At 33.7% G+C, this 72,089-nt stretch overlaps 2 protein-coding genes across 2 annotated transcripts; both read left to right on the top strand.

Moving 5' to 3' along the window:
• Positions 1-8,775: 8,775 nt before the first annotated feature.
• LOC145557787 (protein FAR-RED IMPAIRED RESPONSE 1-like) lies at positions 8,776-12,620 on the top strand. The gene is made up of 5 exons (XM_081618966.1): positions 8,776-8,935; positions 9,029-9,174; positions 11,566-11,934; positions 12,055-12,174; positions 12,609-12,620. The coding sequence occupies exons 1-5, from the start codon at positions 8,776-8,778 to the stop codon at positions 12,618-12,620; spliced, it is 807 nt and encodes a 268-aa protein (XP_081475092.1).
• A 29,132-nt stretch (positions 12,621-41,752) lies between these two features.
• Positions 41,753-43,248, top strand: LOC145559953 (uncharacterized). The gene has a single exon (XM_081621221.1). The coding sequence runs from the start codon at positions 42,331-42,333 to the stop codon at positions 43,006-43,008; it is 678 nt and encodes a 225-aa protein (XP_081477347.1). The 5' UTR covers positions 41,753-42,330; the 3' UTR covers positions 43,009-43,248.
• The last annotated feature ends 28,841 nt before the right edge of the window (positions 43,249-72,089 follow it).

The following is a 72,089-nucleotide window of genomic DNA, read 5'->3' as shown; positions in this document are numbered from 1 at the left end:
AGGCTGAGATTGGTTCCTAGTTCCTATTATTCACCTTGGTTCTCACATGATCTTAATTTTATATACTTCCTCTGTTACACATTATGTACAACAAAGAGGTGTGCACATTTCCCAAGAAAACCAATAGAAAAGCATAATTAACAAAGTGAGAGCATGTGATTAGGGTAAATTGGATGAATAATTAATTCATCCCACACCACCATGGCACCACCCACCAGGCCACTAGATTGGCCACACCACCACCACCAGATCGCCCACACCACCACCACCAGATCGTCCTAGCGAGCCACCCACGCACCCCCGCCCGGCGCCCACTCCACCGAATAAAACCACCTTAGCCACAGACCCACCACACCACCACCAAGATCCCGACATCCGCTGGCCCACCTCATAAACCACCAAGAAACCACCCATAACCAAATAAACCCTTCCAAAAAATCTGACCCACCAGCTCGAAATCATTGTACCCACCTCGAAATTACCCTCCGCAAATAGTAGTACCCACCCCAAAACCACCACCTCCAACGGAGAAAATCGAACACCATGAATCCTACGGTCCCGCCCCTAAAAAAACAACCAATGCTAATAACACAAATGAAAAACCATTACCTTCTCTATCATCAATTAAACCTTTATTTGGTCAAATTTAACCATTAAAATTCTAGATCTAGAATTTTCATGGTTAAATTTGACCATAAAATGATAAAATCATCAAATTTGAGCTCTAGTGACAAAAATGAAACAAAAGGAGAAAGAAAGCGGAGACAGCGAAGCATGATAGTGGCAGCAACTTTCCGGCGAAGATGGTGGTTGAATTTGAGGGGAGATGAACAAAGAGAGGGGAATTTATGGGTAGATGAAGATAGAGTGGAGATGGGTACAGTGGTAGTAATAGTGGTGGTGGTGGTGGTGGTGGGCTGGTGGTGGTGTTTGCCATTGAAGGTGATGGTTGAAGGAGATGGTGAGAATGAAAGTACAGGGGTTGATTGGGGTTGGAAGGATGAATAATCTGATTAGTTTGAGGTTGAATTAGGTATAAATTATTAGATTAATTTGAGACTTTGAGTTATTAATAACTTAATAATATTTGCTTTAATGTGTTAATTGAATTTTAGTAAGGGCATGTTGGTAATTTTATTTAAAAAAGTTTACTAAAATAGGAAAGTTTCAATTTGTTGCACATAATGTGTAACTTTCGTTTTTGGAAAATGTTGCACATAATATGTAACGGAGGAAGTGTGTGTGTGTATATATATATATATATGGAAAAATTGCTCCCATTAATCTGAACTTTGCCTCGTCCGCCCAAATTAATCCGTACTTTCGATTATTATCTATCACTCCCAACTTTAGGGGGTATTAATTTTTATTGCACCCAAATGACTTGGAACCGGTTGAAGAGGTAAATTTTGCTGACTTGTTATTAGTTGCACACGTGTCGTAACCGGATTAATTCAAAGGTTAAAAAAAATATAAAAAAAAATTAAAATATAAAAATTAAAAAAAAATAAACAAAACAAAAACAAAACCACCCAACCCGCAGCCACCACTGCCAGCCATCCTCGTTTCCCCTGGAGCACCGGCCACCAAAGCAGCAGCCGGAAATTGGTGGGGAAGGGGCGAAAATCGGCAGGGATGCGAGGGAGAGCGGAAATCGAAGAGGAAGGGGCGGAAACGAAGGGGAAGAGGGCGGAAAAGGAAGAGAAAGGGGGAGGAAATGATAGTGAATGGAGGGCTGGGCGCCGATTCCGACAGCGAGGGAGGGGTTTTCGGGGGTGGGGAAAGGGAAAGGGGTTGATTCCGGCGGCGAAGGAGGGGTTTTCGGGGGTGGGGAAAGGGAAAGGGGCTGATTTCGGCGGCGGGGGAGGGGTTTTCGGGGGTAGGGAAAGGGAAAGAGGCTGATTCTGGCGGCGGGGGAAGGGAAAAGGGTCGATTCCGGCGGCGGGGGAGGGGTTTTCGGGGGTGGGTTAGCCGCCGTTTCTTGGCAGTGCGTGGGGGAAGGGGGGAGTTTTCCGGGATAGGGTGGGGGCTGGGTTTGGTAAGGTTTTTTTTAAATTTTTGTTTTTTTTTTTTTTTACCTATCACGTGTTGACACGTGTTTAGGTAACTTGCTACATCAGGTTGGATGACCTGTTGGGTGCAATAGAAATTTATATATATATATATATATATATATATATATATATATATATATATATATATATATATATATATATATATATATATATATTTATATATATACAGTAAACAGTGATATAATTATCGTGTGGCTCGGGCGATGCCTCGTGATGCTAATTTGTATTTCATTGATTTGCTAATTATGTTCGGCTGTTTTTAATTTTGTATAGATAGCGTGCAGTCCGAGCGTTGCCTTGGGTGTCATTTTTTTTTTGGAAAATTGTAAAATAATAATCCCACCTTTGCCACTTCTGCTCAAAACAATCCCACCTTTTCGAATTCCCAAAATAATCCCCACCTTTGACCCCCATCTTCCCAAAATGAACCTTTACCGGTTTGTCAAATTAGTGACCTGTTTAAGAAGGTGACTTAACACGTGTCACCTTCTTATTGGCTTTCTTTTTAAAAAATATTTTTTTTAAAAAAAGGATAATTAAAAATAAATAAAAAAAAAAAACCCCTTCGACCACCTTCCCTGTTAGAGCTCCTCTTGCCGCAGCACGAGCTAAACCAACCCACCGGCCTAACCCCTTCAAGCACCCATACCCTCACCACAAAGCGGCTGAAATTGACCAAAGAAGCCCTATAATGATCGATTTCAGTGATCATGGTCGATTTCGGTGATGGTGCGGTTTTAATTTCCATCGAAATCGACCACTGGATTTCTGGGCGTTCGATTTATAGGATGTGGATTTCTAAGCGGCGAATTTCTGGGCGGTGGGTGTCGCGGCGGGTTTCAATTTCTGAGTGGTTGAAAGGAGGTTTCAGGGAGGGAGAATGAGTGAAGGGGTCCAATGGCCGGTTTTACGGGTGGTGTGTTGTTTTTGCCGGTTTTGGTAGGACGGGGGGTGCCGACGGCTGGAGATCGACGGTATTTCGGGGTGGCAGGAGTTCGTGGGCGGCGGTATTTCGTGGTGGTTGGGGTAGTTCGTGGGGGCTGGGGTGGTTGGTGTTAAGGGGTTTTATGGGTGGATGGGGTGGTCGGGGTTGGGAGAGAGAAAGAAGGTGGTGGGGTTAGGTGGTGATGTGGTGGTTCTTATGGAAGGGTGATGGTGGTTATGGTGGGAAGCTAAGGTTGAAGATGAGAGATTGAAAAAAAAAAAAAAAAAAAAAAGGTTAACCTGTTGAACAAGTTGTGGGTCATAATAAGGCCTGTTTTAAGAAGATGAGGGTTACTTTTTTTTTATCTTTTATATATATATTTATTTTCTAATCTGGTGAAAAATAAAAATTGTATAACTTCGAATTTACTTAATTAATGAAAGGAATATATAAATATAACGTTATGTGAAATTTAAAACACTAATAAAAGTTGTTTAAGATGGTAAATGTATCACCTTTATATCTTAAAGGTCATAGGTTCAAATCTAACTCAAACCATAATTTATTTTTTTGATATGAAGTGGCAAGCTTACGTGGCACATACTTTGACACTTTGTATAGTGTGTGGCATTGTGGCATGACGCATATACTTTGAAGAGTGTCACGTGGCTTCGTTTATTTGAAAAGGAACACCTTTTAATACTTCATCCGTTTTTTAATAGTTGTAACACACAATTTTTCACGATATTTATGAAAGGTGGGGCTCACATAATTTAATACTCAGTATACTTTCAAATTGAGTGAGATGTTCTTAGGACTTAGGAGTATAATTTATTGGGTCATGTGCTTTAAATAAAGGAATTAGTACAACTTTTCCCCAAAATAACTTTCCAATTATAGTGTGTTGTAAGTAATGTAACATTTTCATTTTAGAAAAGTGTTGTAAATATTTCTTTTTTTTAAAAAAAACGGAGGAAGTATATAGTATACTCGTAGGTATTAATGTTTTTATTTATTTATTTATTTTTTATTTTTTTTTATTATTATTTTTTTTTTATTTTTTTTTTGCTTAGAAGAAATGTTTGTATAATGAATTAATGATATAGGTACGCGCGTACTCCAAAAGTATTTAAAAAAAAGTGTTTGCATGTTAGGACTTGGGATATCTCTCTTTATTAGTTTATCATTTTTATTGTTTCTGTAATATTAATAATAGAAAGCGTTTTGCGTGAGACTGGACTCACGTGAGTCCGGGCCTTATTTAAAAAGGCACGGGCCTTCGGGCTCCTTATTTAAAAAGGCGCGGGCCTAATCAACCCGACCAAAGCCCGCGCGCCATTTTATATAGTGTCTGAATTTTCGATTTCGTTTACATCATTTTTATAAAATTTTGTGCGCCGTCATTTTCTGAAATTTCATTTCGTCCAATTTCAACCACTTCATTTCCTCAAATTTCAGAGAATTCAAATCTTCAAATTTCATAAAAAAATGGAGAAATCAAATAATAAAATGATGATAGAAGGAGATTCTGATTCACCTATTGAATCAATTTCTAGCTCAATTACTGCTGAAAAAGGTACAATTTAGTTCATAATTTTGATTTCTTATGCAATTTCGAATCATATTTAAGAATTTCAAAATTATATAGTTAATGATTTCAGATTGTATTTCAAAATTATAAAGTTCTTGAATTTGAAATATGAATTTCTACTTATAAATCGCATGCAAGACAAATTGAATTTCAGATAGTAGTAAATTTCGATTTAATATCAGATCGTATTTAAATTCGAGTTAATTTCGACTTATTATAAGCAATCAATGCCAATCGAATTTCAGATCGTAGTTAATTTCGACTTATTTGATTTGAAAATCAGGCTTAATTTATATCTCAATCGAATTTGAAATCAGGATTAATTTATATTCCAATCGAATTTGAAATCAGGATTGATTTATATTTCACAAATTGTTTATATTACATGTTGCAGAAAAATAAATTTTAATTTGAATCCAGTTTTTTGATAATTTTAGAATTAAATCCAAATATACTAACACTAATTATGAATGCAGCAGATAATGTAATTTTAGGAGACAATATAAATGAAGAAAGAGATGAAGATGCTGCAAGTATAATAGGTATACTATGTTCTGTAAATTTATTAAATGCATTGTAATTTATTATTGTAGACAATATAATTCCTGACTAAATTAATTTTATTCCTATGGAAACCTATTTTCTAATAAAAATTAGTAAAAATAATGTAAACCTAACTATAATTATTTTAAAACTGACTATTACTAACTTAAACCTGATTATCATTTTCTATTTCCTGTTTAATATTATTTCTTTTCTTTCCAATTCCTATAATTAATAATTATCATTATCTATTTCCTGACTAAAATAATATATTTCCTGATTAATATATTGTAATTTCTTACCAGAAAAAAATTTCTGATTTGATAAAAAAATAAAATTTCTATATGTATGATATATCTGAATATTATTATCCTAAAATTGACTATCTTTATCAGTTTTATGAACAACATTATCTAATTCCTGACTAACATTTCTTAATTCCTTATTATAAATTTAAAAACATTTAATTACTATATATATATTTGATAATAAAATGACTGACTATTATTATCTATTTCCTGAACAATATTATCTTAAACCTGAATGAGTTATTCCTGACTAATATATTGTAATACCTGATCTAAAATATCTAATTCCTGACTAAGATATGTTAATTCCTGAGTATTATAAACTTCAAAAAACATTTAATATTTAATAACGTCATACAAAACAAAAAATAAAATAAAATCATTAAAATTTAAAAAATAATTACATATTACTGAAATGTTATGTTTATTACTAAATGCTTTGTGATTTATTGTTGCAGACAATATAATTCCTGATTAATATTATATGAATCCTGACTGAATTAATTTTATTCCTATAGAAATCTATTTCCTAAAAAAAATTAGTGAAAATAATGTAAACCTAACTATAATTATTTTAAAACTGACTATTACTAACTTAAACCTGATTATCATTTTCTATTTCCTGTTTAATATTATTTCTTTTCTTTCCAATTCCTATAATTAATAATTATCATTATCTATTTCTTGACAAAAATTATATATTTCCTGATTAATATATTGTAATTTCTGACAAGAAAAAAATTTCTGATTTGATAAAAGAAATAAAATTTCTATATGCTATGATATATCTGAATATTATTATGCTAAAACTGACTATCTTTATCAGCTTTCTGAACAACATTATCTAATTTCTGACTAACATTTCTGAATTCCTGAGTATTATAAATTTAAAAACATTTAATTACTATATATATATTTGATAATAAAATTACTGACTATTATTATGTGTTTCCTGACTAATATTATCTTAAACCTAAAAGAGTAAATTTTATTCCTGACTAATATATTGTAATACCTGTTCTAAAATATCTAATTCCTGACTAAGATATGTTAATTCCTGAGTATTATAAACTTCAAAAACATATAATAATTTAATAACGTCATACAAAACAAAAAATAAAATAAAATCATTAAAATTTAAAAATAAATTACATATTACTGAAATGTTATGTTTATTAATTCAAATATAATAAACTGTAAAACATTGAACATAAACTACTAATTACATCATCTATTTTTATTCTTTTTTCCTCTCTTCCTGGTTTGATTGCCTCTTCTCTTTTTCTTTTTTTCTTGTTGGCTTCTTCTTCCTCAAAAATTAAACGTAATCCATCAAGAAATTCAGCCCAGTCTTGCACCATTCCATTGTGAAAACCATAACCATTATGCCTCATAATGTCATATGCAACCCACCATTCATTTGAATTTTGATTTCTTCTTACTATTTCTGGAATCCAAAATTTGTAATACCATAATTCATTATAATATTTACATGTACAATTAATCATTGCCTGCGCTTTGAAGGTGCACCTAGGAAAAATATGCATGCATAATATCTCTTCAACAGCTAATGCTGGATGTGCATCTTCTAAGGCATCAACCGGGTGTGGAATATGATTAGCCATCTAACCAAAAAAAAAAAAAAAACACATAAATCATAACAAAACAAAATAAAATAAACTAACAAATGTAAGATCATAGAATGAAAAAAAATATACCTTTTGTAATAGCAGTAGTTCGCAGAAGTTATATTCTTATAAAAATGATTAAAATTCAAACTGATGCAATTTATATTTTTATATGAATTTTTTTTTCCCTTAATATAGTTTCTTGTACACTGTGGTATCTTATATATAGTGTTTAAAATGTGAATTAGTGCAGAGTTTAGGAAGAGGGAAGGTCATGCCTTTTCAAATATGTGTTTTAATTAACCTCGCTTGTAGTAAATATATTTAATTTTATTCAATTAATTTTATGTCTTTTAAATGATTTTACGTGTTTTTTTAGTGTTTTGAGTGTTTATGTTTTGGAAGAGGGAAGGTCATGACTTTTCAAATTCTAATTCTTGTATGCAATAATCTAACTGACTATTTTTATCTTAAACCTGACTATATCATTTATGTCCTGAGTAATTTATTATCTATTTTCCTGACTGAGATAATTTTATTCCTGACTATTATAATCTAATTCTAATTCAAACAATTTTTTGACTATTTTTTGAGTAATATTTTGACTATTTTTTGTGACTGAAATTAGATTAGTAAAATTGTTTCAATTTAATTTCTGATTGAAACAATTTTATTCCTGAAATATACAATCTAATTCCTGATATATTCAAATTAATTCCTAATCAAAATATTTTAATACCTGACATACAAAATTTAATTCCTGACAAAACAAATCTAATAAATGAAAAAAATAATCTAATTCCTGAAGATAATACACAATGAACAACATATTATAATCAGATACAAATATTATTATTTCTGAATGATATAATTTTATTACTGACCAATATTACCTGTTTCCTGATTAATATAATCCTAAACCAATCTGAGATGATTTATTTCCTGACTAGTATTTAGTAATTCCTGATTTAAATAATCTAATTCCTGACTAAGACATGGTAATTCTTAAATATTATAAATTTAAAAAATATTTATTTACTGTCTATAATATTGTAATTCCTGACAAAAATAAATTATGATATGTTTCATATGTATACTTTTGTTGCAGATGATTACAAATATGACAAGGATGAAAACATAAGTAAATGTCTAGCAAGTTATACAGTATCAAACTACAATGAGGGATGTGTGTTATACAAAGCTCATTCAAGATCTGTTGGTTTCAGTGTCAGAAAATCAACAAAGAGAAGAGATTCCAATGATAAAATGTATGAGTTTTATTTTAGATGTTCTAAGGAAGGACATACAAAGGGTAAAATGAAGATAGCAGCTGAACAAAATACTGTGGAAATACCCTTATTGGGTAAAGCAGATGCAAAAAAGAGAAAAGATAGGGAGGTAAATGAGACAAGAACTGGATGTAAAGCCCATATTCGTTTCAAGAAAAACAAAGAAGGAAATTTCAAAGTTGTTACACATGAGTTGGAGCATAATCATGAATTGGTTATAGCAGTTCAACGACATCATCTAAGATCTAGAAAGGCAAATATCAGCGCCAATGGGTGAACTAATTGAGAACATGATTGAGAGTGGTATTAAACCAATGGATGCTTATAATTATATAAGCAATGAAGCTGGAGGAGAAGAATGTGTAGGTCATACTAAGAGAGATCACCTTAATTATGTATCAAGGGTGAAAATGAGTATGGTTGAAGGTGGAGACATGCAGAATGTGTTAGACACTCTTCAAGAAAGAGCAGAACAAGATCCCTCATTCTTTTATAGATTGAAATTTGGAGAAGAAAATAATGTTGTGAGCTATTTTTGGCGTGACTCCCAAATGTTTGAAGATTTCAAAGCTTTTGGTGATGTTTTAATCTTCGATACAACATACAGAACAAACAAATATGGGTTGATATGTGCTCCATTTGTTGGTATAAACAATCATTGGAAAACAGCAATGTTTGGATGTGCATTCATAACCGATGAAAAGACCGATACATTTGTTTGGCTGCTTTCAATCTTCAAAAAGTCAATGTGTGGAATTGAACCAAAAACAATCTTCACTGATCAAGATCTTGCAATGAGCAATGCCATACCAGAGGTAAGCAGTTTCTATATTTTATATTAGGATATGTTTAGTATCAAATAAAATAATCTGACTTTAACTCTTTAATACCTGACATAAATAAGTCAATTACTGCCATGATATATATAATATCTGACTGTAAAATGAATTTTATGTAATTTCTGATCAAAATAATCTAAAAACTGACTAAAATATTATTATTCCTGACAAAAAGAGAGTTTACTTTAAATGCTGACTAATATTATAATGCATAAGAAAAAAATAATCCAAAAATGTAACAACTGACTAATAAAAACTAATTCCTGTCTAACTTAATCTTATTTATGAGTTAAAAATATTACTATGCATCAACATTATTTCTGAGTTAAAAATTTCATGTAATTTCTGATCAAAATAATTTAAAAACTGACTAAAATATTATTAATTCTGACAAAAAGAGATTAATAACTGATAAATCAAATAACACTAATTAAATTCTGAAAATATTTAATTCCTGTCTAAAATATAGAAATATCTGTGTATAATCATTTTATATCTGACTTTAATATAATAATAGCTGAATTAACAAAAACAAAAGCATAAGTCCAACGTAATAATATTAAAATTATTGAAAAAAAAATAACCTATTATATGAAAATTTAAATATACTAATATTTGTCCAACAAGTATTTTACTAAAAAAAATAAAGGCAATACATGAGAAACCAAAAATAAAATCAAAGTACATTACTGAAATATACTTGATTTCATATACTATTTTGAAAAATATAATATATCAAAATAAAAAAAAATAAAAAAAAAAAAACAAAAAAACAAAACCCTATAATCTTAATCATCTTTTAGAGATTTTAAACTTGTTTTTTCATTTGATCTTCTTTTTCTTCTTCTTGTTTCTTCTTCTGTTGATCGTCTTCTTTCTTTTTTTTGTTTTGTTCTTCCTGGAATTTTTCTTCAACCCTCTTTCTCTTACTCAGTTCTTCGATTTTGTTCTTCTCAAAATTTTGATACAGCTTCATCAACCCATTCTTCACTCTGTCTCTTCTCTCAAGTAGATAATTTAATCTCTTTTCAAAGTTATCAAAAACATTTTCTTCTAGGTCGTTTGATGAAGTAGAAGACTGAGAATTGTTTTCCATAATTGAGCAAAAAAGAAAAAGAGTATGTTTTAGGAGAGAGAATATACAGGAACACAAACATGCAAAATGTATGAACAATTCTTGGTTTTATAGACAAATATAAGAGATTAAAAAAAATAATTTACTTTTAGAATAATTTTCTACGAATAATTCTTATTTTTACATTTTTGTCATCTTTATCCAAAAGAGTTGGTAAATAACTTCATGTTAAATATCTTTATTTTAAATATCTTTTTCCAAACCACAAAGTACTGTGAGCAACTCTAAGTAAGTCAAACACTAGTAAATTTTTGCTTGATATAAGTTGTCCAATATATGAACAAAATGTGCTAATTTCTGTATTAAAAATGTTTTCCCTGAAGAAAATTCTACAATACTTGATTTAGTTTATCTAATATCTGATTAAACAACTCTATTTCGTGACTAATAAATTGTTATGCCTGACAAAAATTTATTTATTACTGCCATTATATATCTAATATCTGACTATATAATGAAATTATTGGATTTATGTTGTCTAAGAAATGACTATAACTTTGCTAATTCCTAATAAATATAATGTAATTCCTGATAAATATTTTCTAAAAACTGATTAAAATAAATCAAATTGTTGTATAATTGTTGAAGAAAATAAATATATAATTGACATTATTTGTTTATAAGTTATCTAATATATGAACAAAATGTACTAATTTCTGTATTAAAAAATGTTTTCCCTGAAGAAACTTCTACAATACTTGATTTATTTTATCTAGTATATGACTAAACCACTTTAATTCCTGACTAATAAATTGTTATGCCTGACAAAAACAAATTAATAACTGACGAGAGTTATGTAATATATAACTTTGACTCTTTAATACCTGACAAAAATTTATTGATTACTGCTACTATATATCTAATAACTGACTATATAATGAAATTATTTGACTTATGTTGTCTAAAAAATGACTATAACTTTCCTAATTCCTAATGAATATCAGGTAATTCCTGATAAATATATTCTAAACACTGATAAAAATATATCAAATTCTTCTATAATTGTTGCAGAAAATAAATATATATTTGACATTATTTGTTTAATATGTGATTAAAACACTTTAATTCCTGAATAGTAAATTGTTATGCCTGACAAAAATAGATTAATAACTAACTTGATCAAGTTATATAATATCTAACGTTGACTCTTTAATTCCTGACAAAATTTTATTAATTTCTTCCATTATTTTTCTAATATCTGACTATAAAATGAAATTATTTGATTGTTACAGGTTTATCCAAATTCAAGACATAGGCTATGTCTATGGCATTTGCAAAAGAATTTTGTATCACACTTTGGAACTTTAAAAAACAACCCTGAATTCAAGAATATGTTTCACAAGTGCTTAAGTGGGTGTGATTCAGAATCAGAATTCGAAGATGTATGGAACAAGATGGTTCAAAAATATGGATTAGAAAAAAAAGAGTGGTTTGATAGGTTGTTCGGGCTACGAGAAAAATGGTGCACTGCTTTAAGCAAGGATATTTTCTCTGCGGGAATCCTTTCATCTCAAAGAGTAGAAGTAACAAACAGAGCAATTTCATTTAAGGCTAACAGAACCACTAAACTTTTGGAGTTCTTCCATATATTTGAAGCTACTGTTAGAAGATTGAGAAGCACTGAAAAGAGTGACAACTTCAGATGTACTACTGAGAAACCAAAAACAAAAACAAAAATCTTGAAACATGCTGCTGAAGTTTATACTCTGAACTTATACAAGGATTTTAAGTTGGAATTTGAGACCAGCCTAGGAGCATATGCAAAGGAAAAACCAACTTCAATGCAATACGTCAAATTCTTTGATGTTTCTCTTGATGAAGATTATATGCACACCTATCATGTCATATATCACTGTCAAAACAATGAATTTATGTGTTCTTGTATGTGCTTCACAGAGACTGGATTGCTGTGCTTTCACATTATCAAGATAATGCAAATGTACAGCATACATTCTATACCAGAGAGATACATTCTGAAACGTTGGACCAAGCTTGCTAAATCAAGGATATGGGATGAGAATGAATCAGGTACGTACATACTTTGTTATTTTAAAATTTTTTACTTTCCTATTTAGTATAAAATAAAAATATCTTTATTTCTGAACTAAATATTTTAATTACTAACATAAATAATTTACTGACATAGAAATGCAACAGCTGACTTAAATAGTATAATACCTGTCCTAGTTAATCTTATTCCTGATATATTTAATCTAATTTCTGATTGAAACAATTTTTTTCCTGAAATATACAATCAAATTCCTGAAATATACAGCTTAATTCCTGATTAAAATATTTTAATATCTGACATACAGAATTTAATTCATAACAAAACAAATCTAATAAATGACAAAAATAATCTAATTCATGAAGATAATTTACAATGAACAACATATTATAATCAGATTCAAATATTATTATTTCTGATAATCATAGTTTAATATCTGATACAGATATTATTATTTCTGATATAAAATCAGATTTATTACAAACATAATCTTAATATTAAAAAACTTAAACATTGCTACCATTTTCTGCTTCATTAGGAAGCTTTTCAGTACCATCAGCATTAAAAATTCTAATGTAAAATGGTAAATATCAAGTCTGTCTCCAGGAACTATGTTGTTAGTAGCAACAAAGTTTTCCCATTCACGATCAACCAACATACCACCATACCCTGTATCTTGTGGTATGCTTATGACTCTTACTTCCCAAAATCTATCTTCTCTGCCATTATTTCCAGCATAGACTCTAACATGATGCCTGAATCTTAAAAGAAATAACTTCCATTCTGCAGGAAGTGGCTGAAATTAAAAAAAAAAAATAATGAAGTCATTAAATTTTTAATAAAACACAAAACAAATTTATAAATTTAAAACTTAATGTAAAATATATTTACCATACTAAGGCGATGAACTGTCTTGAAAGTAATAGTGCATTTTTCTTTATTTGCGTAGAAATCAGCCATTATGTAAGAACTCTTGATTAGATGAAGAAAATATAACTTGTTGTTACAAAACTGCACCTTTTATTGAAACAATGTATATATTAATATAACGCTTTTAATAGAAAAAACTTGATTTAGAACAGGCTTTAAATAGAGAAGATTTATGTATGAACAGCAATAATTAATCTGTAATTTAACAGAATAAATTATAATCTCAGTAAAATTTAAATGACTTTTTAATGATGCAATAAATTACTTTTTATAGATTAGAATGAATTTTCAATGATGCAATAAATTACTATTCAGATTTATAGAACTTTTTCATGACTTTATTAAATTTTGTATGACTTTTTTAAGAAATGCAATAAATTTTGTCAGAAAACATATGACTCAAACAGAAAAAAAAAATATCATGGCATAGCTTATTGATGACTTTTCTGATACTATAATATTGTTTTAGCAGAAAATTATAACATTATTCTTGAGTAAAATTTTTTTATTACTGACAAAAATGTAGTAATCTGTTTTTTTTTTTTTTTTTTTTTTTTTGGTTAGGAAATTCAACTACAGATCATTCATTAATAAACACTCCTTGGAGGCAATCAATAACAAAGAATTTTTACAACCTTGTGACAATATGTCAAGGGAATGAAGAAGCATCAAAAATATGTGATGATGCTTTGGAACAAATGTACAAATCTGTAAGGAAAGTGTTCCAAACAAATGAAGAAAAAATTCGTGAACTTGATGAAGAAGAAGAGAGAAGAAATACAGTAAAAGATCCTAAACGACCAAAAACAAAGGGAAGGCCAAAGAAGAACAAAAGAATTAGAGGACATTTTGAAAGAAGAAGAACAGCAACAAGAGATCCAAATGAGTTTGGAACAATAACTCCTAATCCACAACTTATTTAATTCATCCCTATTGCTGCATTCTTCTATCATAAAGCCAATCTTCAAATTTTTTATTTTATTATTTAAGATAATTGTAAACAATACTATATTTTGGCATTTTAAGGTTTGATTACTTCTGAAAAAAATTATTTTATTTTCTGATTAGATCAATATTATTCCCGACTAACCTTACTTTATTACTGACTTTAAAAGTCTTATTGCTGAGTAACTGAAGTTTATTCCTGACAATCAAAATTTTATTCCTGACTAAACTAATTTTAATCCTGATTTAGACAATTTCATTCCTGATTTAATATCTGATAACTCAATTTTATTACTCACTATTACATTTTAATTTCTGATAACTGAGTTTTAATTCCTGCGTTAATTCTTGACTTCTAGAATCTTATTCTTAAGTAAACTAATTGTATTACTGACTAACACAATATCATTCCTGACTTTAAAAATCTTATTCCTAATTAACTCAAGTTTATTCCTTACTTACTCAAGTTTATTCCTGTCTAAATGAAGTTTATTCCTGATAAAATCAAGTTTTTTCCTGACTAACAAAATTTTATTCTTCACCAAAAGAATTTAATTGCTAACATAAATAAAATAATTCCTGAGAAGAGTAATTTAATTTATGACAAACATATTCTTCATTTTAACTTTGATATTTAAAATTTTTAAAATTAACATTTGATATTAATTTCTGACACAAGTATTTTAATATCTGACTAATATATAGATGTATGATTAATAGAAATTGGATTTAAAAGAAAATATATACATATATAAACCAAATTTATAAGTATCTATACAAAAGAAAACTAATGTCTAACTACAAAAAAACTTAATGATATGTACATGTATGATTAATTGTTTAAAAAAAAAAAATCTAATCTTCCTCTTCATTTTGCTGAAGCTGTTGATCAATTTCCAATTGCTGCTGCTCTTTTTCTAGTTGTTTTTGCATCAACTTCCACTGCCTCTCTTTTTCCTTTTGAATGGCTTCCTTTTCTTTCTCATATTGGGCCTCTAGCTTCTTTCTTGCAGGTTGAGCTTTCCAAATTTTGTGCTTGTTAATTGAAAACTCTATGCAATCATTCCACAATTTCTTCCGCAAAAAATTCTCTTCTCTAGTAGCCATATGATAAGCAAGTTGGCATCTATATATCTTCCGATATTGCTTCTACAAATTTATATAAAAAACAAAATAAGAACACTAAAAAACAATAGGTATAAATCCAAAAACAAAGGAGAAAAAATACTTACATATTTTAAGTCAACAAGACCTCCACCTATACCATTGTAATTTTTCATACACATTAATGCAAAAAGGCCACAATCCTCATTTTCATGGGTTGTTTGCCATGTAAACTTAGGTTCATGCCATTAAAATTGTTCCAAATTTGTGTCACCATGTCGATGTTCATTCTTTTTCAAAAAAATACCAACAGCTCTAATCTGTAATTATAAATATATAAATTTTAAAATTTAAAAGCATCTAAAAGTATAATTTTCACAAATTTAATTTAAAATTATCTTACCAGCACTCTGTCTATTCCATTTAATTTATCTCGATCAATATCAGTCCTGTTATTTATCCAATCTATTCTTGGACCAATACAATCAATGAAATTGAAAACCAGCAGAGTATGATGATTATCGAACGCAATGGGAAAGATTAGCTGCAAAATAAATAAAACATAATTTTCACAATATGTAACACATTTATTAACTGACTAAAAGAAGCAAATATCAGATTAAAAGATCATAATATCTGAGTAAAACATTTATATTCCTGACTTACAGAATTTTATTACTGACTAACACAATTTTTTTCCTGACTAAAACAATTTAATTCCTTACTATACAATTTTTTTCCTGACTAACACAGTTTAATTACTAACATAAATAAGTTATTTCCTGATTAAAGTAATATGATTCCTGATTTAAAATAATATAAAATCTGACTAATAAAAGCTTGTATCATACTAGGTTTAGCTTATTCCTGAATATACAATATAAAAAGAAGAAATAAAGTTAAAAATTTACCAAATCGGCTTCGGCTATGTTGAATGAAGGAAAACGCTTAACCCACTTGCAAATGCTGTCATAAATGTCCTCACCTTTATGCATATTCAATTGACAATCCATCTCCATTTTTACCAATTCCTCTTTACACTTATTATACTCTACTGAGTTATTTTTCAAAGTTTTCAAAATTGCCTCCTTTTTCTTTATGTTAGCAACTTCTTTTCTATAAGTTGCCCTTTTTTCTAAGTATCTCCATGTAAGATTCTGCAAAACAAAAAAATATATTAAATACAGTATATTATAAATAAAATTTATTTCTGAGTGAAGTAAAGAAAGAAAAAAAAAAACTTACAGCAACTTCAGTTTGAAAAACAAATCTTTTATATTGAAAAACTCCTCTGTCAGTTTTTTTACTCTCTTCAATGTTGAGCACAGTAGCCCAAGTATCATGAATAGCAGAATTAACCCACTCAGACGGACGTAGGGAACAGAACTCCTCCTTTACCAAAATAAGATCACTCTGTTCAGGATCTTCAGTGCGAAACTGACAGATAACAGTACCTATATCTTGTACGTAAAGACTGTTGTTACGCCTCTTAACTCCCTCATCTTCACCAGTAGGATCTAACTCAAGCTGCTCAAAATAGTGCATAAAAAACAAGTAATCACACATGTATAATTCATGTTCAGTCAATCTTTTTAGATACAAAGGCTTGTTTTCTTGCAAATTTCTACACACAATCTTGTCTCTATTTTGAATTGGAATCTTGTGAATAGGTGGTAGAACCCAATCTAAACCACCAGCTGCTTCCAATCTCTCCTCCTGCCTTTGTCTTAATTCATGAATTCTCTTCTCTTTTTTTCCAGAATATTTATCAGCTGCTATCATAGTAGATTCACCGGGAACATCTATAGAACTAGGAATTTTATCAACATCAATTAACTCAATGTGTGTTTTGGGAGGCTGTTTTTCTGATACTATAAACTCATCATCATCAATACTAGGAGGAGCAGGAGTTTTATCTATTAAAATAATGTCACCAGTAGCAGCAGTAGGAGAATCCAAAGGAATAGAATCAATAGGAATAGGAATAGATTCAGCAGCAACAGTTTTATTCCTCAGCAATTCTAAAACATCACATGGATCTCTAGGCTGAGGTTGTTCTTTCTACAATGAAAAAAAATATAATTATCAAACAAAAGTCTTCTAAATCATGACAATAATAATCTATACTACATAATATAAATTACTGACTAACACAATCTAATTAATAACAGTGACTAGTTTATTCCTGATGAACTCAATATAATTCCTGAATACAACAAGTTTATTTCTGACTAACTCAATCAAATTTCTAACATAAAGAATTAATTCCTGATATAAGTAATTTAATTCCTGACAATGACAATTTTATTCCTGACTTACTCAATCTTATTCTAATTCACTCAGTATTCTTTAGAAAAATATATAATTTTTGACAAAATCCATTACCTGATGAACTTGATAATTATCTAAAGCAAGTTCCTCTGTAGCTTTGGACTGAATAACATCATCAGATTTAGTAAAAACCTGAAAGCATATGAATAATACAAATAAAAATAAATACAATAATATAGAATAATAAACACATTTATTTATATAAAATATGATAGTTAAATACAATAACTATTAAAATAAATTATTGAGTTAAAATACAAATATTACACCTTAGATGTGCTGTCATCTTCCTTGTTTTTATCATTTTTTTTTTCAGAAGTTTCTTGAACTTCTTTTTCAGTAACTTGTGCATTTTCTTCTTGGGATACTGGTGTATCTTGAGAAGTAGGAGGAGTAGGAGTAATTAAATGAAATCTAGGCAAAGAAGTATCTCCCTTGAGGAAACTCCTCCCTTCTTGCACAAGCCTAGCCTGATTCTCATTCATAGCAGATGAATAAATCTCATTGAGTCCCTTGGGTTTCTTTGGTGTTCTTGGAGGTGATGTGGAACTAAGTAGACCTTCATTACTAACTGAATGCACCTCTCTTTCTGATGGTGTTGTGCCTTCAACTAATTCTGGTTCTGCGGTTGTGTCTTCAACATCACTTCCTTGAACATTATTCAAACCAAGATCATCTGCCTCATTCTCTGGTTCTGTGCTTCCTTGGTTTGCATCCTCTAAATTTTGCTCTACATCTTCAATTAGATCTTTTTCCAAACCAAGATCAGAAATAACATCATTCACCTATACAAAATAAAGAATAATATAAAATATATATCTAATATGATTTTAATAAGTATAAAAAAATGATAATAAATGTAATCAAACTTACAATTGCATCAGCCTTAAGTTTTATTTTATCAAACTGATCCAAATCAGTAGCTAAAGTTTTAGTCTGCATTGCAACTTCAACTATTGCATCAATTTTTGCTAAAAATTCAGCATTAGAATAGAAATCATCCTCTCCTTGAGATTGAGATTCTTGTGAATATGATTTTGCTTCATCCTTCAAATCAATAGCAAAGTCTATTTGGTTCTCTGATACAATTTTCAAGTCTCGACCAAATTTCATCATTTTCTTCTTCACAGGCTAATAAACAAATAAAATAAAAAATGAATAAGTAAAATGTAAGAAAGCAACATAATTGTTATTCCTGACTAATAGTTTCTTATTAGTAAAATGTAAGAAAATAACATAATTCTTATTGCTGATAATAGTAATCTAATTTCTGAGAGTGTTTATCTTATTCCTGACTAATAGTTTTTAATTCCTGACAAACAACTTAATTTCTGATAAAAGGAATTTAAATCCTGACAAACAGATACTAATCAAAATAAAATAATAGATGTAAGAATAATATTAGATAATGCTAATTTTTGATAGAAAAAGTATAATTCCTGATAATATGGTAGAAAATCCTGACAATAATAATGTATTCCCAAATTACAGCAATGTAAATAAATCAACAATAACCTTAATATATTAATTTCATTTCCTGACTAAATTTACCATATTCCTGACTTATAGTATCATATTACTGACTAATAGTTTTTATTGCTGACAAGTACAACTTAATTTCTAATTACTGATAATTCCTGACAAACATATACTATAATCCAAATAAAATATTAGAAAATGCTAATTACTGATAGAAAGTACATAATTCCTGATAATATAATGTTAAATCCTGACAATAATAATATATTATCAAATCAACAACTTTAATATATTAATTTAATTTCCTGACAAAATTTACCATATTCCTGAATAACAGTTTATTATTCCTGATAAAAGTATTCTAATTTCTAACTGAAATTATTAATGTTGAATAGCCTGATAACAGTTTATTATTCCTGATAAAAGTATTCTAATATCTAATTAAAGCAAATTATACAAATCTTAAAATATAATAAAAAGATAGCAGTTTTAACTTACATCGATATCCATATTATCAATTTCAGCATCAGTAGGAAACTCTTTAGGAATCTTGTACATTACATATCTAGCTTTGTCATCTATATCCTTCACTTCAAAGCTAGTAGATTGTACAACCTGATCTTCCTTCTTTCTTTCTTTTTTTATATCCAAATATTCATCTTCATCACTGTCTTCAATTTTAAACTCAATACAGTCCAGCCTTAAACTTTTAAGAAGAGCCTGTTCAGATTTGCCAGCATATTGGTTTGGTGAGGCAGCAGGGTACAGTTTCACAGTACCATAATCCATATTTTCAGCAACAGACTTAATCCTCTGGTTCAAACTCTCACAGGTCCAGTTCAAAATAAACGGCTTGCGATGTAAAGTTGTCCCAAACTCAAACTTTTGTAAAAATGCAATTACAAAAGCAACTAAACAGCCATTTACTTGTTTAGATTTTGTTTTCAACTCCTTCCCTTCCTTTTTTTTCAAAACAAAGGCTTGAAAATCTGCTATTGACGCACATAAGAAGTCCATAACATAACCAGCCCAGTTGAAAGCCTTAATGAAACGCACATCTTCTAAAGATTTGATGATATTAAAATTAGGAGACTTATCACCAATTGGAGCCAAAAATGTAGACACAGCAAACATAACAAACAACTTTTTTAAATCAGCACCACCATCTCTATATTTCTCAAACATCATCTTATAAGTAATAATATTCACATATGTCTTCTTCTTCTTCCTACCCTGAACAGCTTTTTCTTCTGTTTTCCTCTTCTTTTGCTTCTGTGCTTCACCTTCATTTCCCTGTTCAGAGTCATCCTCTATATCCAAACCCAAGAACCTCCTCCACTCTATCTTCAAATATTCATCAGGATTGATTGATTTCTTTATTTTAGAAATCTCTTTCACAGGTATATCAGTAAAAGGAATACCCAACACATCAGCAATATCAGAACTATCAATATGAATTGCATGTTCCTTTTTACCAACAATAAGATTTCTAGCATGAGGATTAAAATGAGTTACTATATAGTTGTACAACTGATGACTGATATTGTCCTGCAAATTCATTTGAAGCAATCCACCAAAACCAATGTCTATAACATCCTTTTTTTGCTCATCACTAAAATCTTCCATAATTGTACAAAGATAACTAGGACCAGATTTAGTACCAATTTCAAGGTCTGAAATATCATCTTCAGTAAGAGCACTGAAAAATAAAAAACATGAATAAGACACACTTATTCCTGAAAAAAATTATGTTATCCCTGATAACAGTAAACTTATTTCTTAGCATAATTATCTTTTAAAACATTTAATTCCTGACTATTATAAATTTTAAAACATATAATTCCTGAATACAATACTGATATTACAATTCCTGAGTATAATTATCTATTTTCTGACTAATATTATCTTAAACCTGACTGAGTTATAATATATGTGAATATTATTATCCTAAAACTGACTATCCATATCTATTTTCTAACAATAACTATCTAATTCCTGAGTGTTATAAATTTTAAAACATTTAATTACTGTATCCAAAATTGATATTACAATTCCTGAGTATTATTATCTATTTTCTGACTAATATTATCTTAAACCTGACTGAGTTATAATGCATCTAAATATTATTATCCTTAAACTGACTTTCCATATCAATTTTCTGACAAAAACTATCTAATTCCTGACTAATATAATCTAATTCCTGGGTATTATAAATCTAAAACATTTAATTACTGCACATTATATTGGTATTACAATTCCTGACTATTATTATCTGTTACCTGACTAATATAATCTTAAACCTGACTGATTTAATATAATTCCTGAATAATATATCATAATACCTGATCAAAAAAATCTAATTCCTGTTTAAGATATGCTAATTCCTGAGTATGATAAATTTGAATACAGACAACAACAACTTAATTTCTGATGAAAAACATCTAAATCCTGAAAAACATATACTATTATCAAAATAAAATAATACAATTAAAGATAATATAATAAAATGCTTATTTCTGATATAAATAATATAATTCCTGACTATATAATAGTCAATCCTCAAAATAATCAGAATTACAACTAATGTAATTACATCAAAAATAACATAATCTTACACAAGAATATTCAAAGTAAAAAACAACAATTTACATTTCATCGAACACCTGGCGTGCTTCTGAATATACAAAACAATATTTTTCCGAATTTAAAAGAATTTATTTCGAATATCACACCTCACAGATCGACTTCTTTTAGAACCTTGTTTAGAACCACGCTTCTTATGATGCTGTGAATCATCCCTACAAAACAAGAACAAGAATAAAAAAAAAAATTACTGACAATTTTTTTTAAAAAAACGAATAAGCAAAAAATAACTAAAAAATTTATTAACCTTTCTGGCATTTCAACTATCTTCGGAGGCTATTTTGATGATCGTTTAGTTCGTTTCATATAAACTTTTAAAGGAGAATCATCAACAGGAGGAAGGCCAGCCATTAATGTAGGTGAGGAAGACGGAATTTAGGGTTTATGTAAAAAAAATAATAATTAAGTACATGCAAGTAAAATATAAGCTAGAAAATGAAGGAGTGATGCGAAATTTTAGGGAAAATGTAGTTAAGTTGAGAGTAATGGAGTGTAACTATAGAAAACGTGGGGAAGAAGAAGGAGAAGAAAGGCGGAACGTTGGAAGACGTTTTTTTTTAAAAAAAAAAAAAATCAAAATTTAATAGTCGGGCCGCTCGCAGGCCGAACTATTAAAAAATGGGCCGCGCGCGGGCCTGTAAGTAGAACGGACTCACATGAGTCCGTTCTACACAATATTTTTCGTTAATAATAATGTTGGACAATGCTAATATGTCGGCATTGGAATTTTGGAATCTATCTATATATTATACTAAAAGACAAGCGCCTCAATGTGAGGATGACAAATGTCACTCTCTCATTGGCTTATCTTAAGTACAAAATATATCTATATAATTACTGTTTACATATTCAAGCATAGTTATTTTTGTTAAACTTCAAACAATAAAAGCAAGTTTCTATACATGTATAAGATTTTCATGATTTCCTAATATAAATATTGATTTAATTTTTTTATAATAAATATATACTTTCCAATACTACAAATAATCCATAAAGTCTTTCCAATCTTTATTTATAGTCAAGTTAAAGAATAATAACTAATTTGAAGCAATATGATTAAAGTGACATAATTAAGGAAACAAATATTTCGTATTTTGAAAGGCTAATATTTTTTTTTTATGAAAATTAAATAAAATCGATAAAATTTAGTTTGACGTCAATTATGAAATCAATACAAACATTTAAAAAAAAAATCAGATGTACAATAAAATATTGTGCACCTATTATAAAAGCTACCCTGTAATGAATGAAAGTTATTTATGCTTTATTGATAAAAGTTACCCAAAATAGTCTACAAGTTATCCTAAATTCAATTCAAGTAATCGGTTGAATACAAAATTTTTTGATAAAGATACAAAGTAGTGTAAAAATAATTTTATCGTTTGTTGTACTCCTTGACAAATAATGAATGTTGAGCCGAAATGTTGTCTTGGAAAAAAATACATAATCTTGAACAAAATTTAATTTTAATCGGCCTTTCATTTTCTATACAATGTCTTTTACAATGACCTTTTGTTTTTCTTGCATTAAAAAAAAAAAAAAGCGATCACGAGCGTCGACGTGTCGAAGTGAAAGCATGGTAAAGTCTGAAGGAAGAAAGAGATTGACAAGTGGCGCGCCAGGGCCTCTAGTAAAATAGTGGCGGAACTTTACGGTTTCTCCGAACACTTACGTTTCGAAGGGACCCCCAAGACCCCCCGGATCAGTCGGTAGATCTTAGACCTTCTCAAAAAAGGAAAGGTGCGAAGCGCCCGCCTCCCCCCAATCTGTACTTGCAAGTTTCCCCGCAAAAAGCTCTCCACGCCTACTCTTAGCGGCAAGAAAAAACACAAGAACGGCACCTGAAGAAAACCGTATTCGCCCCCCAAATTTGGTGCTTTTTGATCCCCAGTTGCTATGGGCGGAAATCCAATTCCTAGCATTTTTCCCGGGAAAACGCGAACTTGTCAGAGGTAGACGAGGGTACCTTAGGTATTGCGCTTAGTTCTTTCAAGCTTATACTTAAACGTTCGTGAGCCCGCCCCGGTCTCACTCACTTCTTAGAAAGCAGAGACTACTGGACGCCTCGCAGAGCGACTCTCAACGAGGACGTTGAGACTGTTCGAAAAAAGAATTTCTTGGCGTTGATTCAGGAACGGGGGAACGCCCCGCCGGAAGAGGGGCTCTAAGCGATCACGAGCGTCGACGTGTCGAAGTGAAAGCCCCGGGGATTATTGAACGTAAATCTGTGCTCCCCGCGGAACATTTTCTCTTTCGTCCTCGGACGTTCGGACATTTTGTAGGATTTTTACGGAAAGAAAGTCTCATCCTTCACTCCCTGGGGGAATATTGATGAAGTATACCGTAGTTTCGTTTTCGGGGCATGCCCAAACGCTGGTGGTTGTTTCTTGTTGTAAGTGAATGCAGCGATTTTAGGAAAGCCAAAAAACGTGAGCGCCTAGCGCGAAGGTCCAAAGTAGGTGGCAGGCGTGTTCGTTTTGTTAACCAATAACCAATCTAAAAAAGAAGAATAAAAGTTAAATTGAATTATACATTTGACGGAAAAAGGATAGATATAAAATGTATTATAACTATTACTCGTGTTTTAAATTGTAATATTCGTATTAACAATGCTATTACTTATGAATTTTTTTAGAAAAACTAACATTTTGATTTAAAAATCGTGCATTGCTCATGTACTATAATAGATATACAACAATCATGTGCAATAATTTATGTTGGTTTATACATAATAATACTTTTAACTATAATAGTATGTGTATATAATATAATATTTTTTATAAAATAAAAAAGTATATGTATATAATATAATATTTTTTAACACGTGTCTTCCATACCAAGCGTTTGGTTGTTGGTGTAGTGGTGATTGAGACTACACTTGGTAGGGAGGATCTGTGTTCGCTCCCCTGCAACAACAATCGGAAGGGGAGTGGAACCTAATAGCCTAGAACAGATCCTCAAATCTGGATTAGCCCAAAGGGTGAACCGGATAGAACACCCAAAACTCAATGCATATATGACGGGAAATAACTTATCCTTTATCTATCTTATACAAAACTCCAAAGTCTAAATTTTTTTTCAAAATATAATAATAACATTTGTTAATATGAAAGATATAAACCTATCAAAATGTATATATAGTTAAATTGTTTAATAGCTTATATCGAATGCGTAGTTTTATTAAAATTATTTGCATGTAATCATTAAATGCGTTGGATGTTGTGTAGCTATGCAATGTCCAAAACTTTAGTTGAGCGATTTTGATTTAGTGATTATACGGTAAAAAGATATTGACTTCGATCTTGAAACCTAATAGTCTAATAAATTCTAAATAGAAAAATTAAAACAAAAGGAAATGAAAATAGTAAATGGCTTTAAATATTGAAATAAACATAACCTTTTAAATCAATTTAGCGAATTCAAGAGACAATTTTAAGGCTTTTAAAATTAAATGGAGGAAAATATATGTAAAAAGAACATTTTTAGATATATAAATGTCCATGCACTATTATAAGAGTTTTGTTAACCATTTTATAATTAAGGTATGGATAAATCTTAGTAATATATACTCCGTATATTTTATTTATATAAAATTATCAGTATCCATACCTATATACGAAGTATTTGTATTGTATACTATATTTAATCAGTTGTTGGTTATATATATGACTATTATATAATATATAGTTTTTGGCACAATGCTTAACTTAGGAAAATATATGTTCTGGTAGGTCAAATATAAGGTTATTATTGTGTCTATAGATTTAATGAGTGCGACGGGTAAATAAAACATGTATATATTAGATTGATTGTAGCTACTGATACAGATGGTATGATAAGAAAATTTTAGTTTTTTCTCAACGGGAGATATAAATAAATTAGCCCACTTCTTATATAGCTATGTGGAGTATTATTCAATTATTTTTCAATTAATAAAGTAATATTATAAAAAATTAAAAGATATTCAAATAACATAAAATACTATTCAAATTAAATAATGTTCCTTTAATTTTTTTTTTTTGTAATTGACCATTAGTAACCAACTCCTTTAACAGTAAATGAATTACCTTTGTTTTTATTTTTAATTTTCCTACGGGTTTAATAATTTGATTTATAAACCGTGCATCGCACGGGCACTATGCTAGTAAAATTATTATTTTTGTTCTCTCTAAAAGTTTTTTATTTGTTTATTTAGTTCATAGCCATGGAACAAAAGGTTTGTTTGTTTGACGTTATAAGTAGAAAATAAAAGTATACTATCTCCGGTCCAATTTACTCGCAACAAAGGAGTATTATTTGTGAGACATAAAATATTCCTTTGTTGTGAGTAAATTGGAACGGAGGTAGTATGTGTAATTATTATAGTTAGTACAAAATATTTATTTTGTTTCTTACAAAAAAAAGTATTCGTTTTAATAGTGCACCATTTTATTTATATTTCAGGGTCTACAATGTAATTCGTTTACAACGAATATCTCTAGCTAACTATACATTAATAAAAATTATAAAACTTAAATGAAATATATTGGGAGTATAAATTGAGATGAAACTAACAATATTATTTCACATACATGGTGGGATTATTTCAATCTTGTACTACCATGGTTTTCTTAATAAATTTTACTTACTCTTACTTTATATTTTCTATATCTATGTAGGTTATCCTCAACCTTAGACTATAAAGTATTAATGTCTAGCTTCTTTAAATCTTTGAGAAATTATGTAATAATATTGTTATGGAACTAATAACAAATTACACACTAAAACTAAGATCACATTTAAATAACAAAATAGTTTTTATTTGTTAATTAGCTTGTTGCTTTAGATTGGCTATGTAATCCCCCGTATTTTTAAATATTTTATAAATGAAATTTTATTTTATTTATAATATTTATTTGTACTTTTCCGGAATTTAATTACAAAAGTTTCAAATTATTAATATTGGTCAAAAATTATTTTAGCACAAACTATTTTATGAACCTATGTTCTACAATTCATGATCATACAAACAAAGCCTAGTCCATTTCATTTACCTAATTGGCCCAATAATTTTATGAGGCTCAATCTTCTTACTTACCCTACAACATTCTCTCCTATAAATACCCCATTAATCCCCAAAAATTTCCCACACCAAAAGGTTAGTCTTATTTTCTCTCTCCTTTGTTTTATTAATTTGTATAATTATAATTATTGATTTATGGATTTTGATTTTATTGTTTGAAAGTAATTTAATTAGTATCAAGTTGTATTTTGATGACTAAACTTTATAATTTCAGATTTTATAAGTATCATAATTTTCAGATTTTGTAAATTTTATAACCTAGGGTTTTTAATTATTGAAAATCATGATTTTAGGGTTTTTATGAACAATTGATTTAGGGCTTTTATAGTAATGATGTTTTGAAATTTTGGTGATTATAACTAATGATTAGTTTAATTTAATTCCAGATTATTTTGAACATGTAAATTCGTGTTTTAGTTTTTAGATTTTCGTTCGTTAATATTAATCCCGTTTTAATCCCGATCAGATTTTGAACTCATCCGATTTTGATGAAAAAATAGTGTTTTCCATGTAGAAACAACGTTTTAAGAAAGACTCACTACATTTGGTAATGAGCACCACCCTCTCGTGGCCAAATTCAGCCTCTAAATATGATTTTCGGGCAGTTTTTGATTTTAACGAAGTTTTTTTTTTACTTAAAATATTATCCTTGAGTTTGATTAATAAAATTAATTATGTTTAAAGTTAATTAAACATAAATATATGTTTTTATTGAAGTTTTAAGTGTTGGAAATAGTTTCTAAGTACTACTTTTAATGTTTTATAAAGAGGGTTTAATCACCCATTAAAAAGGGAGATTTTTAGGGGTTTTTATATAATTTTCAGATTTTTATTAGACTTTGAACTTGCTGTAATTTCATGTATAAGAGTGTATTTTAAGGTTTTTATGAAGAAAATTTAAAGAACTATATATAAGCCTTTAATTTTAACTAAAGGGAAGGTTTTAAAGTGTTGTTTGATTTGGATTTTGAAGGTTTTAAAGTAAGTTAGTATTGCTGTAAATTTGATTGATTGGGTATTGATTGAGATGTTATTATTTGGCTTAGGAGAGGAGTTTATTGAAGGTGATTTCTAGTTAGTAAAGTGGCATACCAATTCGTTTGCTCAAGGTACGTACAAGTTACGAAACCTTTCTTTTAGGTGCATGTTTAAGGACGACGGATCGAGAACTTAGTATCATGTATAGGGATGACTGAGTTAAATTGTTTGGTTATACATTGTGAATTTCGTATAACGTGCACTATTTTATATTGCAAGTATTATTTGTGCTCTAATTATGCAAGGTGCGCTTAGAGGCAAAGGTATATTATTGGTGTAATGATTAATTTATTACTCATTCATGATTATGCAAGCAGGATGAGTAAAGGAAGAATTTAAGTCTTCTAAGACGAGGTTAAGATTTTGGGGTGCTTTATGCACTCAAGGTGTTTATACACCGAGGTAGTAAAGGAATAAATAATAAATGTTGCTTGCCACTAATAAATCAAGAATTGAAATTGAAAAGTTGTTTTACTTGATTGAATTGATATTGGATTGATTGTATTGTTATGCATATGAGTCATCACCAAGTCTAAACCTGTAAATCACGTAAAGTGCAAGATGGATGAGCAATAAAACTCTGGATTGGTGCACTTCTGGAGTAATGACAATCAGGGGTTGGGGTACATGGGGTATTAGCCGTGTACTTTTCTCGAGGCCGTCTGATCTACGAGTCTCTTATTTCAAATATTTTTCAAAACTAGGAGTTAGGTGAGATCTCATACTAACTACGGTCACGGAGTCGCGCCCGTGGTCGTTGGATGTTTATTGATGTTTCCGAAAGGAGGCATGGGGTTTTTCTTTTATTGATGTTCCAAATGGAGCATGGGTTGGACAACCTTGTCTATTGCGTAATCCAATGAATAAAAATAATGATTTACCTATTATTAATTAATGGAGTCTTAGTAATATAAATAGTTGAGTCGTGTGTTGAGTCTATAATTTAATGATGCATGATGATTGATTATTAGTAGCATGTTATGGATTTCTTAATTTATTTTGCAGCTTGTATGTACTCAGCTTTGCTGATTGCGTGCTTTGTGTGTCTTTCTTTGGTCATGGCCTTCGCCTTTCAATGACCCTGTGACGATCCAATTTTTACACTTGTAATATTGGGGAGCAGAATTACCACAGGTTCTTACACATGCAGCATTTCAGGGTTGTGGGATCTTGAGTAGAGAGTTGATTGTTTGCATTTTATTTCTTTTGCAAGTTTGAATTTATTTTAATTCGATTTTATTTGACACTAATTCTTTTGGGTTTGAATTTATTCGAACACTGGAATTAATCACTTACTACTTTTATTGGGTTTTGAATAAGGGCCTTAATGGTTCCAAGTTGTATGACTTAATTTGGTTTCATTCGTTGGTTTTGAAACTTATTTATAACTGATTTAGTTTTTCCGCTGCCATTTTCTGATAAAGCCTTAACGTTTGAACACGTGGCGGTAGCACGCCAGTAATTCTCTTGAATGTTGTTCAGGGTCCTCACAAGTTTAAAGAGAGAATTATTGGGGTGTTACAGGCTAGTTTAAAGAGAGAATTATTGGGGTGTTACAGGCTAGTTGTATTAGCTAGTTTAATTAGGTAATTGTTTTTGCCAAAGAGAGTTTCTCAAAAAAAAAAAATTAATAACACATTATCTCTAGTAATCATATAATAAGTTTTTATGCAATTTATCAAAGAAAAAAAAAAGGTGTTACCAAATAGAGTTTCTCAAAAAAAAAATGCCTTAATATTAGATACTTTATTAGTTTATTGGAATATTGGAATTAATGTAAATTAAAACCATTGGTAAAGACTAAAGCTGGACATGGATCGGGCCGCCCCGCGGGCGGCATGGGTTCGACACTAGAATGACACAGCATGACACGATGACCGAGGAATGGGCCGTGGGCCATGTCGTGAACACGATTTCTAAAATTCAGCACGAGCACAATACTTTGGCCCGCATCATGGCCCGGCCTGGTACGACTCATGCAAAAAAATACAGCTACTCATTCGCTGCTTCAAATAAATTAATAATAAAATAACTATAATAATAAAAATAAGAATTATATATATATATATATATATATATATATATATATATATATATATATATATATATATATATATATATATATATATATATATATATATATATATATATGCACGTGGGTCGTGTTATGCCGTGGACTGGGGTGTGCCAAATGGTGGCTCAACACGACACGGCCCGCCAAAATGCAGGTACGACCCGTACGTGGTGGCCTGATACGACACAACGCCCACCTCTAGGTAAAGACATAAAGGATTGTAAAATTTTCAGCTTATGATAAAATAGTCATTTGTGAACTAAATTACCAAACATCTCTTTCAAAAGTTGGTTCAAAAAGCTCCAACAACTAGATTTCTCATAGTTAGCTTTTGTGTAAACAAACATCTCTTCTACTCCTATCTAATTAAACCCTTTTGTAAGAAATATGCCTTGATTTGATTTCAGGTCTTGGAGTAGTAAGCGATAACTCGCAAGGCAGCTTAGTAGTTCGTAGGCAAATATGGAGTTGCGACGAAAGTGGAGCTATAGCCAGGGGCGGAGCTAGGGGCTGTGGGGGGCTTTGGCCTCCCCCTTGGCTTAAGATAAAAATTAATTTTGTTCATAATTGTCATAATGTTTGGTCTAGATGAGTTGGTTTTTTCCATGTGATATTAGACAAGAAATATATGTCAAGAGTTCAAATCTTGTAACTAACAAATTTTGGGTTTTTTTTTTAATAAATAGAGTCAACTCAATAGTTACGAAATTATACATACATAGATATGATCTTTGGCCCCCCTCACTTAAAAGTTCTGACTCTTCCAATGGCTATAGCTCCTAGGTGAGTGAGCTATAATAGCTCGCATAGGTCAGTCATAGATGTGGCAGTGAGAGCTCGCTTAACAGCGAGCGACAGCTCGGTCGTGCGCAAAAAAGTGTGCGTAAGTGAAGAAGTTGCGCGTCTAGGGTCAGACAACTCTCATAGTTGTGAGCGGCATTTAATGCTGAGGCGATCAACGATTTTCTGTGCCTCTATCTATCGTATTTCAGAGTGATATATACCCCTTAGGGTTATTCATAGTCGTATGATCATGTCATTGAGTGTTATTCAGAAATCCGAGAATCTTTTGTGTATTTCTCATTTGTGAGTTCAGAGAAAGATAACATTAGAAATTCGAGAGAAAATTGATCAAATTTTTGTGATTGATCAAATTGATCACAAATTTTTGTGATTGATCAAATTTTTGTGAATGATCAAATTTTTGTGATTGATCACAAATTTTGTGATTGATCAAAATTTTGTGATTGAACAAATTGATCATATGTATTCCCCAAGAGGTCAGGATCAATAAAACTATTACTCTTACTTGTTCATGAACGTAGCCAACACATTATTGGTGAACTACACAAATTTGTGCCTATTTTTCATGTTAATTTTACATTTAATATTTATTCTTTCTTGCATCTATTATAACACCTTCCATTTGAGATAAGATTTACATACTAGTTAAGTTTTTCTCCCACTATCCTTTTTCAACAAAGCTATATAAATCACAACATGATGCTGATAATTAGTGGGAGAAGTGCCGAAAATGCAAACATTGCAATGTTAAAAAAAAAAAAAAAAAAAGATATACGAAGTACATGGTATACGATATTTTCAATTCCTAAATGTTATTTTCATTCACAGGGGCGATTTTGGCTTGGTGCGAGGTGGTCAACAGAAAAGGGCCCCTAAATTTAAAGGGCCCCAAAATATGGATATATACATTTTTTGTTCTATAGAGTTATGTATAGTGAGTGTAACTTATAGTTTTCTTGACATCACAAGTTCGAGTCTCTTCCTCAACACTTTTATAAAAAAAAAAAAAAAAAAAAAAAAAAAAAAAAAAAAAAAAAAAAACCTTCATAAATTCATTCACCTCAAACTCTCCGCCCACAATTTCGGTAATCAGCTACATCATAATTACTTTTTCCATTGTTAAACCTTTCATATTCAATTCTAATTTAATTTCCCTCTTTCAATTATTCAATTTTCCTTTTCTGATTTCTACAATATCTTTCAATTACAAAGATTAATACGTAGTACTAACAGTTTTTATCTTTAATTTTTCAATTATTATCAATTAATCTACAAAAATCCTTTATCTTCCAAATTCATTTCACTCTTATTAATTTTTATTTCTAATAGAAAAATATTCAATTTGTTTTACGAGTATTACTGTAGACACCCAAATGTGTCTCCCCAAAATCAAACCCAGTGATGAATATCTTTCATGTCATTTGATTATCGAACGAGGTGAAAGTGTGAAAAGTCTTGTGATGTGGTTGTTTTTATTAAAATACCTCTATTTTTGTTTTCGAAAATATTTCTTCTTACACTCTATTTATGAAAATAGCCAGTCTAATTTAGTTTGGTCTATGATAAGGGTCCAATAATAGTGTAATTAGATTGGGCTCGAAAAGAACTTTCCAATGATAGATTATAAGCCCAATTCCGATGTATATTGAGGAAGTTATATATTAAATTGAATTTGGCCCAAAATAAATTTTATATGTAGCCCAATGATCTAGAGGAGGGCCTATTAATTATTATTCCTAAAGTTATTAGGATTAATTTTAATTTTCTAGAATATCTAGAAGGTTCTTTTAAATTCTAATGGGATTAAGATTAATAATTATATTTTAAAGTGTTTTATTTTGAATAAAATATGTGATTTGTCACAAACATGATTTTAATCTGATCAACGCGGAATTAGCTGCTTAATCGTATTAAGAAGAGAATTTCGCGTGGAGAGCGCGTTTTAATTCTGATTTAGCGTGAGACGACAAGGTTGTCGCCTGACGTTAACAGCTGCCGCGTGGCACTGACAGCTGTCATCTGGCGCTAACTCCTGTCGTTGGAGACATGAGGTATTTTATTCCGAATAGGACTTGATTTGTTTCCGGACTATTTTTTCTATAAATAGGGGTCGTATCTCCCTATTTTCAATAATTCACAATCATTATTCACAACTATCATCTCTCTAAAAACTAGAAGCTCTCTCTATTCTTTTTCTAAACCTTCTCTCATACAAAATTCCACATTCATTAGTTCTATACACACATAGCCAAATTTGAAGTTGCCTTCGCCCTAGACGTGAAAGTTTGATAATTTCTGAGGGTTTGGTCCCAAATCTCTATTTCAACTATTTAATTTAATTGTGTCATTTATTATTTTCCTTGAAGTTACTAACACATGTATTTTTTTATTAAAAAGATATATGAGGCATCGAAGTAAGTAATTTAATTATTCTTCTTGATATAGAAATCATGCTTTGATTATTTTATTGATTCCTAGTATCATGTTATGATGCTTTTATTACTTCCTAGTATCATGTAATTCTTTCCTAATATCATGTTAGTATCATGTTAGGGCTAAAGGTTTAATCTTTAATGTTTAGTGACATGTTAGGATTTGTTATTAATCTTGTTAGTATCATGCCCAGGATCTTGCTATTATTATTATTATTGTGCTTTGAGAATATTATCATGATGATGATGATTGTGATTATTATGTTGCTTGGTATTATTGTTAGTTGTTATTGCTTGATCACACCTTTTATGCATGTTTAAAGGGAATTTATACTTGTAATTACGCTTAATAAGATAATTAATAATCTTGTTTAGGCTAATATGATTATAATTTAAGTGATCGCCAATAATAGTTTTGTTTGTGCATTAATATTCAACCAACATAGATTAAACAGGTTTAGGGTAAACCTATTGATTGTATATATGTTAGTCAGAAAGCGCACATGAATATGAGAAGAATAAAGTAGATGCCTATGTTTAGGGCAGATTCAATCTCTTTTAGGTTGAATTTGTACCTTCATCCCCGAATATCCAGGTTTCATGCCACTATGGAGTCAGCGATCTCATGGATCGTGAAGGGGTGTAACCTTCACCCTGTGAACGGTTTACAAGTTCCTAAAACTTGTTGGCGACTCTTTTACTTTAGCTTCCTTTCCTTTAGACACCACCATGCTTAAGTATATGATCACAGTGGGGCTCAAGTGTGGGATACTTGAAATATTCCCTACAATTACGAGAGCCTCATTTTTTAGAAGCTACACAGGGCCCTTAAGCATTGCGCCATTGTAGCCCCGACACTGTTCATTCACTACTTCTATGAACTTATACGGTATTTTCAACTCCTAAATGTTATTTTCATTCACTACTTCTATGAACTTCAATGTAGTGTTAAAATATTAATATAATCAATTTTAGTTATCATAAAAAGCTGTTTTTGAAATATTTATATCAAAATGAATCCAACTAGATCCGAAATTGTTGTGTTTTGATACTCCACATGTTATAATAAGAAATTATTATCAATGTTTACGAAGTTTGAACAAATGTATTTGATAGGTCAAAAAACTTAGCCCTTGTTTGGTTGGAAGTGGGAAGTAGAAGAAGTTCCCATGAAATATCAATTTCTACCCACTCTGTCCCTATTTTATTGCTCCATTTGACTATGCACGGTCTCCAAAGACACGTATTAAAACATTTATATCTTTATTTCCATACACGTAAAAATTATAAAAACGTGATATTAATATAATATACAATGAGACTAATCTAACAAGACTACTCATGACTATATTACCTTTTATAGATTAATGACAATTTATGGTCAAAATTTTTAAAGTTTGACCCAAAAAATGGCAATGGAGCAAAAATAAAGGGACATAGGGAATATGAAATTGTAATTCCTATGAATTTCCAAAAATTATTTGGTTGGATGTGGGAATTTCCACTTTTCATGGGAAGTTCTACTTACCTAGGGGAGATTAGGTAAGTTAATTCCTTCATTTTGTGGGAAGTGGAACTTCCTAGGAAGTTCCAATTCCTACATTATTGTCAACCAAATAAACATGTATAAATCCATTTCCTAGGAAATCAAAAGTCCCATGAATTTGTTTGTCAACCAAACAAATACATAGAAACACCTCGAATTAATCAATCCCTATTAAATTTTAATTAGCATGCTTAAAATGTGATTGATTTGTGTGGCGAGAAAATTGCATAACTAAAGTTTAGGGAGCTTTTTTGTCCTTTAGGTTGTACTACCTCCGTTACATATTATTTGCAACGTTTAGACATTTTTCCTCTCTACTTTATTTCAAAATCGTTGTAAATAATATGTAACGGAGGTGGTAATTTAAAATTAAAATTGGCAAAACAAAATACCAAAAACGTTTTCATGCCAACCAATGTATTGGTTTATCTGTCTGATTTTTATAACTTTCATCACCCTGAATATGACCCGATCCAAAATAAAACGATTACAATCATCCAATGCCACATGCCAAAACTTATAAGTGGGAAAGTAAAGAAAAGAAGATAGGAGAAACAATATAAACGTAACAGAGAGGGTACAGACTACAGAGCAATAGCATATGCATAACAGTGAGTAGGAGCACTGATGGGGTAACGCCACGCGTCAAGGATGACATTGGCTAAGAGTATTGCTGCAACTCAACGCTACGAAAACAATTAAAGTCACACAAATGGATGGCTAAGATTCCACCATCTTCACTCCTTAAATCAACGGTCAAATATTACAGCTGATGCCCTCCTGCTGTTATCTTCTAATGATGCTCCCACTCAGCTGTCAAATCTTGGCTTTTTTTTGACGCAATATCTATTCATCATGTCGGCTACGCGGCTGCGCCTTTGCCTTCTTCTACCTTGCTTCATTAATTACTTGCTCTTTCATTATCACTAATTACAATTTCTCTCATCCTTAATTAAATTAATACTCGTAAATATGGGGTCAAAATATCATATTTGGCTAATTTGAGTGAATAATAAAAATAGATAAATTTGAAATAAAACCAAATTTTGGATTGGAATAAGATCAAACTTTGATTTGGATAAGGCGAGAATATAAAGATTTACTCGATGAAATATTCATCGTTTGCTAACTTTATCTACACTCTCTATATTCCCTCCGTTCTTTAATAAGTGTTATATTTCGATCAAATAAGCATGTCGTGTTATATTTCGATCAAATAAGCATGTCGAGGCACGACTTTGATAATTAATTTATCTAATCGTATGATTATGAAAATATACATTATTATGAATCTAACAATATATTATACCATATTATTGATTTTTTTTTTTTACTACCTCCGTTAATTATTATGTGCAACAAAGGAGTATTATTTGTGAGACATAAAATATTCCTTTGTAGCACATAATAATCAACTGAGTATGTATTAGTAAATTAATCAAGTCAAACCCATTATATAAATAGTGAGAAAAAAAATAAAAAAAACAAATGTAACACTTATTAAAATACGAAGAGAATAATGTATTGCTTTTGTGGAAATTTTGGGGGGTACGGTATCAATTAGACATCTCCAATTGTGAGACTCAAGTTTGAGTATTGAAATACAAAATGAATTGTTTTTAACCTCTAATAATATACAAATATCACTTTCAATTTATGGCCTACCAAATCTATTTCTTTTATAATATCAAATATTGTAATATTAAAAAAAATAAAAAAAAATTAAAAAAAAAAAAAAAAGAAGAAGAAAGGTAAAGCTTAAATAAATTACAAAATATATTAGAATATTAACAAGGGCCCACATTTTTTATCAAATGAGACTCAAAGTTGAGTATTCAAACTTAACAATTTTCTTGGAGTTGCGAGTTGCTAAGTTTAGATACCAAGTTATTGGTATACATTGCAAAAAATAGTCTCTCTCACTTAAAAATAAAGATGGTCATGTGTCTGGCCCGACACGGTACGACGACCCACTTGTGGGCCGTGGGCCGTGCCGTAGACACAATAATGAAATTTCGGCACAGGCACGGCGGGCGGCACGGTGGTCGGCCCGTGGATCGGCACGCCAGCACGACCCGCCAACTCGGCACGCGACAACACGGCCAAACACGACACGCATTATTATTTTTTGCTAAATTAATAAAAGTATTTATATAAACTTAAACATAATTTATTAATATAATCTTAACTAAATTAAGGTTGTTCAAAAATATATATATATATTAACATTAACATTAACATTAACATAAGAAATTAATAAAATTATTAATGTAAACTTAAGTTGTTAAAAAAATAATTATATATCGATTTTTTTAATATACATATATATATTTTTTTTATAAAAAAAATAAATAAATAAATCGGGTTGGCGCGCGGCCCGACACAGCCCGTTAGGCACGTGGGTCGTGTCGTAGGCTGGGGTGTGCCAAAAGTTGATACGACATGGCATGACCCAACACGCCCCTACCCCGACACGCGCGCCTAGGCATGGCACGATGCCCATCTTTACCTAAAAATACTCGTTTGAGTCTCACAATTGCAGATGATCTTATACTTTTAACCATTTCCCAAACTCAATGGAAAATGGGACAATAAAAGTGAATCAAATTGTGTTGTCAACTCTTTGTCGACTTATATTTCTACACCCCTCTTTAGTCTTTACCTATCGTTTTAGACTTTTGGTGTTTTTTGAGCATGAATTAGGGTATGTTCTCTTACGTTGAAACTCAGTTCAGTTCAGCTCAGTTCAGTTCAATTCAGTTCAGTTCAGCTCAGCTCCTAATTTCCTTCTCTTATAAAATATTCAGTTTAGCTCAGTTCAGTTCACCTAAGTTCAGTCAATGAGAAGAGGCCCTTAGTGTATTCAAAAATCTATGTGTTCCCTGTTTTTCCGCCCATTCCCTAAACTCAATGGAAATTGGGATATACAACCAACACAAGTAATATTTAGGGGGTGTTTGGAAACCAGCTTTTCAGCTGGCTTTTGGCTTGTTCAAGTTGGTCAAACAGCCAAAAAACATGTTTGGTTAGTGACTTTTTTAACTGGCTGAAAAGCTGACTTTTAAGCCAAAAGTCAAAAGCTAGTTGGAGCAGCTTTTGACTAATGGCTTTTGGCTTGTTGACATAATTAACCTTTGATTAATAATAATTAGTCATAATAATTAATAATTAATAATTAATAATTAATAATTAATAATTAATAATTAATAATTAATAATTAATAATTAATAATTAATAATTAATAATTAATAATTAATAATTAATAATTAATAATTAATAATTAATAATTAATAATTAATAATTAATAATTAATAATTAATAATTAATAATTAATAATTAATAATTAATAATTAATAATTAATAATTAATAATTAATAATTAATAATTAATAATTAATAATTAATAATTAATAATTAATAATTAATAATTAATAATTAATAATTAATAATTAATAATTAATAATTAATAATTAATAATTAATAATTAATAATTAATAATTAATAATTAATAATTAATAATTAATAATTAATAATTAATAATTAATAATTAATAATTAATAATTAATAATTAATAATTAATAATTAATAATTAATAATTAATAATTAATAATTATTCAATAATTAATTATTATTATTATTCAATAATTAGTTTTTAATAATTAGTATTAAAATGGAGTAATATTAGTAATTTATAGTATATTACTATTGATAATTATCATTTTCTAACTTATATACAATTATTGTTAATTAATAACCAATAATTAATTTGAATTATAACTAATTATTATAAAATTATTGTGAACTTATTGTAAATAATTAATAATTAATTTACAATTATTATTACCAATAATTTATTATTTTAATTAATATTAAAGTACTATATTAGTTCATTAGTGTTGATATTGTTTAACAACAGCTAGCACCCAACATCCAATTTACCAAACACTACAACTCTAGTCAAACAGCCAACTCAAAAGCTAATCTAAACAGCCATTCAAACCAGCCAACTAAAGCCGACAGCCAACAACTAATTGCCAAACAGGGCCTTAGTATCTCTAGAGCATTTTTGAAGGCAAATACTCGTACTTTCAAACCGGTTGTTTTTATAAGAAAGTTGTATATTAGTTTTATTTAGTATCTCTTGAAGCATGTTTGAAGGAAGTAGATCAGAATTCCTTTTTTTTTTTTTTTTTTTTTTCTAGTCCGATATAAAATAAGTAAAAATAAGGTGCAATAAACATGATCTTAATCCTCATAAAATACTCCCTTCTTTTTATTTTAAAATACAATTTTCCTTTTTAAATGACCATTTTTTTTAAAATGCATTATTTTCTTAAATGAAAACATATTAACATTTATTGTAACTTTCTCTTCTCATAATTCCTACTCTTACCCAATTTATTTTTTTTCATTACTTCATATTTCTACTATCTCACATCTCTTATGTTTTTATAAACAATTAATTCACTATCCTATATATATATATATATATATATAAATTCAATCCTCCAATAAACCTTACATATGAACTATAGAGTATAATATTTTAACAAATACTCCATATAATTTAATCACTTAATTTTGTATTAATATAATTCAATCACTTAGTTTTATATCAGTCAAATTGTTACATTTAAAATAAACTAAGACCCTGTTCTTTTGAGCTTTTGGGCAGGACAGAGCAGAGCAGAGCAGGGCTAGATTTCCACACACTACGGAACAGAGCAGAACAGAGTAGAGCAGAGCAGCTCTAAAGAACAGGGCCAAGAGTACGGAGGATAGGTGAACATAGAATAGTCAAGTACGCCACAAAATGACAAATTCGACTTCAACCATAGAAGAGATTAGAGAAAGACAGGTAGTTCAGGTTTGAGGAAATATTCTGCGTATTTTGACTTTAGAGTTCTTTTAAGTCAAAGAAGATTAATACTAGTGATAGGATGTTACATACTACTACTTTTTTTTTTTTTTTGGAGGGGGAGGCTGTGAACTTTAATTTTAGTTTAGTTTAGACGTTTAGTACTACCATGTGCGTCCAATTTCAAATGGCATATTGACTTTTTTGTAATATTCTTACCAAACTATGTTCTTTCAAGATTTGTAATTTTCATCATCCATCTTCTAAAAGACTAAAAGTATCAAAAATAAATGTTGTGCATTAATCTATTAACAATCTTTTGTAAAAGGTGGTTTGATAGGTTTAGTCAAATCATATACCACTGTTTATTTTTAAAAATTGGGGTTTGAATAATGTTTGTATTCATTGTTGGATTCTTAAGGTCCTTTTATATTTTGTTTAGTTGTTTTGATAATTTGCAGCCACAAATCATTCGAATTTATGAACCATTGTGATTAAAATAAAAGAAGAAGTGTATTGAAAGTAAGGAAAGAAGTTTCAAATTTTGAATAACATGAAGATTAGGGTATGTTCTGATTACTGAACTGAGTTGAATTGAAATGAATTCAACTGAAATAAACTGATTAAACTTGAACTGAAATGAAATGAATATTTTATGAGATTAGAAAATTAGGAACTAGACTGAACAGAAACTAAGCTAAAGAGAACAGGTCGTTAGAGTTTGTCTTAATTAGTCTGTATGTAATATTTGTTTGGTAAAGAGCTTTTAGCTTATTGAGGCCTTGAGGGCCTATAAGATGTTTGACCAAATAAAAATGCTAACTTGAGTGTTTGGTAATAAATAGTTTATTGAAAGAGTTTTTTTAACTCTTTTTGAAAAAGTTCAAAATTAAAAAACAACTTTATTTTTAAAGTTAGCTTATTGAAAATTTAACTTTTTAATTATTAGATACGAAAAAACAACTATTAATTAACAATTATTTACCAAGTAATTTTACATAACCATCTATTTTCAACTAATTAGTCAAACTAACTGATACGACTAGCTAGTCAAAATCAGTTAATATAACCAAGTAAATCAATCATGTACCACTTAATTACCAAACAGGACACTAACCAAACATTCCAAATAGTTTTTTGAAATGGCCAAACATTACCTTTTGCTCCAAAAAGCTCTGAATTTAACAAACAAAAAGCTCCTAACCAAACACCATCAAAATCTAACTAAGAATTGAATTGAATTATTATTTTTAATCATTTTGTATTATTTTAGCTAGGAGTGGTGTTTTTGTGTTTTTTTATATAATAAAATAATATTGGACAAATTGATCCAAAAGTTTTTAACTCCTTTGAGCTCCATGCATGTCATTTAGCAAAAAATAGTTGGAAGTTGAAGGCCCTTAGAGAAAATTACTTGAGTTTTACTATTTTGCAATCATCAATGAAAACTGATATTATTGGTTAAGAGAGGTGTTATGCTTGATGCTCCACATTATTACAGTAGTGGCCTAGTGGGACAATATGTAATGAGTCTCATATATTGGACAAAGAGTCTCAAACATTGAATAATGAATCTCATTTATATAAGTTAAATGTTGTTTTATTAAAATTATCAATACACTAAATTGTGATATCATTTCATATGTCCAAGAAAATAACTACAAATTATTAGCTAATTCAACTCCATAATTTTACACAAACAACAAATACAATTAGTTAATAATAAAAAAAAATATTATGTAACTATTCAACTGAATCAACTCTTTTCAACCAACTATCCGCAATTACCAAACAAGCTGTTTGTGAGTTTGTCTCCTACACTACCCATACCCGTGCAAAAAAAATAAAACTCCAAGAACCTATTCATTGAGCAAAGTTGAAAAAACACTTTTCCAATCCAAATAAAAAAATCACCTCAACAAAACTGCTTTACACAATAGCTAAAGCACATGCCATAATATGATTAATTTAATAATAACCCTATAAAATCATGAGTTTAAGGAAAACCATAAAAAGACCAATCTCCTCATAGCAGTTGACACATGTCTTCCACAACTTCCCAATCACAAGACAAAGCTTGCAATTGAAGCCATAATTAAAAATTATATCCAAATTATTCCCTCTTACTTTTAATTAACCTAATTTAGTAACAATCTAGAAGACAATTAATCTAGGGCGGTTTAGTTATAAGTTCACACTCTATTTGTAGCTATTTTCAGTCGGCCACTAGTCGGGTGGTCAGTTTCACGCGAAAACACTGTCAAAGATAACAACAAAGTACTTCACATACATATTATTTACATTCACATACACTTCATTATTCATATTAATCAAACTCTCTATAATTTGCACACCTCCAAAATATCTTCTTCTTTCTTTAATTTCTTCCCATTTTCTCTCTCCTCCATTTTTTCTGTTATTATCATATTGTAAATCGTTAGGATTTAAACTTCGGGTTGAGTTCGGGTTGTTCGTTTTTTCGACCCGTTTGTCGGGTTTTAGATTTGATTAGAAGAAAAGTTGTTGGTTTGTTTGTGTTGTTGTGATCTGAATTATACAGAATTGTCTTTTGAAAAGAAAAAAGGGTGTTGTTTTTAGAGGTAGAAAACAACTTTTTTGTCCAATTTTGGGTTACCCTTTTTTGCCACTTCACAATAGTTTTGAAGATCTTTTTTGGGTTCTTTTTTTAAAAAAAGAGATAATTGACTCAGATTTTTCCCAAAATTAATCAGACATATTTACAAATGCAAGATCCATCAGTTGCAGCAGCAGCAGCAGCATTTCCACAGTTGAAAGCGCCACAATTTCCTGAACAAGAGCAGCTCAAATGCCCACGTTGCGACTCGAATAACACCAAATTCTGCTACTACAACAACTATAATTTATCCCAACCTCGCCATTTTTGTAAGAACTGTAAGAGGTACTGGACGAAAGGCGGCTCGTTGAGGAACATACCTGTTGGGGGCGGAAGCCGTAAGAACACTAAACGCGTCTCATCGAAGCGATCCTCCTCTACTTCTTCTACCTCCTCGGCTGCTCAGACCCACTCGACGTCGTCGGGTCTCAGGCCGGAGCCCAAACCCGTCTCGACGTTCACCCCGGAAGTCGAGACGGGTTTGCGCTTGCCAGCACCAGCAGGGGGTGCGGTAGGAAGCTTCACCTCCCTGCTGGGGCTGGCTTCAGAGGGTCAATTCAGTAACCTCTTCCTAGAGGGTCTAGCCCCAAATGGTCTGAAGTTGGGTCAAGGTGATGGGTCAAGCCGAAACCCGGGTTCGGAATTGTTTCATGGAAATGGAGGTTCTACATCAGAAGGATTATTCATGAGTGGACTTCAAACTGGGGGTGATCAATCTTGTAATTGGAGCACAACTAATGGTTGGCCTGATCTTGCTATTTACACTCCAGGTTCTAAATTTCAGTAAAATAATTTTCTATTTTGGGTGGGTTTTTTTTTTTTAATTAATTATAGAAAGATGATTTTTCCTTTGTTTTTTTGGGTTTTGATTAATCATCTAAATTAGAGGGAGTTAATCAAAATTTCCTTATTAAGAATTGCTTTTATGTATGAACTTAACTGCAATTTTCTGATAAATAGTAGAAGGTGACCTCTTATTTTTAATTATATGAGACAAAACATTGGAATGATACATACTCCGTATTTTATTTATGTATTGGGTAAATGTTCTCTTGATTTCTGTGTGTTGTGAGAATATATACTTGTGTTATTCTTCACATTTTTGTGATTGAAATTATTATTTCATTCTTAAGCAATTGCAGATTTCAGAAACAAATCTTTTCTGTTCAACAGGAATGTTATCATAATGGTTATTGTTTATGATCTATGTTACTTGGACACGTGTACGTGTGTGGATCGTTATGATCTATGCAACTCTACCACGGAACCTTGATGCAGGTGCGGGGACACGACATTTATTTATGAAACATATTTCTCTCTATTCTTCTTAGTTTTCACATTATTGATTAATATACTTGTATTAAGGGTTTACTTATTTGCTTAGAGTAAAGATTATACGAGTATTTTTGTTGGAGCGTTGAATATGAAAACTTAAACAGAAGTCGGAAGAGTCGAAGTAACATAGATAATCGTAGTTGACAGTGAGGCAATCATTGATGAATGTAATCAATTTAATTCATCAGTTAGACGTTTGTATTTAATTGATATGATTTGGGATTGGTGTTCATTATGTAGGCATAATGTATGTTGTTGGATGTCGCATATTTGTAAAATTTAGTCCATATGCATGAATGGCGTTGTATGGCAGTTGAGTTGTTGAGGTGGAAGTATAAATATGGAATTTTACAATTTTGGTGGTTTGTGAACTTAAATTGTGGATAAATTCTATACTTTGAATTGTTTATCTTTTTGTCTGAAGAGCAGAAAAGGGCTAGACAAAATTCCCAACTTGTATCTTCCTCAGATATTATTGTTAATTAAATCTGGTAAATTGCAACATCAGTAAATCTTGTGTAAGAGGCGCTTATTTTAGTTTTATCGTAAGATGAAAAATTTCATGGTCTGTTTAACAAATGGTAACTTTAGTTTCTTTAAGAATAATTTTTAATTTGCAATGAATTATTGTGTTTAAATGTGTAAAAGTGCAAAATTTTTTTTTTTTTTGAAACACATAAAAGACGACTTATTAACTATATATCAAGTTTTACAAACATCAACTTAACAAAAAACCTCGATCCGTTGACAAAATCCGAGGCTAAAGCATAACCACAGGGAATTGATCTCCAAGACAGTAAAAAAATGAAGATCAAAACTTTAACACAACAGCTAGTGCCCCTCCGCAAAGCAATAAAAGACTGAAAGAAAAACAAAGTAGCAAGACTAGCAAGCCTAGCTCGATTACAGATAGGGGTGAGCAAAAATATTGGGTACCCGGTATTGGATCCGGAATTGGTTAGGAACCGGCGGGTCCGGACTTGAAATTGGATCCGGCGGGACCAGTTCCAATTCCAAAAATTAGGACCCGGTTTTAACGGGAACCAGTTCCAATTCCTCATAATTTGGACCCGGTATCTAGTGGGTACCCGGTACCTATACTCGGTACCTATAAAAATCCTTAAAAGTTAAGTATGACTAAGTTTGCAAGTAAGCCTAGCCCAGCCCATTAATTAAAAGATCCAAAATACTACTCCTTCATTCACTTTCTAGATACAAACTACAAGTCAGCTTTAGCTTATCATTTTCTTGCTTTTATTTTTTATTTTTCCTTTTCTTCTTTATTCATAGAACTTTTTGTAAGTTATCTCTTCTTTTTGCCATTTTTATTATGAATCAACTACTAATGTAGTGTTCAGTTTACATTTCTTTTTGAAATTAGTTAATTTTCTTTGTAGATCTACTATGCTTTTGGAGTGATAATCTTGAGTTGATTTGAAATTTTGAGAATTTGGGGGTATTTTTTCATTTGGTATGGATTTATTATGGTGTAGCCTGGCGTGATGAACTGGTGAAGATGCATTGGGGGGAAGAAGTGGTGGTGCGATGAGAGTAGTGTTTGCTGCAGTTTTTTTTTTTTTTTTTTAATAATTTATTTTCGCAGAAACCGGGTACCCGGTATAGGAACTGGTACCCACCAGTTCCGGGGCCAGTTTTCGAAAACTAGGACCCGGTATGATCGGATCCGGGACCAGTTCCAAATTTCAGGACCCGGTTGTGACTGGATCCAGTTCCGGGTCCGAGATATTTGACCGGTACCCGGTCTTGCTCACCCCTAATTACAGATATGATTTAGATTGGCAGGGGATACACTAATCCGCCTGTTCTTGTGGAGCGTCCTCTTGTGCTGCAGCATATCCAGACCAATGGCACCAATTCATGAGCTACTGGATTGTTATTTCTTTGCACATGTATAATTTCAAAGACATCAAAAAACTCAATAGTCTTCTCAATGTCTTTCACGACCAGTGGCGGACCCAGCCTTGAAAATAAGATATAAAGATTATTTTTGGTTATTATTTAACAATACAAACTTGTAGCATAGTGGTTGGAGGGGTTGAGACAAAGCCCAATAAGCAAGGGCCCAGCCACTCAGGTCTTGAGTTCGAGCATTGATACTTGTAATTTTCATGTGATTATTTGATTTTTTTTTCCCTTCTTTTTTCATTTAATTCATTGTAGCAGTATTAGCTAGTAATAAATTTTTTTTTTCTTTTTTTGTTTTCCTTTTAAAATGATTATGAACTTATGACTATTTGATTATCATGTGATTTTTTTTTCCTTCCTATGGTTATGTGATTTATTGATTTTCATGTGATTATTTGATTTTTTTTTCCCTTCTTTTTTCATTTAATTCATTGTAGCAGTATTAGCTAGTAATAGATTTTTTTTTCTTTTTTTGTTTTCCTTTTAAAATGATTATGAACTTATGACTATTTGATTATCATGTGATTAATTTGATTATCCTTCAATGTTGTTATATTTTGTGTTGTTAAGACATTACATTAAGTGGTTTTAGTGTTGTATATATTATATTTGTATAATTAAATTGGATTTTTTTTTTTTTTTTTTTTTTTTTTTTTTTTTTTTTTTTTTTGTAAAAAAAATATTAACTCATTGGGTATATAATAGACAAGTTGCAAAAAGATTGAATTAATCTATTTTTGATAATATTGGATTTAGTAATTAAATTGAAATTGTGACTTAATTTTCTTAAAAAACATATGATAAAACAAGTTTCTTTAGTTCTAATATGCATCCTCCTCCTCCACAAAATCATCCTCTATCACAAAATTCATCCATCTTCGGTATGCGGTCGATGGGTGATGATCGATAGGTAACAGTGACCCAACACCTTGAAAATCTTGGATCCGCCACTGTTCACGACAGCAGCAAGTTCATGGTGGAGATTGTTTCCTGCCGACCTTAGCATGACTCCAATTGATAAAGCATCCACCTCCAACTCCACTTCCTTCATTTCAAGGCGCTTAACCATATCCAGGCCCTCCTTGACCGCAAGGAGCTCTGCCGCAAATGCAGAAATTGCATTGTACTTGCTCGAGAAACCCATAATCCATGACCCATCACCCCTTCTAATAACGCCTCCCCCTGCAGCAACATTAATTCTTACCCAAACTCCATCCGTATTGATCTTCACCCAGCCTGGAGGAGGGGGAATCCAAGAATTCCTTGCATTGGAGCTACTAGCAACAGATGAAGCTAAAGCTTTACCCTGCAATATATGGTTAGTGCACTGGTAATCAATGATAAATCTACTGAAAACTACTCTAGAATTGTGCATTTTTAAATCAATAACAGTAGTATTTCTTTATCTCCAAATATGCCACAGAGCAATTGTAAAGGTCATTTTCCAATGGCTATCAAAACTAAGATTATATGTGAGCCAGTCGCACCAATCCATATCATAAAAGGAATGAAAACTAAACCAGTTGGAAGATGTATTTTTGCAAAAATATCTTTCCAGAGAATGGCTGAAGAGAAACAATCCCTGAAAAGGTGCAAATGTGACTCATTGAACATGCTACATCTAGCACATATTGAAGAGATATGAGGTAAGAAGACTGCAAGCTTTTCAGCCACGGGGAGAATGCTATGGACTATGCTCCAGAGCAACATTTTATACTTTGAGGGCACGGTTATTTTCCACAAGGATTTCCAAGATGAGAAGTATGGGAAGGGAGAATAAGAGGAGGATATAAGAGAGTGATACGCAGATTTGATTGTGAAAACACCAGATTTTGAGAAAGTCCAATGAATGAAATCCTCAGAATTAGAGATGATAGAGATGAGAGTGGCTAAAATTTCCATGATTAAGTCAGGGGGTAGAAGATATTCAATCTCATTTAAATACCAAACCCCGTCCTTAATAATATTATGCACCAACCAGTTAGCCATGAAGGGGGGGATTTCACCTGTTAAAAGAGGATAAATAGGGTCCGTTCCTACCCAATGATGGAACCACAAAGAAGTTGAAGCTCCATTACCAATTCCAACTCGAAGGCCTGAAGCTAACATAAATCTTCCCTTAAGAATATCTTTCCATAATTGAGAATGAGAGACTTTAGGAACACAATCAAAGAAAGCAGAATTTTTTAAATATTTCTCATTAAAAATTCGAACCCAAAGTTTAGAAGGATTATTAAATAGTCCAACCTAATTTGGCCATGAAACACAAATTCCACTCTCTAAGCCTCCTAATACCAAGGCCTCCTGCAGCTAGAGGCATGGTAACCTTCTTCCATCCTATCCTAGGACTATAATGAATGTTATCAACCTTATTCCAAAGGAACTTCCTAAATCTCTGCTCAATTCTATCTAAAACCGAGAAGGGGATAAGCTTAGTTTGCATTTGATAGACAGGATATGAACTCGATCAAAACTGATTTTATCAAAGTGCATCTATCTACCAGCTAGATTCAAAAGTTTGGCTTGCCATCCCTTGATTCTGTCCATAGTCTTACCAGGAGACCTAAATAATGAGCAATTTTAAGCTTATTAGGACTTATCTCAATGCCCAAGTATTTACCAAATGAGGTAGTACATCTAAAACCAAAAATTGGGTCGTATTAGTCCTAATTAAATGATTCATTTTAGGTGGAAAAATCATGGAAGACTTACCTTGATTAATTCTTAACCCCGAAATATCACCAAAAGAGTTGATGACTGACAACATTGCCTTGATATTATCCTTTGATGAATTTCCAAAGAGGAAAACATCATCGGCATAGAAAATGTGAGACATAAAGATTGAAGGGGTGAGCTTGATTGGTTTCCAAAGACCCTCCTTAACATGATGTTCAATCATAATTGAGAGGCGCTCAAGGCACAATACAAAAATATAAGAAGACGAGGGATCACCTTGCCTTATACCTCGAGTAGGGCTAAAATAATCACAAATCTCACCATTCCAAAGCACTGCAACTCTAGGAGAGCAAATACAATTAAGAATGAGCTTGCTAAGAGGAGGAGGAAACTTAAAAAATTCAAGAGTATCCTTAATGAAAGTCCACTCTAAACTATCATAGGCCTTGGTAAGATCTAACTTAAGAGCACAAATGTTTTTTCCTTTTTTGGCCTTTTTAAAGACATGAGCTATTTCCTTGACCACAATGATATTATCTTCAATACCCCTCCCAGGAATAAAGCTTGATTGCAAGGGGTTAATTATATTAGAGAAGAAAGGCTTGATTCAGAAATCAGCTTAGTGATTAATTTGTAGCTAGTGTTGCACCATCCTATTGGCCTAAATTCTGAAATTTTAGATGGATTATCAATTTTGGGAAATAAGGCTATATAAGAATGATTAACACTAGGAGGCACCACACAAGAATTAAAGCAATTAAGCACAAAGTCATAGATAGAGACACCCAAATTTGACCAAAAAGCTTGATAAAAACGTGGCTGAACACCATCGGGTCCAGGGCATTTCATAAGGTTCATTTTAAACAAACATTCCTTCACCTCATCAAAATTAGGCATACAAGACATATCAGTACGATGAGAGTCAGTTAAACAAAAATTCGTGACATAATAATTAGGCAAAGATAAAGATTGCAATCTAGATCGAAAAATATCTCCAAAATAATTTGTTGCCAGAATCTTCAATTTGGCATTATCCTTAATCCAAAGATCATTATTATCCTTAAGAGCTAAGATTTTACCTTGAATTTTTTTTTTTTAATTTTTATTTTGGCGATAATATGAAAATATTTTGTATTATGATCGGCATATTTACGCCAATTAATTCCAGCTTTTTGAGCCCATATTATCCTTTCCTCTTTATGAATATCCTTCAAATTTTGTAACAGTGACTTCTCAAGATTTTCAAGAAAAAAAGATTTATTGTAGCCTAAATAACGCTGAATTCCATCTAATCTAGCAATAATAATCTTTTTTTCTTTTTTTAAACTACCAAAAATATTATGGTTCCAGTCATTAATATTAGAATTAAAATTTCCTAGACCATCTAAAAAATTATTATTCGCTAATTGCCAATTTTTAACAAAGAAAGAGGCAAAATCAGGGTGTTCAAGCCACACCTCTTTGCATCTCAAGGGAAAAGGGCCCTTAACAGAGGGATTTGTCATGTCAATTAAAAGATGACAATGATCAGAATAGTTAGTATGAGTGAGATGATAAACCTTTGTGTGAGGGAAGAAATCCAACCAAGATAAATAACCAAGGGCTCTATCCGACCTCGATCTGTCGAATGCAAGCGCCCTCCTGTCTAGTATTTGTCCAGGTGAAAGGAGCACCATTGAAGCCAAGATCCACCATCCCCGCCTGATTGGTAAACTCATTGAAATCTTACACTGACTCTGCCTGAAAGGCCTTCCCCCTGATTTTTCGGATTGCTTGGTAACCTCATTAAGATCACCTAAGAGAAGCCAAGGAGTAACCTCGGGAGGAATTAAGTCTTTCATTCTCTGCCAATCCAAATGCCTCTCTTTAGGCACGCTAGATGCATGCATGCCAGTGATGACCACCTCCGGGGTGTCATCACGGAAATGAAAGAGACCATGGAAAAGGTTACCCCTATCAGTGAGTAACAAAATATCAACCCCGTCTTTCCAGAAAATCCAAACTCCATTCTCTACTAGCATTTGGCTCAATAGCTTTGTAGCTATCAAAACCTAATTGCCTAAAAACTTAAGCTGCACGTATTGAAGTCCCTTTTGTCTCAAGGAAAACAAAAATATTCGGATGATGAGAGTCAACAATATCCTTTGCATGAGGAACAAACTCCTCATTATTCACCCCTCTAACATTCCAAATGATGATTTTCATATTCAAGGCTAGTACGAAACGAAGGAGGGTAGAATACGAAGAGCTAGTTGGGAATGTTTGCACCGGAGTTGGAAGGAAGAAGTTCTTCCAGTCTTTCTAATACTCCATTGCTTGCATGGGTCCCACATCCTCCAATGTAATCGAAGTCAATAACACCGGTATCTCCGGGAAACCGTTGGGGCGAGGGAAGTAACTCACTTGAAGTTGAACCCCTACCACCTCCTCCTTGGTGAAGAACATTGCTATTCGTCGATATGGAACCTCGATGTTGTGACCACGAGTGACGAACACCAAGGGCACGACTTCCATTCTTTTTGGAAGAGGCAACTACTCGTGAACTAGCAACCTTGGTGGAGTACGAGTCAACCGTTCCTCCCTTCTGCGAAGAGAATCCAGGAGATTCAATGCCCCCTCCAATTCCGTTGGAAGAGAAGGATACTGACGGGCAGGAGTTGGAGGAGGTAAGGAAAGAGACACCCTTGTCTCCAGGAACAAATTCAGAAGCTGAGGATCGCAATCCGTCTTGCGTTGGCGAGCATAATTGATCGATTCCGTCGTAATTGCTCCGTAATTGGGCAGTCCGAGAGTTACCCTGCTCATCGGGGAGGATGTCGGAGGTGGTGAATTCCATCTCAGATATTCCATCACTGGCATTACATTCCTTATTTCCCACGGTTTCAGGGTTTGAGATTGAGAGTTTGGAGGCCTCTGATTCGGGAAATTTGAAACAGTGTGTTTGTTTTAATTGTTTTCCATTATTATTGTTTTCTGTAGCATGCAATGTTTAAACAGGGTTTATAGTGATTGTGACTTGACTTTCTTCAAGACAAGAAGAAGGTATATGTATAGCAGGAGAATAATTAGAAGGCTGAGTAGCAGAATGAAGAGAGGAGTCATCAACCCCCATTTGTGACTGTAGACACCCATTTGTGTCTCCCCAAAACCAAACCCAGTGATGAGTACCTTTCACGTCGAATCATAATCGAATGAAACGAAAGTGTGGAAAGGTCTAGTGTTGCGGAAATTTTTAATTTCTTTTCTCTTCTTTCTGTTTTTAAAAACTTTATTTTAAGAAAACAGCCAATCCAGTTTGGTTGGTCCATGATATGGGTCCAATAGTGGTTTAGTTGGATAGGGCTTGCAAAGACCTTTCCAACGATATATTATAAGCCCAATTCCGATGAATATTGAGGAAATTATGGCCAAATTACCAAACTGGGCCCGGTTTGAGCTTTATGTACGGCCCAATGATCTTGGGGAGGGCCTAATATGATTTATCATTCCTAATGCAATTAGGAATGGTTTTAGTCTTCTATAATCTTCTAGAAGGTTATTTTCATTCCTAATTCAATTAGCATTGATAAGTTGACTTTGTTGACTTTTCAGAGTTTCAATCAAAATCAAATAGCATTTTCGAAGAAATTATATTATTTTATTCTCCAGTACGGTAAATTTATCGGATTTTCGAAAACGCGTTAAAATCAAGCTTGGCGTCCAACCCCAGGCCTGGTGCCTGGCGCTAGCCATTGGCGCCTGGCGCTAAGGCTGGTGCCTGGCGCCAGCTAGCCAGGGTTGGCGCCAGCTCTGTTTCCTGAGCGTCAGACTCTGTTTTGTTAATTTATCTTTTTTGGCTGATTTTCTCTATAAATATCGTATTAAAAACTCCGTTTTCAATCACCAATCATCACCAATTATCATCATCTACATTCATTCATTCACCAATTGAATCATTCATCTCTCTTAAACATTCAATTCTTTCTTACTTTGCTTTTTTTAATACAAAATTCCGCATTCGCAAGATCTAGAAACACCTAGCCATATTCGAAGTTGCCTTCGCCCTAGACGTGAAAGGTTTTAATTTCTGAGGGTTTGGTCCCAAATCTCTCTTTCAACTATTTAATTTAATTGTTTGTTTATTATTTTCCTTGAAGTTACTAACGTGTGTATTTTGTTATTAGAAAGAGGTACGAGGCATCAAAGTAAGTACTTTAATGGTTTTTAATTGATATTATGATGTAGAATCATGTTTATATTGTTATTATGATATTCCTAGTATAATGTCTAGGGTATTTTTAATATTAAATATGATTCCTGCGATGCCTTTTGTTCTCTTCCTAATATTTATTCATGTTAGTATCATGTTAGGGCTAAATATTTGATTTTTATTGCTTAGTGACATGCTAGGGTTTGTTATTAATCTTGTTAGTATCATGCCTAGGATCTTGTTATTATTATGCTTTAACATTAACATGAACATGATTATGAATATTATTATTATTATTTTGATGATGATTATTTTATTGTTATGATTATAATAATTATTATTCATGATATTGATTATTTATTGTGTTGCTTGATTATTTATATTTATTGCTTGATCACTTTTATGCATGTTTAAAGGGAATTTGGTACTTGTAATCACGCTTAATAAGATAATTAATAATCTTGTTAGGGTTAATTGTGATTATAATTCAAGTGATCGCCAATAATAGTTTATTTGTGCATTAATATTCAACCAACATAGATTAAACAGGTTTAGGGTAAACCTATTGATTGCATGTTAATTAGAAAGCGCACATGAATACGATTAGAATAAAGTAGATGCCTATTATTAGGGCAGGTTCAATCTCTTTTAGGTTGGATTTGTACCTTCATCCCCGAACCCTTTTTTGGTTCTAGACCTTATGGAGTTGACGATCTCTTGGATCGTTAAGGGGTGTAACCTTCACCTCGTGAACGGTTTACAAGTTCCTAAAAAACTTGTTGGCGACTCTTTTGCTCTATCTTCTTCCCTTTTGGACGCCATCGTACTTTAGTGTATGATCACAGCGGGGTTCAAGCTAGTGGAATTTTAAAGGCTTGAAAATATTCCCTACAGTTTTTGGCGACTCTGCTGGGGAGGATTTCTATTTTAATTCCTGAATTTGTTTTGGCAATGATTTAGAATGAGTGGATGAGACTCGAAAAGTTCTAAGTATTTCATGTGCGTAATTTTGATTAACATTATTGTCATATGCATAAAAAGGATCTCATTGGAAAGACCATCCGTAATGAGTCAAAAACATAGGATCTTACACGTAGGAAATTTGAGGAATGTCTTTCACAACTAGGACTGAAATAACACCGCGCGAAACTGGAAGATTTTATCGAGCACAGAAAGCTGCTGAGGCATGTGGGAAGTAGCGTCAGGGGCCAGATCTTGGCGCCACACTTTTAGCCGTAGCGCCAGATGCCATTATTGGCGCCAGGCGCTACAGTTAAAAGTTGGCGCCTGTCTCTGATTGCTGGCGCCAATTTCCCCCAATACCGAGCCAGAAATATGCGTTCTAATTTCGACCGGTTTTTCGTATTGTTTGCTCGATCCTACTTCCTGATTGAATTTTTTCTCACTTTTCTAAAACCCATATGTGTTCTACATATGGACATAACCCTCTGGGAATTCATGCTCCATCTACCCGATTGAACGCTCCGTGCAACAAAGGGTACATCCGAGATGTTGAATTCACCAAACCATGGAAGCGAGTTTTTTCTAAAGCTCGCGGTGTCCCATCCACTCGCGCCAACCCTTCATGGTTAGGCTTCCGCGCGGTGCATCCGGGCAATTAACCATGGACCCCCTTTGACTAAACCATATCCCGAACTTTAGAGAACTAGAGCCATGGTTAGGTTGCAAACTCATTGCATCATATTGTGCCTACTTGACTAATTGTGCATTATTTGTTGTGCATATGTATTCTATGTTTCTCTTAACCGTTTGTTGACTTGTGTTGAAATTAAATAAATTAATGACTTAAAGAACTTTGCCTAATTAATTAATTTGAGTCAATAAAGTCTAATTTTTCTTTAATCGGAATTGACCTAGTACGACTTTAGGCATACCCCAGTTGACTAATAACACCGAAAACAGTCCCAGACCGAAGCTCCACTATTGGCGCCAAGGTCTGAGCTGTAGTGCCACACTATGGTGTGTAGCGCCTGACGACAGCTATGTTGTCTGGCGCCAACCTCCACAATGTGACGCCAGTCCTGTCGCTTGGCCGACAGTTCGGATTATTTGTCGAGTCATCACCTAAGGTCTAATTAATCAGTTTTCTGTTTAATTCGGTTAGTTTTGCTGTCAATAATGTTTATTTGAATCAATGATCGATTTTAGGCACTAAGTCCCATGGTCTTACACAAGAGTCCAAGCATGTCACTTACACTCAATGCACACACCAATACACATACTTTGACCATGTTTAAGAGAGTCTTGCGTTCGCGTTTTTTCGTCATTTTTTTTAGGGGGGTAAGTCGGATATTAATCCTCCAACCTAAAAATATGTACATTATGCACCCTTTTTTTCTTTTTCCTCTTTTTCCCTTAAAATAAACCATAAATTCAAGTTGATTCGAGTCAAGTAATTAAAACGCAAAATTGTTTAATTTACAGCGCGTGGTCAAGAAAAGAAGGACGATTAATCAAAGACAACCTCTTCGTACAAGTCCAACTTTTCGACAAACCTATAGCTCGAGGAAAGCAAGGGTTATAATGGCAACTCAAGAAGAAGTCAATGATCTTAAGAACCAACTGGTTGCTGTGACTGAGACACTGAAGCTTATCGCACTTAGGATCGACGATCCCGTGAAACAACAACAAATGGACCTCATGCAAGAGAGCCTAATCAAGTTGTCCAGTGACTACAAGTTTCAAGAGCTTACATCACAAGGGGTCTCGGTGGACAAAGATCTTCTTCCGCAGAAGTTCAACGCCAACGACATCCCAAAATTTAGAGCAATTGACAACCCTTACTTCCATTTAAGAGCATTCGAAACAATAATGAGTATCAAGGGTATTGATAAGAAGGTCTTCCCTTCTCTTTTCTCACTATCTCTCGAGACCGTTTGCCAACAATGGTTCTTTTCTCTCGAAAAATAAAAGACCTCTACCTGGGAGTCTATAGCAAACGCTTTCGTCGATAGGTACAAGTGCAACATTCAAGTCGAGACTGACCATAGAGAACTTGAAATCCTCAAACAGAAAGAGAATGAAGGCTTCACCTCTTTCTTCAACAAGTGGAGAGAAACCTCAGCTAAAATGATTGAGGTACCAAGCGAAAAAGAGTCTGTGAGACTATTTATCAAGAATCTCCAAGAAAAATATTCCAAGCATCTTAAATATCAAAATAACCTCCATACCTTTAAGGCTGTTTATGACATTGAGATCAATATTGAAGATGACTTGGCTAAGTCAAAAGCTGCCAACAATAACTCCAATAGTGGCTGGAAAGGAAAGAAGAACGACAATCCTTCTTCTTCCAAAACCGCCCACTCAAATAATGTTAGCACCTTTAATTTAGGAGAAGTTCTCGCCATGAACAACCAAGGACAGAAGAAACCATTTAGGAGGAACTTTACTCCTATTGGCATGAGTTATGACACCGCATTTGATCGATTAAATGCAAAAGGTCTTATAACTCCCATTGGACCATTTGGGGACCCACCAGTCGAGAAGAGGTCGGTTAACTAGAACCCCAATGCACACTGCAAGTATCACCAAGGTAGGGGCCATTCTACTGAAAGCTGTTGGAAGCTTAAGGAAGCTATCCAAGACCTAATTGACAATAACAAATTGTCGTTGCCCCCTGCCAGTAAGAAGCCAAGCATCGACAATGCACCTCTAGCTCATACTCTGGCTATCTCCGATGAAGAAAACGAGGTTGACCCCTCATCTCTCATTAAACCTGTCGAAGAAATCAATGCCATAGAAAAAGAAGAGGAGATCTTTTTCGATGTCAAAGATAGCCTTCCAGAACCGGCAAATAAGGAAGACATACAATTGCTCACACTGTCTATGAAGGAGGCATCACAACTACTACGTGAAGCTCTTAAGGTTATGAACGAACTCCATAAGAAATATGATGAGCTTCCATGTCCAAAGGAAGAACCTAAAAGAGAATTCACACCAGTGAGAACGACTTATGAGGCAAAGTATTTTCCCTTACAAGTCAATGAAAAACTCAAGAAGAGCAATAGAATCTACACTCCAATTGGGATCCCATATGCGCAAATGTTCGAAATGCTCTCCGAGAGTGGCGAGGTCAAACTTCTCGAACCGAGATCATTTGAGTCGTTAAAAAGGACAGATAGATATTACTTTAGTACCATCAATCAGGGGGGCACACTATAGAAAACTGTTTCAAGTTCAAGGATTTGGTACAGAAAATGATTGATGAAAAGAAATTAGTCCAAGTCCAACAAGAAGAGGATATAACCGTTAATGGAGTTTGGGACAGTGATGAAGAAGACGTCTACCTAAAGGACATAGTAGGACCTTCACCTTCTGTATCATACACCACAGATGACATTTAGGCTGAAGAAGATTTATCAATAGATGTCCTCACAAGATCTGGGAGAATGCAACCTCCCGTTTCAGCGCAACCTATGCGCACCATACAACAAGTTCCCATACCTATCATCGAAGACAATGATATTGTTAAACAGTTTAAGAAGACAAAAGTTGAGATGAATGTGTGGAAGCTCCTGGCAACATCTCGAGAGCATAGGTTGGCTGTAATTAGGGGTGTTCAGATCCGGGTACCCGGGTTTTCGGGTACCCGAAAATACGGGTACCCGGATTTTCGGGTAGTTGTTAAGTTGTCCCATGTCCCGACCCGAATATCTCGGGTACCCGGGTTTCGGGTACCCGAATTATTTGGGTCGGGACATAGGGTACCCGGATCTGTTTTTATTTATTTTTTTAAATAATTTTTTACTTAATTTTATGTTTTATACCTGCTGTAAATCTGTAATTTACTTAATTTTATGTTTTATACCTGCTGACTTGCTGTAAATCTGTAAATCTGTAAATTTATACATGCTGTAATTTAATAAAAATATACCTACTAAAAATTAAAGTACATATTAAACTATTAAAGTACCTATTTTAACATATTAAAGACTTAAAGTACATGTTCTAACATATTAAAGTACTAGTAAAAGCTAAAAATTAGGGGAAGTCATTAGTTACATAATTAAAAACATACAAATTACAAAAATACAAAGTACAATAATATAACAAAGTCACAATGCAAATTAAATAAGATGGGAGGTCGTGCTTCATTCACTTGTGAGATCCAAAATTTCAATCGTCTCATCAATAACAATCGTTGGTTGCTCCAAAATTACAACGAAAATACCACGAATATTACAACGAAAATACCCCTAAAAAAATTCAGATACACAACCAATAATTCAATATACCACGAATTCCATAAACATACAAGTATACAACCAATATACCACAAATTCTTTGAACATTGAAGAATATACCACAAATTACAACGAAATTGAAATACCCTAAAAAATCGAGTGAGAATAGAAATTACCTGATTCGTGAAGGCTTGAATTCGTGAAGGCTTGAAGTCTTGAATTCGTGTAGTAGTGGACAGTGGATAGAGCTTGAAGTCTTGAATTAGTGAAGTCTTGAAGAGAGGAAGAGAGAGAGAGCCCAGAGAGGAAGAGAGAGAGGACGGCGGTGAGTGAATGAGAGGAAGAGAGAGAGTGAGCCCTAATTTGGGTGAGTGAGTGAAATAGTGAATGAGTGGGTCAGTGGACTTATTTACATAATGGGCTTTTTTATCACTTATGAGGGTGTTTTTTTTTCATATTAATTTATTTTTCGGGTAATCGGGTACCCGAAAATAAAAAAATACGGCCCATGACCTGACCCGAAAACAGGTAGGTTTCCCGGGTCGGGTACCCGACCCGAAAATATAATTTTTTTCCCCAAATTTCCCATCGGGTTTTTATTCGGGTCATCGGGAAATCGGGTCGGGACAATCGGGTCGGGTTTTTTTGAACACCCCTAGCTGTAATGAATGCCTTGGATAAAATCGGGATAGATTCTGACACTACTCCTGAGGGATTAGCCAACTTCCTCACAAGTGATCTTCCTAGTCCGATTAACTTAATCACCTTCTCTGACAAAGATTTACCCCCAGAAGGTGACGGACATTACAAGGCATTAAATCTCACGGTAGTCTGCAAAAGGATGAATATTCCCATGACTCTTGTAGACAATGGATCGGCTATCAATGTCTGTCCACTTAGAACTGCGAGGATGCTCGGCATAAGGGATGAAGACTTAACTCCGTCCACACAAGGAATAAGAGCCTACGATAATACTCGTCGCAAGCTCTTGGCAAAATAACCCTAAATGTAACGGCAGGAGCAATAGAACATGCTACTACTTTTCAAGTAGTAGACATCAAAGCCTCATTCAATTTGTTGTTGGGACGCCCTTGGCTTCATGATCTAAAGGTCGTCTCTTCATCTCTCCATCAACAAGTGAAAGCCATAGTTGGAGGAATCCCAATCACTATTGATGCTTCGCCTATGAGAATTAAATCCATAGAGAATCCAATCATCAATGTGGAGCACGACGAAGATGATGAAGAACTATGGGGCTTTAACGAAGAAGTCTCCTTAATCCAGGAGGATGAAAGGACATCTCTTTTACATGACCCCCATTCCAACATGATTGTCAACACCATGCTGAAGAAACAAGGACACTTCCCTGGGATGACCCTAGGAAAGAAGAAAGGGATAGCAAAATCGCCGGAGTCACCTGGCCTTCCTAAGCTAGATACTCTCGGACTTGGTTTCGAACCGAGTCGGAAAGATCTCAAGCGAGCCCAGGAAAAGTTGAAGGCGCGTAGGGACGCTCGCATTCAAAAGAAAGCAATTCCAATGGATCAGTATCCTCTTACGCTTAATGGTCAGTTCATAAAAGAAGGAGAGGACTATCCATGCCATGAATTTCCTGAGCCATTTGTTGTAAACGGCATACAACAACCGGGATTCGAGATTTTCTTGGATTTCTACTTCACTGATGAAGTCCCAACTCCCATCCACAAAGAGAAAGCACCCCCATGCTTTGACTTTAACGTCATGGGATTAGTGTTTGGGTGAGAAAAGAATGAGCCAACTTACGAAGAAGATAACTCCTCGCTCATTCAAACAGTCCTACAAAGTGAAAGCTTCAACCCCTCGAAGCTAATTACTCCAGCCGAAGGATCACTACAAGGGTGGCGCAAGACTATCAAAGTGACTACTCCAAGCGGAAGGAAGATATCAATCATGACAGGGCAAGGACTGATGTTCGAAGAGTCGTCTGAGTCAGAGTCTTTCCCTTTAGAGTCTTCTAAGTCTTTAGTAGTAACACCTCCCCCTCCTATTTCTTCTCCTAGGATAGTTAGTGATCCAGTCCCTGAGGACATATCACTCTTTGATGTAATGATCTCAGAGTATAATAATATTTCTCATTCTCCTTACTTCTTGTGTTCTTCCCTAACCCAAGATGACGAGCATTGCTTAGCTAACGATGAAAAAGACAAAGAAATTATTAAAGCAATGGAAACACTCGAAAAGAAAACACCGGTAATTGAAGAAACTGAGACAGTTGACATTTCAAATGATTCAACTCATAAAAGAGAAGTTAAAATCGGACTAACATTGAATAAACAAGAAAGAACCGATTTAATTAACTTACTTAAAGAATTTATCGATGTATTTGCTTGGTCATATGAAGATATGCCAGGAATTAATAGAGAAATAGCTCAACATACTATACCACTAATTCCAGGGATGAAACCCGTAAAACAAAAGTTGCGCCGAATGAAACCCGACGTAGCACTTAAAATAAAAGAAGAAGTTCAAAAACAAATAACTGCAGGTTTCATCAAGGTATCTAAATACCCCGAATGGGTCGCCAACGTCGTCCCAGTTCCAAAGAAAGACGGAAGGGTAAGGATGTGTGTCGACTATCGAGATCTAAATAAGGCAAGTCCAAAGGACGATTTCCCTTTGCCACACATCGATATTCTGGTAGACAACACGACAAATCACGCGCTTCTCTCATTCATGGATGGATACACAAGGTACAATCAGATTCTCATGGAAGAAGAAGACATGGAGAAAACAACCTTTATAACACCATGGGGCACTTACTCCTACACGGTAATGCCATTTGGGTTGAAAAACGCGGGTGCTACTTACCAACGTGCAACAACTGCCTTACTGCACGACATGATGCACAAAGAAGTCGAGGTATATGTCGACGATATGATTGTGAAATCAAAGGACCGTCCAGGCCATCAAGTAGCCTTAAGGAAATTTTTCGAAAGGCTAAGAAAATATAACATGAGGTTGAATCCATCGAAATGTGCTTTTGGAGTCACCTTAGGCAAGCTCTTGGGATACGTCATAAGCTCTAGAGGAATAGAGGTAGATCCAACCAAGATTAAAGCAATCATGTCAATGCCACCGCCCAAGACTGAGAAACAGATTCGAGGATTTATTGGCCGGTTGCAATACATGTAGCACTCTTTATCGAAAGAAATATTATTTGTCGATATGGAGTCCTACATGAAATGATAAGTGACAATGGAACTCACTTTCAAGCCGAATGTGAAGAATTGCTACAAAAATATGGCATCCAACATCATCATTCTTCCCCTTATAGACCTCAAGCAAACGGAGCAGTCGAGGCAGCCAATAAAAATCTAAAGACTATCATAGAGAAAATGACAGAAAATTATAAGGATTGGCCTGACAAGCTTCACTTCGCATTGTGGGGTTATTGCACGTCAATTCGTACATCAACAGGAAATACGCCATTTTCCTTAGTATATGGAATGGATGCCGTACAACCTGTTGAACTAGAAATACCATCTCTACGCATTGCGCTAGAGAGTAAACTCGATGAAGTTGAATGGACTAGGGCAAGATATGAAGAATTGATTCTACTCGACGAAAAACGACTAAAAGCTCTACATCACACTCAGTGTTACCAAACTCGTATGGCTAGGCATTTTAATAAGAAGGTCAAGACAAGAAATATCAAAGTAGGAGATTTGGTATTAAAAGCACTAAGGAAAAATGTTTTAGACCCAAGGGGAAAATTTAGACCTAACTGGTCTGGCCCCTACATTGTCAAAACAATCCTGTCAGGAGGTGCAGCAAAACTAACTGATATGGACGACAATGAATTCTCAAACATGACTAATCTTGACCAACTTAAGAAATACTACCCATAATTACTTGAGTAGAATACTCAAGAGAGCTACGTTCGACCTGATTCCTTAAGAAAGGATACGTAGGCAACCCGTTACGGGTGCGGCCACTTTATTTTTCGACATCTCCGCGTTCTAGAATCAATTAAAAAGTCAACAGAAAATCGGCAAACTATTGGCGTCACAGAACAAAGCCTGGTGCCAGCCATAAGTCATCAGCGTCAGCCGATGGAATTGGCGCCTGGTGCCAGACCTCAATAGCTGGCGCTAAACGCCAATTACTGGCGCCAATTTGGGAATAAAATCTGGGCGAATTTCGGTGTTTTTCGGAAAATTTTCGACTTCCGTACTCGAAGAATTTCTGGAAAATTAATTTTTTCGAATTTCATTGCTTTAATAAAATAAATTTAAAGTAAACTATTTAATTGAAAGCTAAAATTTCATTAATAAAAAAAAATTACATTATTGATGGAATTTAAATAAGGCTAAAATAAATTAACTTTAAATAAAAATAACCGTCTAAGTCTAATAAATCTTAAGCTAAGCAATGTTTTTAATCTTTCTTTTCCTTTATATCTCTTTTCCAATTCTTTTCTGCTTCCTCCTCTTCATCCATTACTTTAGCTAGGAGGCATCCTTTAGAGGACCTACATTCAATTTTGGAGTAGATGGTCTCCCCCTCAGCTAGCACTCCATGCTTCTTCTCCACCCAAACTTTTTTGTCTGTGGTGTTAGCTTTCCTTTTTCCTTTGTCTTTGGTAGTATTTTTCTTCCTAGGCATTGTAGGTGTTTTGAATTCAATTCTTGCACCTAAGCGTTCTGTAGACACCCATTTGTGTCTCCCCAAAACCAAACCCAGTGATGAGTACCTTTCACGTCGAATCATAATCGAATGAAACGAAAGTGTGGAAAGGTCTAGTGTTGCGGAAAGTTTTATTTCTTTTCTTTTCTTTTCTCTTCTCTCTGTTTTTGAAAACTTTATTTTAAGAAAACAACCAATCCAGTTTGGTTGGTCCATGATATGGGTCCAATAGTGGTGTAGTTGGATGGGGCTTGCAAAGACCTTTCCAATGATATATTATAAGCCCAATTCCGATGAATATTGAGGAATTTATGGCCAATTTACTAAACTGGGCCCGGTTTGAGTTTTAAGTACGGCCCAATGATCTAGGGGAGGGCCTAATATGATTTATCATTCCTAATGCAATTAGGAATGGTTTTGGTCTTCTAGAACATTCTAGAAGGTTTTATCATTCTTAATTCAATTAGGATTCTTCAGAGTTTTAATTAGATCAAATAGCATTTTAGACTGAAATTATATTATTTTATCTTCCAGTACAATAAAATTATCAGATTTTCGAAAACGCGTTAAAATTCGGTTTGGCGTCCAACCCCAGGCCTTGACGCCTGGAACCAAGATTGGCGCCAGACGCCAGCCATTGGCGCCTGGCGCTAGCCACTGGTCCTGGCGCCAATGAGCCAGGGCTGGCGCCAAGTTGGTTTTTCGATCTTCAGACTCTGTTTTGATAAATTATCTTTTTTGGATGTTTTTCTCTATAAATATCGTATCAAAAACTCCGTTTTGATGGACGGATTATCAATATTCATTCACCATTCAATCATCTACATCTATTATTCACCAATTCTTCTTTTATTCTGAAGTTTTAATAAACTCCGTTTTCATTCATCATCTACAATCATTAATCGTCAACAATTACTTTATGAATCATTGATCTTTTAGCATTCTTTCTAAACTTTTCTCTTTAATACAAAATTCCGCATTCACAAGATCTTGATACACCTAGCCATATTCGAAGTTGCCTTCGCCCTAGACGTGAAAGGTTTAATTTCTGAGGGTTTGGTCCTAAATCTCTATTTCAATTATTTAATTTAATTGTTTTGATTATTATTTTTCCTTGAAGTTACTAACGCGTGTATTTTGTAATTTGAAAGAGGTACGAGGCATCCAAGTAAGTATTTTATTGGTTTAATTGATTTATGATGTAGATATCACGCTTAGATTGTTATTTATGGTTCCTAGTATCATGTCTAGGGTGTTTTTAATATCAAGTATGATTTTAAAGTATGATGCTTCCTATGTTCTTTCTAATGTTTATGACTATTTATTATGTTGCTTGATATGCATATTATTTCATATTGTTATTGCTTGATCACCTTTTATTGCAGGTTAAAGGGAATTGGTATTTGCAATCACGCTTAATAAGATAATTAATAATCTTGTTTAGGGTTAATGTGATTATAATTCAAGTGATCGCCAATAATAGTTTATTTGTGCATTAATGTTCAACCAACATAGATTAAACAGGTTTAGGGTTAAACCTATTGATTGCATGTTAATCAGAAAGCGCACATGAATACGAGCAGAATAAAGTAGAGGCCTATTATTAGGGAAGGTTCAATCTCTTTTAGGTTGGATTTGTACCATCATCCCCGGACCCTTATTTGGTTCATGACCTTATGGAGTTGACGATCTCTTGGATCGTTAAGGGGTGTAACCTTCACCTTGTGAACGGTTTACAAGTTCCTTAAAAACTTGTTGGCGACTCTTTTGCTCTATCTTCTTCCCTTTTGGACGCCACCATACTTTAGTGTATGATCACAGTGGGGTTCAAGCTAGTGGGATTTTAAAGGCTTGAAACTATTCCCTACACGTTCCTTGGCAGGAGTCACCCTGTCAACTAGACGATTCTTCACATCGGTTCTACCCTGATCAATGGAAGATTTCTTCAGCAACCATTTCTTTACATCATTAGGTAAAGAAGGAGGAACCTTTTGGGTAATCACTTCCCATAAAGGTCTAGCGCTCCAATAAACATCGAATCTATCTATTTCTTGAGATATAGGGTACTCATAGGGAGGACGAAGATCCCCGGAAGGAATATTCTGAAGCAAGCTGTATTGTCTTATCACCCTGCAGGGATAATAATAGGTTACACGAAACAAGCTTGGAAGACGACAGAAAGGTTGCTTGATAACACCAACCATCCTTTCTATTTTCCACCATGGGATGACCCACTTGATGGCAAAATCACGTGATTCAAATACTTTACTCCACCCATGACGCCCAATTTTAGGGATGCGCTTCTTCCTTCTCACGAAGCAATTGGGAGTATATTTTTCAATGTCATCCGGAGGGCTAATTAATCCTAGCCTCTCCATTAGCCACATCTATAAAAAAATTGCAATGCAAATAAATTATTATTACAATACAAAAATATATTTTTTGATTTCTGTAATTAAAAATATTATTTTTCTACCTGTAATAAAATTGGAGAACCGCGAAGAGGTGCTTTTGGGTCCCTTTTCAAGTCATCTAGACTAATCATAGTCTCTCCAACTATTAATGGCATTGGATTCCTCCCTGATTCAATCTGTTCTAGTACAGTGGTGATAATTGATTGACCCTCATTATTTTTACCACTACTAAGAAAAAATTGATTGAGCATGCAAAATAAGAACGCCCTTCTTCTATATATATGTAAAGATTCAGAAAGAGGTTTATCAAAATAATGGCGTGCGAATTCTTTCAAATTAACTATGTTGTCATCCACTATTTTTGATAAATCCCTTTCCTTCAAATTAAAGTAACGCTCAAAATCCTTATAGTAGTATGTGTCTACTCTAGGGATTACTACGAGGTCTATTGCAGGGAAGCCTAAGATAGCACCAAATTCCTCTGGCAAAGGGCTAATCTCATCATACCCTATTCTGAAACAATGCGTATCAACATTCCAAAATTCTAAAGCGGTATGTATGAAGTCTAGGTCTAGATCTACCCCTTTGATGCCATAAATTCCCCCCAAGTGAAATAAATCTAATTCTTTTCTGTCTCTAGCATTAAGAGATCGACACCATTCATGAGTGTATTGGGTGAAGGTTTTAGTGGCTAAAGACATAATTATTATTTTTTCTAAAGAAGAGAATAATTTTATTCGTTGGAATTATGAGAAGAATCGGCTGGGCAAGGGGCTATTTATGCACAAATTGCGAAGAGTTTTAATCAGAATGAAACACGGAGTCAGCGTCAATTGGCGTCAAACCCCCGAGCTTGGCGCCAACCGCCAGAGCTTGGCGCCACACGCTAAGCTTAGCGCCTGGCGCCACGCGCCATATTGCGGCGCCAGCTGGCGCCAAGTCACCAAGACAGCCGCGCGTGCTCAGCTTGCGTTTTTAATATTAAACTCGAGTCGGTTAATGACTTTATGGCTCTGTTTAATTCTCATAAACATCTTTTTTTTTTATCCTTTTCTTAATTAATTAAATATAGCTATTATTTTTTTAATTTATATTATTCTTTTTGGACTTTATTCTAAATTCCAAACACCCGACATTCTATTTAATTTTTTCCTTTTTATTCTTTCGTTTTGGGGGAGAGAGTCGGATAATATCCTCCATCAATAATAAAAATGACGGAATTTTTGCGCAAAATTGTTGTCACACTTCTTTTGCACACACTAACATACACATAATCATAAATTTATGATAACATAAAAATACAAAATGTGTCTCTAAATGATGAGTCAAAGGCAAAGTTCTATAAAAAAGTCAAAATAAAATATACACAGGAACGAACTACGGCGCCGGAGGACGTAGGCCCATCATGTCATAAAATTGCGCCGTACGAGGAGTCACCTCTCCACCGGCTCCAGCTGCAGCACCAGCTCCAGTCTCCGTGGGAGGAGGGAGACTCAATATCGGACCACTCCAGTCAGGATCAACCTGAGGCTGAGATCGCGGAGGCTGCTGCGATGACGAGCCAACTTCTTACATCCCGCCATCTCTGAAAGCCGAGGTAGCCTCTCCTACCGGTGCATCAGGAGCACCCTCAGAAGAAGATCCCGAGCCCTCAGCAACGTCGGCTAGAGCAGCCTCAGAGCGACCGCCTCTACCCCCTGACGAAGTGCGACGACGTCTCGAGCTAGACCTCGCCGGATCTTTCCGCCCCTCAGGTCTCGTGCGGGTGTGAGAAGCGATAGGCTGGCCCTGCAAAAAGAATTATCAGAAACAAGGTAAAATTGAAGCAGTAATGCAAAAATAATAAGTAAAGAAAGGTTACCTCTCGGACAACGTCATCCCGACGACAGGTGGCCGCATTTCTCATCCGGACAACCTGGCTCTGGAAGGCATCTATGCATCGTGCCATAGCCGAAACCACCTCGCGTGAAAACTGTCAGAAAAATAAGTCAGTAAAAAATGCATGATATATGAACACAAAATTCTGAAAATAAACTAGGCTTACTCTAGTCTGGTGGCGAGGAATCGACCGCTCTACAAAGCGCTCACCCTCGGGAGCCGGAGAAATCATCTCCTCGATCGGCCCGTACATCCCCTGGTAGTGGATGGACATACGGGGTGGCACGAACTCAGCAGCACCGTCTTGATAAAACGGAAAAAATCAGTAAAGTATTACTTGGGGGCTACTTAGCGAAAAATAAAAAGCTAAAGAATCTTACCCTCACATCCTCAGCCGGTACAGGGGCTGGAGCTAACAAAGGTAGTAGCTCCTCAGCATAACACCGCCCGAGGATCGCATGGGACCGCCAAGGGGTACCAGCTCCTTCAGACATGCTCGACAACCATGCCTCGTCGAACATATGACGTGGTGGAGCGACAGGAACGACGAAAACATTAGAAGAGTGCTGTCTAGCGACCCTCTCTCCTAAGTACGCGACCGCTCCATAGGTCCCCAGAAAGTAGCGACGCTCAGCAGAGTACTGTGCGGCTAATCCAAGGACTGTCCAACCGCCCCACGGTCGGTATACCACCTCAGGTCCCTATAAAAAGCATCAATCAGGCAGGAATATATCTAAGGCACCGCGGAAAAGCAAGACAAACGATAAAAGTCGTACCGAGATGATCCAGCTCCGAACACGTGCAGTAGGCATGTCCACATGGTGGTCGCCCCAAGAGGCGCTCACCGGAAATCCCTTCGGCGATGGTCTCGCCGGCGCAATGGAAGGAAAGTACTCGTAGAACCAGATCTACAAGGAGTTAAAAGTATGAATAAATGCTAACTAATATGTAGGGCTAAAACTTTATAGGGAATAATGTTTACCTCTACGACCTTCCAAAAAGCAGACAAAGTGACGTTCGTCCTAAAGGACCGGTGACGACACGAGTCCCTTAGTGCACGAACAAAGTCAGCATAGGCCAAGCTGGCCCAGTCATAAGTCCCGATCCGCTGAAGATCACGGACAGCAGGGAGGTAGTAAAGCAATGCCCTACTACCCTTGTCGGGAGAGAATGTCCCTGACAACAACATCAACACAAAGATGCGCACCCGCTGCTCTCGGGTGGTCGCATCGTCATCAAGAGCCGCTGCCAGCGTCGAACGGCGAATCCCTCTAGCACTGAACTGAGTCGTCTCGACCTCAGCTCGGGCCCGAATAGCGATCAGCCCCAACAACTCCTCGACCTCTGAAGAAAAGACGTCGATCCCACCGTCAAACGGCAGTGGCACAGAAGTGAACTCCAGTCCTGTGATGAGACTGAAGTCCGTAGGGGTGACCATCATCTCGCCCCAAGGAAAATGAAAGGTGTTGGTGGTGTCCCAGAAGAACTCCACCAAAGCGCGCACTACGTGATGACCCCCGCTGGAGGCGACCATAGCCTCGGAGGTCTCAAACAGAGTAGCTAGCCCGCAAGACTCCCATAGGAGCCTCGTCTCAAGATCCCTAGCGATGTGCATCCTGTACAAATCGCCTAAACCGTCACAGCCAGAGCCGTGATGTCGTGTCCTCCCGGGCTCGGTACCCTGTCTCACCCTCTCGGAGATGTGGTGGACAGGGGCGAAGAACAGAGTCCGCTCGTCCCACTCCGGAAGTCGACCAAGCGAAGTGGACGGCGTGGCGTCGTCCTCTACGGGCTCATGCTCCCGTCTAGTGTTTCGGGACCGTGAACCCGAGCCTCGTTGTCTAGCCATGCTACATTGTGCAGAATCATAATAAATTAAGGTTCTATAGTATCTAAGGTTCGCCTAGCCGTATGATACTATGTTCACAAAAACAGAGTACGTAGTACTAAAACAGAGCACAAATTCAAATTGAGCATAACAGCATTTTTCAAGCAAACAAACAATTTCTTGCAACACTATAGTGATTATTGTGACAAATTGGACAAGAACTGCTAGCAAAAATGTTAAGAACGAGTCACATTGTTCTTCACGACTTTAAGAGGTCCAACAATGGCAAATTGCTTATTTCTTCACCAAATTGAGTCAAACAAGTCTCAAATTACTCCCAAGGCAATATACAAACATAATCAAGCAATTTCATGGCATAAAACTTGACAAACAAAGCAAATTGAGCATCATAAAATTCGAATTTTCATGAAATTCGTGAATATTCATGTCAAGAATTCATAAAAACTAATGTGAGTTTGAGGAAAACTTACATAGATCGGGAAAATAGATGAAAAGAGCTTTGATTTGCAACAAATTTGAGCGAATTCGGTTGAAAAACGAGCAAGCAATGAGCAATTGAAGCTTTCGGTTTCCTCGAGCAGTTTCGCGATGAACAGAGCAGCCGAAATGAAGAGAAAATGGGAATTTAAAGATATTCCCGTGCTGGCGCCAGTCCCTAGGCATTGGCGTCACTAGTTGGGCTTGGCGCCTGGCGCCAACGTCAGCGCCTGGCGCTAACGCCTAATAGCTGGCGCTGATGGTCTTTCAGCGACGCCAAAGCATCTAGCCACCTGATGAGGTTGTGCTAACCTTCTGAAACATATTTTTGGGTTCCTTGGTACGCCAGTTAGCCCCTCTAAGCAATTTGACATGATTTAGTAATCGGTTTGATTACATAAAGTGATCGACCTGATAAGAGATCGTCTCACTTAGCTTAAAACGCCTAAGCATTGGCTCATTAGCAAAAAAGGCACCGACACATAGGTTCAAGAGCAAAGAGCACCGACATAGGTTCAAAGCAACAAGAACTCCGACGTACAGGCATAGGAGAAGCAAAGTTCAGGCGAACTTTAAAAGATCGACAGGCGTGGATCTTCGGTAATTTCCTTTGGAAAATTATCGCATCAAATGAGGATAACTTTAAGAGAAGATATCTTCGACAACGTTCCCTAGCTTGCGGATAGTTGTCACGAACAACTGAGGATTATTTCAAGCGAAATAATCTTCGATGTTATTCCCTAGGATGTGGAATATTGTCAATGCGATTGAGGATTATTTCAAGTGAAATAATCTTCGATGATATTCCCTAGGATGTGGAATATTGTCAATGCGACTGAGGATTATTTCAAGAGAAATAATCTTGGATAGTATTCCCTAGGATGTGGAATATTATCATTGCGGAGAGGATAGTTTCAGGCGAAGCAATCTTCTAATTTGGAAGCAGTTACAGGCGTAGCGGTTTTCAAGCGGGATGGCATTCTCTAGCTTGCAGGAGGTCATCAAAACAATCGGTTACTTTCAGAGACGTGTGCTCGACGGTGCAAGATATGCGTTTCTTAACTCTTTCATCTGTTTAACTAATGATAGTTTTGCAGGTATCGGCGTTACAAGATTGATTTAGGATCGCAGAACGTTCTGAATCATTCTCCGTCCCTATCGATACTTTGACTTAGTGGTGGGCATGGGCCGTGCCGGGCCTGCCGTGGGCCGTGCCTAGGCGGGCCATGAACAGTGTCGTGCCGGGCCGTGCCGGCCCACGGTGGAGGCGGGCCGTGCCGTGCCGTGCCGGCCTTCAAGGTTTCCCTGTCCACGGCACGGCACGGCCCACCGTGCCGGTCGTGCCGTGCCGGGCCGCCCGTCGTGCCGGCCCACGGTGGAGGCGGGCCGTGCCGGCCACCGTGCCGGCCCACGGGCCACGGCTTACCCTTTTTTCTTTTTTTTTTTAAAAAAAAAAATTAAAAAAAACTTTAAAAAAACTTGAATTTTTTTTATGAAAGAAAAAATTGAATTGAATAATTATACAATTTAATATTTGAATTTAATAATTATTAAATTTTTTATGGAGTTAAGTTATATTAAATATTGTTTAAATTATATTAATATTTATTGTTCATTCATAATTTACTATATATCATATTATTCATATAACTATATAAGTATTAGACAAAAATTAAATAACAATATAACATATTCCATAAAATTAAAAGTTGAAAAAATTCATTCATAAAAATTTATTAAGTAAAAGATAATATGAAGTACAAGGGTACAACTAACAATAATTGATGAATAACTTATTTTGTTATTTTATTATACGGCTAATGTTAATAGAGTACATAGCCAACATAGGAAATACTAACATTTTCACTAATTAATAGAGTACATAGGAAATACTAGAATTTTCGCTAATTAATATTAATTCTCGAGTTGTTGGTAATCTTCAATCAAGGTCTTCATTATCTTCTTCGTCTTCATCTTCGGCTTCATGTTCACTAGCTAATGCGGAGGAGCTAGTTGAACCAGAACGATCGGAACCATCGATGTTGTCGTTGGCCGTAAAAGTACGATCTTGGATGCGTTCTTGGGCATCCATCCAATCCTTCAAGCAAACACACATTTCTAGTGTTTCGGGCTTCAAACTTGTTCTTCTATCGTCTAGAACCCTTCCCGAAGCACTAAAAGCTCGTTCCGAGGCAACGGAGGAGGCTTGGATGCTGAAAATATCACGTGCCATTGCCGCCAAAATTGGATGCTTTGTGCTTTGGGATTTCCACCAATCTAGGATGTCCATCCCCAACCTCGAATCTTCGTCCAAGCCTTTCATGAAGTCGTAGTTTAAGTACATTTGCAACTCCGAAACATCGCTTTGTGTTCGCCTTGATGATGATCCACTACCTGAAAACTTAGATAACATGTTAGCAGCTTGGGCCGCCAAACTTTTGCCCGTTTTACTTACGCTTTTGGATGTTTGAGAAGGGGCAAAATGAGTGACGGTTCCATATTTAGATTCATAAACTCTATATAACTCAAAAAATTTATCTTTCACATGATTTTTATATTGTTCGACACCATCACCGAGTTGCATGCATTCATAGTAAATATCAATTAGCATAAATGTGCCATCATACTTTGATCTAGGATCTAAAATAGAAGCAAACATATAAACCATAGGAAGCTTAGTGTAATATTTACGCCATTTAGCCTCCATTTGTGGAACATAATCATTGTAATCTTGTTGTGATCGATGTTCATAAAGAAGTTGAGCAAATAAACATGCATTTTGAAGGAAAGAATGAATGCAAGGAACATAAACAGAAGAAAAACAGTGAGTCATACTATATAATAATTGTAAAAATTGCATATATTTTTCACAATTATCCCAATCGGAGTCTGCTATCATGAATTGTGGATACTTATTATTGTAAAACAATGAAAATGGAACTCTATACGAAAGTGCCTGACTCAACATGTCATAGGTGGAGTTCCACCTAGTTGGACAATCCGTTTTAATTCTAATAGGCTTTATCTTATTTTGCTTAAGATATCGCCTCCATTCCTGATACCTACTGCTAGAAGACATAATAGACAAAACAGCATTTCGAATTTTGGAATAGTATGGACCAATTGCTTCTTGTCCATCCTTAACACACAAGTTTAAAACATGACAAATGCATCTAATATGTAATGCATCTCCATCCATTATGACATTATGCAAGTTTGGTTTAATTAGATTAGCACTAGCTGTCATGGATGTTG

The sequence above is a fragment of the Chenopodium album genome, chromosome 9 (genome assembly GCF_948465745.1).
Source record: "Chenopodium album chromosome 9, dcCheAlbu1.1, whole genome shotgun sequence".
Lineage (NCBI taxonomy): Eukaryota > Viridiplantae > Streptophyta > Magnoliopsida > Caryophyllales > Amaranthaceae > Chenopodium > Chenopodium album.
The sequence above is the reverse complement of the archived record's forward strand: the minus strand, read 5'-3'. Positions and strand labels throughout refer to the sequence as shown.

What these genes read in the sequence shown, in the direction of transcription:
- LOC145559953 (XM_081621221.1), top strand. Translation starts at nt 42,331, where the DNA reads ATGCAAGATCCATCAGTTGCAGCAGCAGCAGCAGCATTTCCACAGTTG.
- LOC145557787 (XM_081618966.1), top strand. Translation starts at nt 8,776, where the DNA reads ATGGTTGAAGGTGGAGACATGCAGAATGTGTTAGACACTCTTCAAGAA. An exon ending in TGAAGATTTCAAAGCTTTTG is followed by an intron (nt 8,936 to 9,028) that starts GTGATGTTTTAA and finishes ATTGGAAAACAG; the next exon opens with CAATGTTTGGATGTGCATTC. An exon ending in TGAGCAATGCCATACCAGAG is followed by an intron (nt 9,175 to 11,565) that starts GTAAGCAGTTTC and finishes TGATTGTTACAG; the next exon opens with GTTTATCCAAATTCAAGACA.